Source organism: Drosophila ananassae, chromosome 3R (assembly GCF_017639315.1).
Source record: "Drosophila ananassae strain 14024-0371.13 chromosome 3R, ASM1763931v2, whole genome shotgun sequence".
Taxonomy (NCBI): domain Eukaryota; kingdom Metazoa; phylum Arthropoda; class Insecta; order Diptera; family Drosophilidae; genus Drosophila; species Drosophila ananassae.
In genome coordinates this window covers 10,493,033-10,554,939 of record NC_057930.1, presented here as the reverse complement: position 1 = coordinate 10,554,939, position 61,907 = coordinate 10,493,033, and the positions used below count along the sequence as shown (strand labels likewise).

The 61,907-nt window shown below is 39.1% G+C and overlaps 8 protein-coding genes across 10 annotated transcripts; 4 read left to right on the top strand and 4 right to left on the bottom strand.

The window, feature by feature from the left end:
* The first annotated feature begins 20,522 nt into the window (after nucleotides 1-20,522).
* Nucleotides 20,523-25,057, top strand: LOC6504049. The gene is made up of 3 exons (XM_001965166.4): nucleotides 20,523-20,684; nucleotides 20,751-20,830; nucleotides 22,333-25,057. The coding sequence occupies exons 1-3, from the start codon at nucleotides 20,593-20,595 to the stop codon at nucleotides 24,873-24,875; spliced, it is 2,715 nt and encodes a 904-aa protein (XP_001965202.2). The 5' UTR covers nucleotides 20,523-20,592; the 3' UTR covers nucleotides 24,876-25,057.
* Nucleotides 20,825-22,287, bottom strand: LOC6506574 (early boundary activity protein 1). The gene is made up of 2 exons (XM_032455267.1): nucleotides 22,207-22,287; nucleotides 20,825-22,139 (listed from the first exon to the last, which is right to left on the bottom strand). The coding sequence occupies exons 1-2, from the start codon at nucleotides 22,207-22,209 to the stop codon at nucleotides 21,006-21,008; spliced, it is 1,137 nt and encodes a 378-aa protein (XP_032311158.1). The 5' UTR covers nucleotides 22,210-22,287; the 3' UTR covers nucleotides 20,825-21,005.
* A 105-nt stretch (nucleotides 25,058-25,162) lies between the features above and the next one.
* On the top strand, nucleotides 25,163-26,669 carry LOC6504060 (early boundary activity protein 3). Its single transcript, XM_032455484.2, has one exon. The coding sequence runs from the start codon at nucleotides 25,485-25,487 to the stop codon at nucleotides 26,616-26,618; it is 1,134 nt and encodes a 377-aa protein (XP_032311375.1). The 5' UTR covers nucleotides 25,163-25,484; the 3' UTR covers nucleotides 26,619-26,669.
* Nucleotides 26,670-26,805: 136 nt separating this feature from the next.
* Nucleotides 26,806-28,275, top strand: LOC6504071 (cell division protein ZipA). Its single transcript, XM_001965164.4, has one exon. The coding sequence runs from the start codon at nucleotides 26,966-26,968 to the stop codon at nucleotides 28,100-28,102; it is 1,137 nt and encodes a 378-aa protein (XP_001965200.1). The 5' UTR covers nucleotides 26,806-26,965; the 3' UTR covers nucleotides 28,103-28,275.
* Nucleotides 28,224-30,184, bottom strand: LOC6506564 (protein ovarian tumor locus). The gene is made up of 2 exons (XM_014905065.3): nucleotides 30,079-30,184; nucleotides 28,224-30,010 (listed from the first exon to the last, which is right to left on the bottom strand). Exon 2 carries the CDS (start codon nucleotides 30,008-30,010, stop codon nucleotides 28,364-28,366), a length of 1,647 nt encoding a protein of 548 aa, XP_014760551.1. The 5' UTR covers nucleotides 30,079-30,184; the 3' UTR covers nucleotides 28,224-28,363.
* A 533-nt stretch (nucleotides 30,185-30,717) lies between these two features.
* On the bottom strand, nucleotides 30,718-36,586 carry LOC6506553 (thrombospondin type-1 domain-containing protein 7A). The gene is made up of 2 exons (XM_001965162.2): nucleotides 36,531-36,586; nucleotides 30,718-31,420 (listed from the first exon to the last, which is right to left on the bottom strand). Exons 1-2 carry the CDS (start codon nucleotides 36,584-36,586, stop codon nucleotides 30,718-30,720), a joined length of 759 nt encoding a protein of 252 aa, XP_001965198.2.
* On the top strand, nucleotides 35,081-60,597 carry LOC6504082. 2 transcript variants are annotated; one of them, XM_032455283.2, is made up of 6 exons: nucleotides 35,081-35,338; nucleotides 44,365-44,750; nucleotides 51,291-51,457; nucleotides 56,899-57,035; nucleotides 58,869-59,045; nucleotides 59,456-60,597. In XM_032455283.2, the coding sequence occupies exons 2-6, from the start codon at nucleotides 44,664-44,666 to the stop codon at nucleotides 59,566-59,568; spliced, it is 681 nt and encodes a 226-aa protein (XP_032311174.1). In that variant the 5' UTR covers nucleotides 35,081-35,338; nucleotides 44,365-44,663; the 3' UTR covers nucleotides 59,569-60,597. The 2 variants fall into 2 exon arrangements, with proteins under 2 accessions (XP_032311174.1, XP_044572060.1); XM_044716125.1 differs by lacking the exons at nucleotides 35,081-35,338; nucleotides 44,365-44,750 and adding an exon at nucleotides 44,912-45,128.
* LOC6506542 (transcription initiation factor TFIID subunit 12) lies at nucleotides 39,803-40,423 on the bottom strand. 2 transcript variants are annotated; one of them, XM_001965161.4, is made up of 2 exons: nucleotides 40,144-40,400; nucleotides 39,803-40,085 (listed from the first exon to the last, which is right to left on the bottom strand). In XM_001965161.4, exons 1-2 carry the CDS (start codon nucleotides 40,321-40,323, stop codon nucleotides 39,846-39,848), a joined length of 420 nt encoding a protein of 139 aa, XP_001965197.3. In that variant the 5' UTR covers nucleotides 40,324-40,400; the 3' UTR covers nucleotides 39,803-39,845. The 2 variants fall into 2 exon arrangements, with proteins under 2 accessions (XP_001965197.3, XP_044572061.1); XM_044716126.1 differs by having other exon boundaries at nucleotides 40,014-40,102; nucleotides 40,144-40,423.
* Nucleotides 60,598-61,907: the final 1,310 nt, after the last annotated feature.

The following is a 61,907-nucleotide window of genomic DNA, read 5'->3' as shown; positions in this document are numbered from 1 at the left end:
TCACAAGAACATCGTTTTATAGAGTTTTTGATATCAACCAACCCCATATAACGCATGAGCATGAGGACTTAAACTTTTCTGGAATAGATTTCCCCATTACCAAGAAGGGGATACAAATTTTTGAAAAAAATAATGCTGGATACAGCATTAATATTTATGAAATATTAAATGGTAGAATCATTGGACCAACTATTAGAACCAAAGAGATCAAAAACAATCATATTGATATATTGGGAATATATAACCCAAAGGAGAAATGCATGCATTATGCATACATTACAAGCATAAAATCTTTATGCAAATCTCAAATTAATAAATCAAATTCGGAAAGATATTTTTGTAGAAATTGTCTTCAATTTTATTGCGTCACTAATAAGACCCATAATATAAAGGAGTGTGGGCAAGTGGCAGCATTATACCCTGATCCTAACACAAAATCATCATTTAAAATGTTTAGCAAAAAATTATCACCTCCTGTGGTAATTTATGCAGATATTGAGGCTGTGCTGGAAAATTATCAGACGGTTTCAAATAATCCAGAGGCATCATACACAGTGCCCATTCAGAAACATACTGCATGTGCAGTATCTTTTTATGTTGTGCATAAGTATAATCCGGAGATGAATAAATTATGGACTTATGAAGGTAAATAAATTCAAATATAAAATTAGAAGTTTAAATTAATTAATTATATTAATTTCTTGTTTTTACTTGTAGGAACTGACTGCATGAAGATGTTTGTAGAAACATTAAAAGAGGAGACCATGGACCTTTACCAAAAATATTGGAAGGAACCCAAGAGCCCCATATACGATTTTGATATTGCTGATGAGGATTACCAGGAGCATGGAAATTGTTACGCCTGCGAAGAACACATCGAGATGGACGATCGCGTTCAATATTTCAATCAATTTACTGGTAAATATCAAGGTCCAATACATACAAAATGTAAAGATAGTTTTAAGTTAAGCAATTCATATTTTCCTGTAATATTTCATAACTTGTCTAGGTATGATATTCATTTATTTATAAATGAGTTAGGTGGGGAGCTCAAGCCAATACCATCTACAAAAGAATTATATATATCATTAAACCAAAGAATTTTTGAAAAAGGTGTAGTGAATTATTCAATTAGGTATATAGATTCAAACAGATTTTTGAATTCTAGTTTAGAAAAATTAGCACTTAATATGGAGGACAAAGATTTTAAAATATTAAAATCTAAATTTAGCGGGGTTAAATTCAATCAAATGAGGAGAAAAGGAGTGTTTCCCTATAATTATTTAGATAGTTTCGATAAATTTTATGAAACGGAGCTTCCTCCTAGGGAATATTTTTACAATACGCTGACTGATGAAGAGTGTAGCGTAAATGATTACAATTTCGCTAAAGAAATTTGGCAATCTTTTAATTGTATATATCTAAGAGACTACATGAGGCTATACTTAGAAAGCGACGTGATGATTTTAGCAGATGTTTTTGAAAACTTTAGAAATATATGCAATAACATTTATAAGCTAGACCCTGTAAATTATGTTTCAGCACCATCTATTTCATGGGATGCTATGATGAAATACACCAAAGTAGAATTAGATCTAATAAGTGATCCTAACATGTACAATTTTTTAAAAAGAGGGATACGCGGTGGCCTAACTCAGTGTACTCAAAGAATTGCTAATGCAAATAATGAGTACATGAAAAATTATGATAATTCAAAACCCAAAAGTTTTTTATCATATATTGATGCAAACAATTTATATGGGTGGGCTATGAGCGAAAAGCTTCCATATGCTAATTTTGAATTTTTAAGCGAGAATGAAATTAGTTTGCTTGATATAAGAAATACTAATGCATCAGGAGATACGGGATATGTTCTAGAAGTAGATCTAGAATATCCTGATGATATTCATGACAAACATAATTGTTTGCCATTTTGTCCTGAAAATAAGATACCCCCTGGAGGAAAAATTCCAAAATTGATAGCAGATTTGACTGACAAGGAACTTTATATCATTCATTTGAAACAATTGCAATTATGCTTGCAACATGGAATGAAATTAAAAAAAGTACATCGAATCCTGTCTTTTAGTCAATCATACTGGTTAAAACCATATATTGACTTGAATACTAAGCATAGGAAATTAGCTAAAAATGATTTTGAGAAAAATTTTTATAAGCTGATGAACAATGCGGTGTATGGAAAAACGATGGAAAACGTTGAAAAACGAAGGGATATTTCATTAGTAACTCATTATGAGTCTAGACAAAACTCACCAGGCTTTAGGCAACGAGTTGCAATGCATAATTTCCATAGCTTAGAAATATTTGGAGAAAATTTAGCAGCGATAGAATCAACCAAGACCTCAATTCTTTATGATAAACCAATTTATATTGGTTTTACAGTGCTTGAATTATCCAAGTGGTTAATGTATGATTATTATTATAACTTTCTTTTGGTTAAATGTCCATCAGCAAAAATAATATATATGGACACCGATTCATTTATAGTTTCATGTGAGGAAGATATTTATAAAATAATGAGAGAAAACCCTAGTCGATTTGATACATCTAACTATGATAACATAAATCCATTTAATATAATTCCAGCAAATAATAAAGAATTGGGGTTATTTAAAGATGAAAATGCTGGAAAAGTTATGACTTCTTTCGCTGGCTTAAAAGCTAAAGCATATTCATTTTTAGTAGAAACAACCAATGATGATATTAATATAAAGAAAGTTAAGGGGGTTAAATATTGTGTAATAAAAAAACTTTCTCATTTAGATTATATTGAATGCATTAAACATAAGAAAACATATTACGGAGAACAAAGATGCATAAGAAGTAGAGGGCATCAATTATACACTGAAGTAATAAATAAAATAAGTCTTTATTATAAGGATGATAAAAGATATGTATTAATTGATAATATTTTTACTTTAGCATACGGTCATTATTTATTAAGAGAAATACTAAATTCATTAAATTAAGTTGTAAGATGTAACTTGTAAATAATAAAAACATGTAAATAAAAAAATTAAGTTTAATAAATAAAATATATTTTGTATATGTTCACTTTAATAGATCTGTTTTATTTATCCATGAATTATGTGAGTTATCAAATCCTAACCATTTTACAAAAACCTGGTTTTTTTTCCTTTTTATTATCTTTTCTACTAGGAATGCATTTTTGTCTTTAACTTTTTGTATTTCAGCCTCATAAAATGTTCCTTTTATAGGTTCACCTTTATAGTCAACGAGCTCATAAGTAGCTGGGAAAGTTGATTTTATTTTAGAAATTTTAAATATTTCTGTTGTCCAGTTAGGCTCATATCCCTTAAGAAATACACCTTTGTATTTACTTATTCTTACATGGTCTCCAACTAAATATTTATGTTTTGGAAATACCTTAACAATGTTATAACAGGTTTTCAAAATAAACTCCTCATTCTGTTTGCAAACATCAACTGGTCTCATTTTTATAGTTCTGTGATAAGAATTGTTGTAGTCTTCCACAAGTGTATCTATATGGGAAATCCATCGATAATTTCCATTAAAGCTAAACATTTTCCACATCTTATTTTTTAAAGTTCTGTTGAATCGTTCACAAATAGATGCTTTAAGATGTGTAAATGTGTGATAATGATTTATGTTATTTTTCTTCATTAACTCTTTAAAGAGATGATTAAAAAATTCTTTTCCTTGATCGGATTGTATATTTTTTGGTTTATATTTAAAATTTTTTAATATAGATTTCATAACTGTTGCAACATCTATTGCTGATTTAGATTTTACAGGTTTACCAAAAGCGTATTTTGAAAAAGTATCAATAGCAGTCAGTAAATATTTATAACCACCATTCTGATTGGAATATGGAATCATTTCAACCAAATCAATTTGCCAAGTATCATGAATCCCTTTTTGAACAAATCTTCTACGTAAGAAATTTTTTCTACAAGGTTTATGTATTTCATCAACAACTTGATGTTTACTCATGTTTATATTTTTATGAATCTTATTTTTTATTATTAACGTTTGAGTTCTTAGAGATTAATGATTTCTTATAATGTAGTACATCTTCTTTTATTTCTTTTGTCATTTTTTTAGAAATTTCGAAGCATAAACGAGTTAAATCAATTTGAACATTTTTATCATAATTACCTTCTAAATCGGATAATTGAATATCAAATTTTTGTAAAGAGACACACTTAGGAATAATATGATTATAGTACAGATAGGTTATTTGTTGTTTTAAAACAGTATTCCAACATAAAAATGTTGTAAAAAATATTGCTAGACGTATTAATGATCTCCAAGACTCACTATCAATCTCAATTTTATTACCGAATTGATTTAGTACCAGCACATATTGTTTATCTGACTTTCTAAATCTAAAACTACATTTAATAGAAGATAAAGTGGGATGATCCAAAATTGTATCAGACATAAGAAAATCATACTGATCAAGCTTTAGTTGTATAAATTCCTTGTATGTGAGCAACTGCATCCATTCTTCTTTATCAATGCCAATATAGTTGTTTTTGTGTTGCTGCATCCAGATCATTGGAGTAAATTTTCTCGATGTGGAAAATCCGCATTTTAACTTTAAATTTTGAGCCACAAAATATTCAAAACCAAATATAACTTCATGGTCCTGCTTTTTTCTTGTTGCCTTATCTCTTTTAGCTTGGAGCGTATCCATTGAAACCGATTGATATTAACAAACTAAAATGAAAAACTGAAATAGTCTCCTTATAAAGCATTGGGGATATGCATACCGGTTTCAGTTTATACATATATATATTATACATAATGTTTATATACTAAAATATATATATATATATAAATATTGGTATGTATGCTAGTAAATAATGTAATACCTACATATAGTATATATGTAAGTGGTATATAAATAGCTAAGATGAGATCTTAAAAGACAGTTTACGTTCAAAACTCTGGCTAAAATGAACAAATTTGAGAGGAGCAATTCTGTAATAGTAGATTTTCAATATGTTGTTGGAAATAACAAACAAATATTTGTTAAAGAATTGGCTTTCATGCCAGGAGGAACTGTAATACCGAACTTTTTTCACTTCAAACCCCCATACAGCTTAAAGGAATTGGATAGTGAAACTTTGCAGCAACACAATATACATCGAAAAAACATTCATGGATTGGACTGGATGGATGGGGAAATACCCTATAACTGCTTAGGTGATATACTTTCGCCACTTAACAAGTTCGCCAATGTAATTGTACGCGGTGAAGTAAAAAAGGAATTTTTATCCAAGTTTCTATCGAATAATATTATCGATATATATATTGGAAAGAGTCTTACATGTTATCCAAATTTTTTTACCAACTGTAAAATTCACAAAAAAGTGAAGCTAAGATGTGCTCTAAATAATTTATTTAGACTGTTTATAATTTTAGAAAACTGCAATTATGATATATATTTTAATGGAGAATCATATGTATAAATTACTTAAATAAAGAATCAGTATGATTTTGGATCTTTAATTGAGAAGTTGATTTGGAAAAATGGATGGGCTCTTTGGGAATGATCCTAGTAAAAAAGGATACAGTCAACTTATATACTGCAACTATTGCGGATCTGATACTCATTTTGAAAAGGACTGTGCTAAAAAACGCGATCAGGAAAAAAAACAATAGAATCATTACCTGTAGCTAATAAACATTGAAAAATAAAAAACTTTTATCAATATGTTTACGCAATTTATTCATCCTTTTACGATGCTTATTTGTGGGCCCTCGGGGTCGGGTAAAACAACATTTTTAAAAAACTTAATAAATGATAGAAATGATCTAATAAGCGATCCAATAACTCGAATAATATGGTGTTATGGTGAAGAACAAGCGAAGCCGAATTTTAGTAACATAGAATATTTCCATGGAGTTCCTGAATCTATTGAAAATGAAAATAATGAACCGATACTTTTGGTATTAGATGATTTGATGATGGGTGCATTCAATAAAAATGTATGTGAACTTTTTACGAAAGGATCTCATCATCGAAATTTATCTGTAATAGTTGTAACTCAAAATATATTTCATAAATCTTCCCATACAAGAGATATATCACTAAATACAAAATACATTGTGGTGTTTAAAAATCCTAGGGATAAATTACAATTTCAATGTTTAGCTAGACAGATATATCCTGAAAACCCGCAAGAACTTTTTAGAATATATAAGGAAGTAACAAATGAACCTCATGGTTATTTACTTATTGATCTTACTCAAGGAATAAATGACCTGTTAAGATTTCGAACTGAGATTTTTAATCCATTATATTCAGTTTGTTATTCTGATGAAAATGGTTTGCAAAAGGAGCATAAGGCGATTGAAAGCGAACAAACATTTATTGTATGTGCTCAAAAAAGCAAATAATAAACTTCGAAAAGCAATTATTTGTAATAGTGATTCCGAGCTTGTAAAAGTATTGTCTGAGATTGTGTTAAATACTTTAAAAGGAAACCATAAAATTTCAAAAAATATCCTGAATTCATTAAAAAAGTATAAAAATGTATTACGACATATTTCCAGTCCAAAACAATCTTTAAATTCTAAGAGAAAAGTTCTAATTCAAAAGGGAGGATTTTTACCTATTTTAATAAGCTCATTGCTTTCTGGAATTTTTGGAAAAATATTGAATCATGATTAAAAGCAAGCATCAGCTAACTAAAGTAATTTTAATGCATCCAAATGCATACCATAAACTTTTAATGAATGATCGAGGTAATGATCTTATAAATATAAAATTTTTACCAATTTTAAATAATAAAAAAATAAGTGATTTTGATAAATGGATTAAGATTCAACAAGAGTTATGTGCATACCAAAATAAAAAGAGAAACAAAGCTTTTTCACATCAATCGGTATCTAAGTCACCGGTTTCATTAAATCAAAATGTAGAAACTCAAACGTATATTACGAATGATTGGCAAGATTCCGCTGCCAGTACTTCGAAAGGAAACAAGAACGAGTCATCATTAAAAAGAGGTGGTTTACCCGATTTACCCAGTGATGATGAGGAACATTTAACTGAAAAATCATCAACATTTCCAATTGATTATAAACGAACCGTCACAGATACTTCTTTCATAGATGATAAGGTAGTAAAAAAATCATTAGTTGATGATAAAAAAATAATTAAAGGACCTGCTACTGAAAAGAAACTGAAACTGAGAAATAGGGTTAAGAAGAATAGAGATTCACCCTATCCACTTCGAAATCTTAAGTATATAAATGACTTAGAAAAATTGCATAGAGCAAACCGTAAAGAAAAAAATATTCAAATTGGTAAAAATAAATTGAATTGGATTTCATATTCCTAAGTCAAGATTCTAAAATGTTTTTTCAAAACGAATTTTTTGTTACTGTGCTCAGCAATGACTCTTTAAATGTATTTCCTGATAATGTAAAGTGTGCTTTTACCAATATTGTAAACATTCCAGAAACAATGTCTGATGAATGGGAAGTTGGCATAACTAATTCATCAGAATTTATAAGCTTAGTAAATTCTGAAACATTCCGTTACAAAGCGGCTCCATTGAAAGCGGATGAGATTGAATACGGACCAATCTTTATTTACACGGACATTATTAAGCCTCGATGTGTAGGAAGCAAAAGACCTCGTTGTCTAAGAGTTTTGTTCACAAACGGAAGAGAAAAATTTATGCAGTTCAGAAATGTTGAATATTATCCTATTGAAAATTATTCACCAAATGAAATTTCTATATTAATAACAGATTCAAGTGGATATAAAATTCCCTTCGAAACTTCATCTATACCAATTTTTCTGACACTGCATTTTAGAAAAAGACGAAAAATTCTATAAATATAATCGATATTGGAAACTAGTAATTAGAACTAAGTTATCAATCATGGCGAAATGTTATCATCAATACTATTTAAATCAGTGTGGTGAGGGTCTAAGTCATATTGGTAGTCTATATATTTCACCCAGAGTTGTTCAGCAAGGACGAGGCATTGGAAATTTTTTTAGCGGACTTTTTAATTACATTAAACCACTTTTAATTTCTGGGATAAATGCATTGAAAAATCAAGCTGCAGAAACTGGAAAGGCTGTTATAAATGATTTAGGTCGAAAACCCTTACGTAATATAATTCAAGAACAAAGTAAAATAGCTCTACATAATTTATCTGATAAAGCAATTAATAAAATTACGAAATTACAAAATGGTAAAGGAAAAAGACATAAAAAGAGGAGACCAAGAAAAAAACGCAGTCATTTAACATCTAAGCAAGGACGTAAACATACGCATTCAAAAAAATCAAGAAAAAAATCAACAACAAAATTTAAAATTAGTGATATATTTTCAAAGTCAAAATGAGTAACCACATTGAATGCATGAAAAGCGAATTGGATCTTTTTGCACCGCACCCAACTCAAAGCTGTATTTTGAAAACCGAAGAAGTATCATACAATCCTATTGCTTCATTGGATAGTGCATCATCAATTGAATTCGTTTGTTTGGGAAATGGTGAAACATATAGAGACCTTTCAAGTGTTTACCTAAAACTTGTTGTGCAACTTAAAAAAATTGATAATAGTAATATTGAAGGAAATGCTGTTGGTGTTGCTAATAATATTTTGCATTCAATATTTAGAAGCTCATCGGTATATTTAAATAATACTCTGGTTTCACAAAGTGACAACAATTATCATTATAGATCATATTTACAAACCATTTTAAACTATGGTTGTGATGCAAGTGAAAGTCATTTAGCAACACAAGGATATTTTCCAAATTATGGAACTCAAACACCATTTAAAAGTGATGGTTGTCTAATTCTTAAAAATATCTTTCAAAATAGTAACAAAGTTGAATTATTTGGAAAAGTTCATGGTGATATTTTCAACCAACCAAAGCTGCTTGTAAATAATGTTGATTTGCGTATTACTTTTAATATTGAAAAAACAGCATTTTATTTATTGGAAGACGGGACTGAGTCGAATCTTAAGATATTAGAAGCACAGCTTTTTATGAACCATGTGGTAGTTAACCCCAGTATTTTATTAGCTCATCACCACGTTTTACAAACAAAAAATGCAATATACCCATACAATAAAGTTGAAGTAAAATCTTTTACAATATACCCAGGAAATAATACATTATCAATCGATAATGCTGTCATTGGGCAAATTCCAAATTTTTTGGTTTTCTGTATGGTAAAAAACCGAGCATATTCAGGAAATAGAGGATTAGATCCTTTTAAATTTGAAAACTTTAAAATTCAACGATTTAATCTATTAGTTAATGGAGTACAAGTGCCTTCACAGGCGCTTGAATTCGATTTCTCGAATTCTAACAATGTACAAAGTTCAAGAGCATATAATTTACTATTTAGAGCATGCGGAATTAAACATTATGATCGAGGTCTGCAAATTTCTAAGGAAATGTTTGACAAAAATAGTTTCATATTAGCATTTGATTTAACTGCGGATCACTCAAATTCAAGTGTTTGTTCTAACTTAATATCTCAAGGAACAATAAGAATAGAAGGACGATTCTCTGAACCTCTTGATGAGGCTGTAACATGTCTTGTTTATTGTGAATACGATTCTATGATTGATATTGATAAACATCGAAATATTCGGGTACTTCTTTAAAAATGAATACAATACAAATCATGAACTTGCTTTCAAGCAATCAACAAACTAAAAAAATATTTAAAGGCGTTTTTCCAGCAGATAAACTACCAAAAGAAATTAGTGAATACCCAGCATTATTTGTGGTTAACACTGATTATTCAAACCAACCAGGAATGCATTGGGTTGCATTTTACTTCTATAACAAAAAGTCGGCTGAATTTTTTGATTCTTACGGGCAATATCCCCAGAAAAAAGAATTTGTTACATTTTTAAAGAGAAATGCATCAAAATATACTTATAACAAACAGCAATTGCAAGGATACTTTTCCAATACCTGTGGACATTACTGTATGCTATTTGCTCTTTACAAAAGCAACCGAAAAACTTTAAAGAGTTTTATCAGGATTTTCAAAACAAAAGATTTCGCCTATAATGATAAGCTAATTTCAAAAATGTTTAGTAAATGTTTTAAATGAATTTATAATCTTAATATGAAAATAAACAAATTTTTATATATTATATAAAAAATATATTTTTATTTTTCGGGTTCTTGATACATTCTTTTAGATATTTTATAATATCTTATCATAATATCCATGGCTTCCTTTATGTATATTGGAAGTTTGTGGCAATTACAAGTGTCGGGGCCCTCAGTTGCGTCATCATCACTCCAGGGACATATTTTGTAGTGAAATCCATATTTTGAGTACAGGAGCTCCTTTTCTTCCAAATCTTCCAGGGTTGCTTTTAGATATTCAAGTTTTTTTTGGTGTTCCTCAAAAAGCATATCCTCAAATTGCAGCAGAAATAGCTTGATTTGATGCGAATACATTTTCGAGGTGTTTGGGATTATGTAGAAGACACAAGACTGATGATCCACAATAAGGAATAGACTCTTTTATACCATTACTCTTTTGATATAAATTGTAAAAATGGAGTGCTATATCTAGTCATCTCTTTTCCTTTATATACTAGATGCGTTATTCCATTTTCCTTCAATTTCTTAAATGGTGTTTTAGTTGAAAATTTATTTACATAACTCTTTGGTAAAAATATCCACAGTGGTTCGTCATCCTTGCCAGTTAAGTAAATAGCGATTTTAGTTCCATATGTTGTTTTCTTTATCTTACACCCAATGATCTTGTACTCAAAATTAATACATAAGTCCTCGATCTTTGTGTAGCCAATAACAGGCTTTTGATCATTCAGAGTATCTAAGAAAGACTTTGGTTCATAATACATAAGTGAATCGAGCTCTTTTATTGGATGAAAAATATTTCCACATACCATTAGATTAATATTATATACTCCCGGAGTCGATTAAAAAAGAAAACTGAATCATTTAATCAGTGATCTCGCTCTTTTATACTTTTCAATATTGAAAAACCCCATCCCATCTCATTGTATAAGGATTTTTATATACTTTTTAAATAAAATGATAGAAAGAGATGTCAATATGATTATTTTTAAATTTTAATGCAACTATTAATGCAACATTTGATAATAAGACTGAAAGAGATGCTTGAATGATTCTTTCATTTTGTTATATCTATGTATATTGTATCCATATTGAATATTTTCCTCATAACATCCTATAAAAGGAGTTCTAGTTTATTCTTTAAATCAGTTTATAACATAAATATCGAAATGGAAACATTCGTTTGTGATCTTTGTATAGAAAGCCCCTCATTTAAATATCGTTATGGATTAAAACGTCACATTCTAAAAGTGCATAACTTCAGCATCACAAAAGCTCGATCATCATACTATAACTGCTACTTTTGTCCTGAAGTGCAAAAGTACTGGCTCCGAGATGAATTATATTTGCATTTTTTAATGCATCATCCCAAGATATTAATAGAATTAATTAACTTAAGAATAAAAACATCCAAATAAATCATATAAATATCAATATTCATCAATCCATTTATATAATGATTAATGCTTTATGTGAGATAAAAATAAAAAAACCATAATTAAATTTTTATATAAATTTTTATTTTGCCAGACATTTTTATGTATAGTTTTATTCAATATTTTTCATATATTCATTTAATATTGCATCATCTTCTTCATTCATTAATTTTAAATAATAATCTTTATCTTGAATTAATTCCGAAAAAATGTTATCGTCATCTGGAAATGTTGGAATGCCACAATTTTCATCTTGTGTCTCTGGGATAAAACATGGCGTATTCGGTGCATCGTCTTCTAATATGGAAATGTCCTGGGTGTTTGGAACGATCCAATCATCATCAAGGTCGATATTTGAAGGTTCTGGATAGTCCCATGTGGGTGTGATTATATTATAAAATGATGTGAAAGAAATATTTTTCACATCATCAAATAATTCCTCAAGAGTTTTAGCTCCGAGATTTGACAATGGGAAAAGATCATCACTCGATTGACTGTCTTCAAATATTACACTGATTTGACTCATGGTTTTTTATATTTTTTTTTTTTTTTTTTGCTGTTTTAGGGTTTAGTTCAATAACCTGCTTGGGCTGTTAAATTTAGACTAACCATTGGAGTCCTAAAATAATCATTGACACCCATCGATCCTCGAAAACTGAAAACAGGTTGTGACACTTGAAAACAACCCCTAATTTTCCAGATCAAAGAATTGAGTAAACCAATCAAAAGACCTGGGAGCCATGAAAGACAGGATAGGAAGAAGTGAAGAGAAGGAAACAAGATGCTTTGATTTTTATATATTTGTGATTATTTTATTCAATATTTTCATATATTCATTTATTCAATAACGACATATTCATAATGACGTATTCCTCAACCCAGGAATCAGATGAACATGAAGTACGACGAGGTTTCGTAGTCCTGTAGATTTCTATGTCATCATCTTCATCATACAACTCCTCATCTGAATGTATGTCAAGATCACATAATCTGTAATAATAATGTTTCTTGTTCCGGATGGGTATACCAACACACCCCTCATAATGACCAAAAAATTTTTCCAGAGAGTAATTGATGTTGCATAAATCGCAGGTTACTTGTGGATCCATATTCAAGATAAAATTTTACGTATAGAATGTTCTAACCGGCAAAGCGAGATTTAGACTAAAAATTGTATCTCTAAAATAATCATAGAAACCTATTCATCCATAAAAATGAGAACAGGTTCTTGTGTTTGAATGTATTGAAGCCATGAATGGAAACACCTGAAAACCACCCCCACAATTTCCACAAGTCAATTAATTGGGAAAACCAATCAGAAGACTCGAAACACGAGATAGTGCTTAGAGCCTGACGCCTCCAGTAGGGAGTAAACAGGCGATCGGCTAATTTCGTGCTCGCGTGTGTGTGTGTGTGTGTTTGTGTGTGCGTGGGATCCTATACACATAACCAATCAAATATACATTTATATATATTCCCATGCCAGCAGGCATCTCCTGTCCTTTCTTGAGGCCTTGTCATAAATTTTCCACCTGAGTGTAACTGATAAAAAAGGGCCGCATCAGGTCGATCGTTGTTCCGAGGTTTTTTGTTGACCCTTCAGGTTTAACGGAATTTCACTTTCTTTTGACAATTTTTTCCTTTTGATACTTGTTTCAACCCTTATAAAATTTTATATTAGAAATTAAATTTCTTCGTATAACTCAAAAAATAATTTTTAAATATTTCAATGGTCTTGGATTGAAAAATCATTTAAAATGATATGCAATAACATATTCTTTAGTTTTCATAATTATTTTTTCCTTATGTTGTACAAATGATCATAGTGATTTGGTTGGATATATTTTTCTTAATCAATTTCATTTATTTTTTCACACACCTAATTTGTCTCATAGGTTGCCCAAGGGACCAAATGATCATGGTGAATTGGGTGAATATATTTTTTCCTGATCAATTTCATTTAGTTTTTCACAAACCTAATGTGAAAATTTTTGTGGCGCAAATGATCAATTGAATTGGTAGGAACTTAGGCAAACGGCGTAAAATCGGGGGGGAAAAATTAAAAAAAGTGTATACAGGCAAACTAATGGTATGATCCTTTCAAGTTTTTTCTACATGTATTTATATTTGCGAACGCTAGCACTCTTTGACAGATCATTTTACTCGACACAAGTTTTCTACATGATCCTGTCAAATTTCAGGACTAGCCGATCTTTTTACATGTCAATATTTACATGTAAATGGCGCTAGTAAATTCACCACATTTTAATTTGACATGTAGATGATGCTAGTAAATTCACCACATTTTTACATTTGACATGTAGATGGCGCTAGTAAATTCACCACATTTTACATTTGACACATAGGTGGCGCTAGTAAATCGGCTCCGTACGCCGTTTGCCTGTATACACTTTTTTTAATTTTTCCCCCCCGATTTTACGCCGTTTGCCTAAGTTCCTACCAATTCAATTGATCATTTGCGCCACAAAAATTTTCACATTAGGTTTGTGAAAAACTAAATGAAATTGATCAGGAAAAAATATATTCACCCAATTCACCATGATCATTTGGTCCCTTGGGCAACCTATGAGACAAATTAGGTGTGTGAAAAAATAAATGAAATTGATTAAGAAAAATATATCCAACCAAATCACTATGATCATTTGTACAACATAAGGAAAAAATAATTATGAAAACTAAAGAATATGTTATTGCATATCATTTTAAATGATTTTTCAATCCAAGACCATTGAAATATTTAAAAATTATTTTTTGAGTTATACGAAGAAATTTAATTTCTAATATAAAATTTTATAAGGGTTGAAACAAGTATCAAAAGGAAAAAATTGTCAAAAGAAAGTGAAATTCCGTTAAACCTGAAGGGTCAACAAAAAACCTCGGAACAACGATCGACCTGATGCGGCCCTTTTTTATCAGTTACACTCAGGTGGAAAATTTATGACAAGGCCTCAAGAAAGGACAGGAGATGCCTGCTGGCATGGGAATATATATAAATGTATATTTGATTGGTTATGTGTATAGGATCCCACGCACACACAAACACACACACACACACACGCGAGCACGAAATTAGCCGATCGCCTGTTTACTCCCTACTGTTGTCATTCTGCCCCGCAGGGGATGTACTTCTTTGGGCTTTCCGCCTTCCATCGATATTCAAATATGTCAGGTCGCCCCTTATTGATTACATTGCCAAACAATTTGGAGACACATTTGGACTTATTGTTGCGCCCATTATGCGCTTCATTTAACAGCGCCTGCCTTTGGGTACGGAAAGTGTTTAAATGCCGCTTCCGTCTTTTTTTTTCCTTTTCTCATCCCCAGTCCCGGTTGCCCCTGCTCTATCTGATTTTCAGATGTCCTTATTTTATGTCCCATTTGAAATATTTCCCAACATACACGTATTTTACGAATTTTATTGATTTCCATTTATGTGCGTATTCCTAAAAATTGGTTTCTGATGTTTTTTTATGAACGTACATTTCTCGTAGGACATCTTGTGTCAGATATCTCATAAAAATGTTCATCTAACACGGCACAATGGGATACATATACAAATTTTAAGACAAGATTTAAACAATTTAATATTATATTCAGGTCAAATTACAAGTTCTTTCTACTGACCAAAATTTAAGTCACTCTTGCAATTATTTTCTACTTCATCCCACTGTGCTCGTTAGTCGCCTGTTTTTAAGTGTTTCGCCTTTTCACAGAAATTAAATGCATTAATAATGCATGAAAGCATATAAAAAATATTGATAAAGTCGCGTTCAATTTTGGCAGCCTGTTCCTTGGTACGCATTTCCCACAGCTACCAACCGGGCTGGTCTTAGCACTTCAGACGCGAGCAATCGCACGTGGCATATGCGGCGTATGCGTAATTTTCGCATAATCATGCGGTGTCCCAGGCTATTGAACACACTCACACGCACCCGGCTATATACCTGTCAGGACGGCATTAAAAGTAAGTCTCTAAATGTTATTTACACACACAGAAACACACAGACAATCAGCGTGGAAAGGAAGAAAACAAAGGGAGATGCACTGGAAGGAGCCTCAAGGAATTCTACAGTCAGCGGAAATACTGCTTCTCTGCTACGTCCAAGGACATTACATTCTTCTAACTACTACCCATATTGCTTTGCCATTTTACTGTCATTTTGTTTAGAGTGTATAAGCGAGGTATAGTTTAGTTTTTGTGGCACCTTCAGAAGATCATAAAAATTAAAATGATTGCCCAAACTTTGTTCGTTGCACGTGTAAAAGTTTTGTCATTATGTTGAGTAGCGCTGTCGTTAATGGGTCTCCATGTGTGGGTGAATCCGTTCCTCTAACCACCCGACCAACCAATTCAATCCAAACCCCATCCTTCAGCCGCTATTCAGCTTTAATTTACAGCTGCAAGCAAACAGTCGACTTTCGCTTGCCGGTGGCTCAGCGCAATTGTATTGCCGTAAATCAAAGGTTCACAAAGTATTTCCAACTATTTTTTATTGTTACTATCTGGGGCTAAAAGCGTAGTTAACTTAATGAACACGTTCCATTTGTAGACAAAGTCAAGCAGCAAATGAACTTTGTGCTCAAACAATGCAGTGGCAATAAAGCGATTGTTTGTCATATAAGGCAAAGTCATGAAAGAGAATATCATCGAAGAATACTTCAGAATGTGAGTATAACAGCAGTCGTGTCCTTTCATCCTTTCTCTGCTAGCTACAGAGTGAATTGAGTGATAGGAGGCGCTGGCGAATCAGCTGTTGTTTGTTTTGCTCTGTTATTGGCCACGCGGCGTATGAGTGATTTTATTTAACAGCAAACTGTTAGGCCCTCAAGTTACTTATCTTTTTAAATTATTTATTCGCATAAAATGTAACCAAAAAGAATGAAAACTAATTCCATGACTGGAGCCTGCATATAACTTTAAGTCAAATTATGAGCCACTTCCCGCTCCAACAGCACCAGCATCTTTATGTTGTTAAATAACAATTTGAAACAATTCCCCTTGGCTTTCGAATTAAATGTAGCATACCCGAGCAGCCACCATTTCTCATTTCCTGTTGTCCTAGCGAGCCCAGGAATTTCTATTATAATCGAAACTTTTTATCGGCGCACTGCGCACTTGGCGAAACTTTTGCATTTAGCACGCGCTCGAAATTACTTTTGTCCTGGCGGGAAAATGTCCTGCGGCCACTTGACGCATTAGCGAACTAGGGACGCGATACATTCGTTGCCATAACATCATAAAATTCTATAATTGAAACCAGGACCAGCATCGTCCGGGGAATGGGAGGCGCTCTCACCCGTTCCAAGGCGATTAGTTTGTCCTTTGTTGAACACAGCTGATCAGATTTGGGCGGGCAACAGCTTACCTGCCCACTAATTACCCTAATTATTATTACAATTAGCTGACTAACTTTGTACTTTTGTGCGGGCTATGAAGCATTTCTACTTTATTATTCGGAACTTAACTCGAAACTTTTCTGCAATTTGTATGGTTTATGCGAGATGAATGGGAATCCAAAAATAAACAAACTTCAAAAGTTCAAAAGCTATTTCTTAAGATATCTTATAAAATGATTAAGATTTAAAACTTTTTATTGAAATGAAATACAACTTATACCTGAACTTCTACTGCATAAACCTCAGACCATCCATCACCTTTGTTTTAAGAAGAGAATGCCAAAAGAAAACTTTTAATGAGCCTTGAAACGAAAAAGTATATAATGATTTTATAGTTTGTAGCTTTGCTTTGCTTTTCGGCTCACAATTAGCGCCACATGTCCTGGAGAACTGCAGCCAATAATTCACTTAGCAGCCACAGAAAGGCGGTTTGAAGTGAAAAGTTAACTGCTGGCATGCAAGTATTTTTGAATGACTCTTTGACGCAGCCCGCTGCGGCTGCTCTACAAAAATAGGAACACCAAAATAACACGATGCCTGACTGACGAAGCGGGTATGTCCTGGTCCCGCAGAGTAAACACAATTCAATTACCTCGGCGCTCGTTGTGGGGCGATGTTTGGATGGCCGCTCGGGTTTGGGCATTGTTGTGCAAAGGCTCAGGCTCAGGCACAGACGAAGCTAAAATAACTGAAAACGACAAGCCGATGATGGCATATAGCCAACGGCACAACGAGATGAACAGGGAGGTGTGCCAGTCGCCAAAAAAAAGGGCATGTAACTAATCACATATATAACTTTCAATAACATCTCAACGTTCTAAGTACTTCTTAATAATAAATTACTATTTAAAGGTAATTTATTGCCTCTAATTTTTTAAACATTAAATATTTCTCAGTGTAGATGCTGCAGTGCATGCAACAAGCCACAAAAGCGTCCTGACTACACCAAAGCACTTGCATTATTAAAATTTTCATTTGGCGGCCTCTCTCGAAAATAAAGAACCTACTAATTGACCTTTTGTCGGGGGAAACACAAAAACTTAATCTGCTGCAAGTGCGGATAGTGCCCACAAAATTTAATTTTGGATGCTTGGAGTTTTCAATTTTGGGTCTAAACAAAATTTAATTTTGGAAAAACTTAATACAAAGGGTTCTCGTTCTGCACCGAAGACGATGGCTACAATAATAACTATTGTATGCTTAATGAGCTAAATGTTGAAAAACTTTGACTTAACCGAGCACAACAAGCGTGCGTTCATTCATCATCCGCAAGAAATTTAAGCAAAGCAGCAGCTGAAGTGTAAATGTCATTGTCAGCTTGGCTCGAGGGGCGGATGATGATGGCTGGGGGAGGTTTATCCTGTGGTCCTTGCTCATACCCTTTCGTCTGAGGAGTTGTGTGGAAATAGAAGTGGGATATGTTATTAAAATGTGGTTCTAAAAGAAAGTGTTACAGATTTTTTGGTAAAAGATATAAAGACTCTTCGAAAAAGTTAGCTTAAATAAACTTTTAAGAGAGAGTATACAATATCCTTCATTTTAAATGTCCTGCGCGGTAGTTACTTGTGTTTCTTATGGCTTCTTTTATTGTGCGACACAGCAGTTGGGCAGGAGTCATCGCCGTAGTCAAAGTACGACATCCAAAGGATACGCTGCGTGGTTGTGGCATGAAGCTGGAGACGCACGACTGCCGTTGACACTTTGCCGCCGGAGGTTGAGAAAATCTGCGAAAAGCTCAAAAAAAAAGAGGTCCTTCCGAAAGGGTAATCGGCGGCGCCAAGGCTGCGGGATCGTTGGAGTGTGACTTTGATTTTTGGCCAAGCTGCGGAGATGGGTATGTCGGGTTGAGGAAAGACTTACCTCTGAAATAATGACTCCATTTTCCGCCGCATACATTTCCAGCAATGTCACGCCTGGCCGCGGAGGCTTTGTTTTCCCCCGGTCTTTGTTTTCCCTCGGTCTTTGTTTTTGTTTTTCACAGCTCCGTCGACCAGTCACATCTTTAAAGTTGAGTCCTCAAAAGGCGAAATCCATTGAAACTTTTCCCTCCGTTCCTCTTTACTTTTTGCTTCAATGTCCCCTGCCGCGACTAAAAATAACATTTGAGAGAAAATTCCTTAAAAATTTAATACAATTTTTTTTCAGAGGCTTTTCTAAGAGGGTGTTTTATTTTTAAGGGCAATTTGCCGAGCGGGTAGTTTTGTGGGCTGGCCGGGCCAATATTTTATATAATGTTTCAATTTGCCATCACATAGACACAGATACCGATATGAGGGCGTTTGTGTGCGTATGATTGATATCAATTTTGCTTTGATGAACGCTCCAAGGAATTGCTACCGAGTTTATTTATTATACTTTTGGGTAGCCCATCCCATTCCCCTGCCCCATTCCTTTGCCTCGTTCAAATGTTCGGGAATCACATTTTTATACAATTTCCCCGCCACAAATTCGAAAAGCAGAGTTTCCCTCTGCTTTGGGTCCCTCTGTCTTTGTGGTTTTCGGTTCAAATGGAGAGGCAGCCTAAAACTTTTCTGCTATTTACTGAAACTATATACTATACAGGGAAATGTTTACATCTAAGCACATATATTGGTTCATAGATGGTTACATATATTCAAATCAGTCTGCCTTTCGCCTAACGCATTTGCATATCAAAATGTTGTAGCCCAGAAAGAAAACAGAATAAAATATTTACAAACATACTCAAAGCAAAAAAGATATTCGAACATGGGCAAGATGAAAACATTGACACGATTTGGCCAGAGCGACAACCGAAAATTGATTATTCCATTTATATTCCGACACGAATTTCTTTGGCTGTTGGAATTACTCATCAATTTCAATGTGACTGCATGTGTGAAAAATGATCCTTGAATATTGAGAACTCCTATGTCGTATCGGCTAGTTGATAGAGCAAATAAATAATGCATTGTCCCTGAGAAGCATGACTGGCACCCAGGCTTATAAAATTCCGCCCCAACCCTTCACAATTGAATGCAGATTTAACTCCTTTGCAACCTGGAATCTAGAAAAACCTGAAGGCTTAAAGTACTATACTCAAAATTTGGAGTCAAAAACAACAAAATTTCAAATTGATGTTGAACTACTTATTGGAATTCATCTCTTTAAGTAACACAAATTAAAGTACAATCAAATTTCTTGTCAGACTTCGGGCTGCGGCCGAAGAAGGTTTCAAAGTTTTTGGATACCATGCGATGGGGACCGTCGGTTTTCAGGGGGACATCACAAAGGGTGCACTTGAAGCCCTCCCTCATGTCCTCCATGTGATATTGCAGTCCCTAAACCACCTTGGCGAGTTTGTATCTCTCGATCTTTTCATCTCTGAATATTGGAATGTAAAATATCAAATATATTGTATATATAGTTTAAGAATTTTTAAGTTGTATTTATTTATTCAAGAACTTGTTGGTAAAAATTTTTCCATACAGACAAAAAAAAGAGAAAACTTCTCCGGCTTATGTAGTTGTAGGATAACTTGTCATGTATTTGTATATATTTTCTATAATTAGACAGTAAATAAAATATTTACGTATTTAAAAATTGACTTTGGAAGTAATAAATTTGAATATATCAAAATTCCCAGTTATCTTTACTCCAAAATGAGTGCAACAGAGGAACAAAATTTCAAAGAAAGTCTGGATAAGCTGCAAATGAAAAGAGAACTTTCCAAGAACTTTCAGGAATTTAGAAGGTAAGGATATTAAATATTAATAATAAAATATTGAATGAAATTTAAATTCTAAATTCTCGCAAAAAGACGTGAAATTAGGAACCATCCCATGGAAAGCCGAAGTGAAGCTTTCCTAACCCGTGCGTCAAAATCAGCTTCGGTTGTTGGTAAGTAAATATTTATTTTTGAATTTTTTTTGTTAGTAAGTTTGCGAAATTGTTAATACGCTGCACTGGCAACTGAGTGGCTGAGCCGATACTTATTTAAGTAGAAAAATGGAATTCGCGTAGTTGAGCGATCCTGGGACATCCACATCTGAGCCCGAAGGAACTGCCCGGGAGTCTATTTGGATTTGCTTTTGCTTCGCTGCAGTCTGGAGCGCAGCATCTTGTTCTCGTCGGCGCACTTGGTGGTGATGGCAGTGCGGACCTCTCGCGGGGTCATGTCCATGCGGTTGGTCATCAGATAAACTAGATCTGCCACCTTGAGCGGGTCCAACTGCTGCTTGCTGGGACGGGCGCAGTCCCTGAAGGCGGGCGACGGCTTCCCGGAGAGGGTATGATGGGCCAAAGTGTCTCGGTCGAAGATCTCGCACAGAAGCTTGCGGGTAATCGAGGGTCCAGTCATGTCCCAGTTTATGGCACTGAGGCTGGCACGCGATACTTTTGTTCCATTCGGACCAATCATTACCATGGGAGAGTCTAGATCTTTGTCGAACTCGAAGCCAGGCCGCGGACGCTTGGTGTTTGGAGTGGAGGTCACTGGCTTTTTGGCTCGCTTCCTCTTATTACTCGACTCTTCGGCTTCTGGTACATAATCTTCGTCGTCGTCATCGATGCCAAGATCCTCGTCATTTGTTTTGGGAGTGGATGTATTGTGCTCGTCCGCACCGTCGCGGAACATCTCAAAGTGTGCGGACCTCTGGTCTTGCTCCTGCTCTTGATCTTGTTCCTGCTCCTGGTCCTGTTCCTGGTCTTCTTCTATGTCCTGCTCCATTTCCTGAACCTTTTCGATTTCTATGGTGAGCAGATCTAGCGCCTTGCGCTTGCTGCGCTCCCACTGCTTTAGAAGCTTCAGACGCGCCTCGTTTAATGCCTGAATGGTGTTCCGCATCAGTTCGGACCTTTCCGCTTCCTGAACAAAGTCGTTGTAGTCCAAGTAAAGTTCCTCTTCAGCGAAGCTCATATTTTTCTGAGTTTTAAGCAGTTTTTCAGCAGCCAGAGTCAAAGTTTCCAGAGTGCTCAGCTTCCCATTGTCGCACAATTCGATCTGGCGCATGGCGCGATCGGCAAAGGCATTTGCCTCCTCATTGCGCCTCATTTTGGTGTCTTCGGTCTCCTCCTCCGTAAGGGAATCATCCGTACGAAGGCGAGCGATGATGTCCTCCACTTGCTTTTGAGCCTCTGACATTTGAACCGTTTCCGGATCATAAGGCAAAAGGGCCAGAGCGAATTCCAAACGTTGGCGGCGATTAATCTGAATAGGGAAGGAAGTTCATTCGTTATTATTTCTTCATGCAGTTTATTTTGCTCGTCGAACTTACCATTGCTCAGCTTGAAGTCAAATTGTTAACTGACTCTCAACTAATAACTTTCAGCCTTATATACACGCCGGCAGGTTAATTTGCAAGAAATGTACTAATCCTTTTTATTACTCTCATCCATTGCAGATGACTCAAAAGGATGGGATTTCGCGCGCCTACCTGCGGGGGGATTTCCATGCAGCTGTCGGTCTATTTCAAGGCGATTTTTCGGTTTCGAGGATGGAAAGCTGGTTGCAGTGGCGAACTCGACCCAAACAGCTTGTTGCCAAGAAATGGGCACCCAAACGAAAAGGGATACCTATGAGATCGCGCCACAATGCAACCTGGCGCAGGATCCTTCAACTCAGTCGATGTTAGACCAGAGAGCTCCATACCCTACATCTTCCAACGTGATGGCCACACAAACGCCAAATCAAGAACTTCCGGAGTGTTCGTGCAAGAAACTAAATAGCGAGGTCAAGAAAGACGCATCCACGCAGTCTTTAAAAAATTTGAAGAATGTACAGACCCAATCGAATTTGAATTTGACAAATCCGCAACATCATCGAAAGCCAACGAAAGTCGTCATCGCTGAAACGTCAACATCGACTTCCCAAAAGTCTAAAAATGAAAACAATTGCGTAAAATCTTCAAAGGATAAGGGCAAATCGCGGAAATGCTTCTGGCAGCATCCAATAATTGTGGTGAACAGGGATAGTACTTCAACAGCTCTGCAGTTAAAAAGTACTAAACATGGGAAGGAGAAATCAGCGGTACGAATTGAAACTCATGACAGAATCACTCAATATGATATACCTTCTGATGGGGATAGATATGAAGACAAGGGTTCACTTTACTCCTCTATACCAGAAATAATAGAGAGGGTTGATCAATTAGAATCCAAATTAAGGAGGCAGGAGAGATCTTTAAGGAACATACAGGGGTCAATAAAATCCTGGCAAGTGCAGGAGAGAAAACCCACAGATTGTAGGATTTTATTTCAATCAAACCCCAATGATTGTAAGCCGCCTCCACCAAAATGTATCGATGAAAAATCCACTCAAAGTTCAGAAAGATGTTTGACGGAACTAGAAATAACCGCCGCGCTTAAAAAGCCCCTAACTTCTGATCAATCAACTCAGAAAAGCGATGAACCTAGTTTCGATGATAAGACGTTATCTCAGGAATTTCTGGAAATATTTATGATGCCCAGAACAAAGTCCCCGAAGGACACCTTAAACAAGAGATGTGCTTCTGAAACTGACACGCAAAGGGCCACCACATCGCGGTGCGCACAGGATGTTGAAACTTTCTTAAAACAGTTCGATAAAGTTTTCGAAAAAATTAACAGCCAAGATTCCATTTGTGCTAATATCAAGAAACAAGAGGAAGATAAATGCCATCGTCCTTTATCTTCCTGTTCCTTAAGCCCATCGGCAAATACTTCCCGGGAAGAGCAAATCCTGAATCTAGTAGAAAAACTTGTACAATTGGCCTCGAAGTTCAAAAAGGAATCTGTTGCCACTCGAAAACCAGCACCGTCCTGTGCGGAAATTCGCAGTTCCTCAAGACCGTCTAGTTCCCGGAATGCTCTGCCAAAAGAAAACTGTGAGCCACTGATCCAGCAACTTGTACAACTCTTTACCAAGTCCCGGACGGTAGAATCGAAGTCAGCTCAGAAACCAGTGGAAAAGAAAAGTTACTCTGATCGTTTCATGGCTGAGCTAACTAGCTTTTTCTCAAAACCCTCTGAACAGGATTCAAAACCGTGCTCCATAAAGGAAGAAGAAAAACATAATAAGGTAACCATATCTGGTGACAAGGATGCTACCGAAGGTGGGACTCCTGCAGCCAATTCCAGATTTAAATCCCTTTCAACCCAATCGGAAATTACCATGTCTGACCTGGACAGCAAAGATGGAAACAATAGACCTTGTGCTAACGAAAGTAAATCTACATTCAGCGAGGTAAATGGTTCCACTATATCCATTCGAGCTATGCCTCCAAGGGAGCATCATTCGAGTGGCTGTCAGTGCGGAGATGGAAAACAACGACCCATAGGTGATAGTTTGATTGAAAATTTAATGTCCATAATTGGGGGTCGGCCTCTTAGGGATGTAGTGCTGACCATAGTCAGGCAGGAGGGAAATATATATCATCTGTCAGTCCGAGAAATGGCCACTGGACTCACAATTGGCTGTCTATTGGCCAATGGCATCGCTATAAGAGAAGCTATCGCATTGGGACTGTTCGAGGACATAAACACATTCTGCGAGGTGGACAAGCACAGAGCTACCGATCCGCAGGAATGCCCTCTGGGGGCAAATGTGCACTTGGCCAATCCCCGAGAAAGGGGAGGCGAAGTTCGGGGGGCGAATGGAGAAGGTATGTGCATGGATGGACGGGAGTTTGCCACGCAAGTGCTGGGACTACCAGAAGAAGTGGCTGTCCGATTCTTCTCCCTGACCAATGCCCTCAAACTAGCTAAGAATTCTTCTGAGCTAAGCATCCAGGACTCTGAGGAATCTGACAGATCAGCTCTGCCATTTGGCAAGGGAGCAGTCACTGGTAGCATGTTGGTTATGAATAATGTGGAGAACGCCCTTGTGAGCTCAGAGTCCGAATCGAACTGGAGGGAATTGAGGGCTTCATCAAGTACATTCTTTCCCATGACTTCTGAGAAAGACTAGGAAACTAGACAAGGTTATTATTTAAAGTATCAAGTTTTCAATTTGAAGTCTTTTCTTTTAAAAGCATTAGTTTGTTGTTCAACAACATTTTTACACTTTTTGTAATGATTTTTCTGAATTTTTTTATACAAAACAAATTTATATTTCTGAAAAAAAATAAATTCAAAAGTATCAAAATTTATGAAACTTTGTTCAGCTGTACTTTTATTGCGTAGGACTGTTCCAGAAACGGCTGTTGTACCAGGTAAGATTAATAGTTGCAACAGTTGCATGTTGCTAATTCGCGTTTATTGCCACTCGTCCAGCAGCTGGCATATTGGGATAATCCGCGCAATCAGCCCAGCGTCATTGGCAGGTAATGTTCAATTAGAAATCAGTTTAGTTAAACCCTGTTTAAGCCTTCTGCCCGTGGCAGCTGCCAAGTGTCATAAAATATGTCCTCAACGTAGCAGGTAGCACGACTTAAGCTCACCCTTTAGTCCTTTAAAAGGACGGGGAATCGAAGAGCTGTCATCAGTTTCTCAAAAACAGCGAAGCAAGCAACATTGTGGCTTACAAGTGAAAAAATAAAACTTTGTACATTCTTAAAACAAAATAAAATCATCCATCATGAGCAACATTAGCAACGATAGTGGTCTGGATGACTCCGCCAACTGTGGCGCCGTAGCCAACTCGCATCCATTGGCTGCCACTCGATTGTCCTGGTTCCTAGCCGAGGTGGATGACGGAGCCATGAGTAATGGAAAACCAAATGGCCACCCCCGACTCTGCGTCCTCCATTCCATGGAACTGCTGGAGACGGATGTATCGGAGAAGTACATGACCCGCTTTGTGGAATTTCGGGTTAATGGAATGGTGCTCGAGGCCAAGTTGATTCTGGCCGCCGATGAGAGGCGTCTGGTGGATGCAGCCTTGCTGTCCATGAGCAAGGAGCAGCGGGAAGATTCCAATTCCAAGCAACTCTTGGTGCAATACACCGAAAACGAGGAGGCTGGGGAGCGCCTGGTCCACAAGCTCGCCTCACCGAACAACGTTAGGTGGCTCAGTGCCAAGCCTGAGCTGGCCAACACTCCCCTGGTCAGCTTAAGTCCTGGCTGTGTAGCCCACGTCCTCTATGCCTATGACAATCGGGATTACATGGAAAAACTCTTGCTACACATGAAAACCCGCTGCTTCGACGATGCCTTCGATGAGAATTTGGATGCGGAAGCCACTATGACCGACGATACGTGGATGCTCGTCCAATATAGTCCCGATCCTGAGACTGTGGTCTACCAGGTGGTGCAGTATAGCCAAACGGTATGGCGCCAGGAGAACCTCTTCAAGGACGTCATCGCCTACATCCAACAGCCAGGAAACGATCTGGTCCTACAGGCCGTGGTCATCAGCTATGGCCTGGAAAAGGAAGTCCAGCAAGCCAAATTCGAACATCTTCGAAATCTTGGCATGGAAATGCAGTTTCCACTGCCCGGAGAACTGTCGAAGCAGCTGGAGCAGGGCAGCGGCACCGCGGCTCTGTTCTCCCGGACCAGTTTGTACCAGAAGGCGGAGCAGCGGGATGCCACAGGAGAACACAAAGAACTTCGCCGGAGCCTGGAACAAATGAGCGAGAAGGCCCAGGTTGAGGCTCAGATGATCATTGATGCTTTTGACATGGTGGACAACATAAACAAGAATCTGCAATACCGGTTGTCCGGAGATGGACCCTTGGCAGAGACAACGTCTGCAGATGAATTACAATAATTTAAGATTTTATTTTTAGTCATAAGCGTAAAATTAACCCTTAATTTTAAATTAGTTTGTGTGAAATTAATCAAATTAAAATTTAATAAGTTAGAAAGTCTATAACAATGAATGAAATAAATATTTTTATATCAAATATATAAAAAAAAAAGTTATTGAAGCTTCAAAATTTTAGTGATATCGTTATCGTAAAGCTGTCAAATAGCTACCCAACACTGGCAGTGACTCACTTGGAAAATTTAGCTTTCCAAACGTGGTTCTCATAAATCCCAGGAAATCCAAAGGCATCGGGGAAACCTGAAACTAAAACGCAAAAAAAAATATCCTGGCGCATAACCAGACAAACAATGGATAAGAATTCAGACTTCGTTATTAAGCAGGAGCCGGAATCCGCTGATTATAATATGGCGAACGATGATGTCATTTTCATCAGCGAGAACGTGCAGCAACAGCCAACTGCCTCGTGGGTGAAGGAGGAACCGATAACCGAGATGGACCCAGCCCAGTTTGTGGTTCCTGGCGGACTTGGGTCTGAGATGGCCATCAAGATTGCGTTCTACCAGAGGGAGCTGGAGAAGAAGGACTTTGCACTGAACATGGTGCACTACGAGAAGGGCCAGCTGGTCAGCGAACGGGACGAGCTATTGAAACAACTTCAGCGGGAGATATCAAAATCCGAGGCACTAAACATTGACGTCGAGAACAACCAGAAATCATATGCCGCTGTCATTAAGAGGATGGAGGATGAAAACGACAATAATATCCAGGAGCTAATCAATCAGAGGGACATGTTTCATATGAAGATGCATGATCTGGAAGAAGCGCTGGAAAAAAAGGATCAGGAGCTGGAGAAGATATCTGAGGAGCAAACGTGCTCCATTTGTCTGTCGCCCTGGGAAGCCCAGGGGGCTCATCGTTTAGTGTCGCTGGCCTGTGGCCATCTCTTTGGGGATAGCTGCATCCGCAGCCACCTGGGTCACAACCCCTTCTGTCCATATTGCAAGCAGCCAGTTCAGTTATCGAATTTGCGTTACATCTTTGGATGCCGCATCCAGCCGCGTCAGGATCCTCCGGCACCGGCCTCACAGTCTACTACATATCAACTGGTGATGCAGCCTAGTCCTAGTCTACCGCCTCCTGTGCTTTATCCACTCCCACACTACGGAGTGTCTGTGGGACCTCCGGCTTCGGCTCCGGCTCGTCCGGTCGCAGTTGCTCCGGTCTTAGCTCGACCGACTCCGGCTTCTCCGGCAGCACCTCGTCCGACTTTGGCTCCTCCGGCTGCACCTCGTCCGACTCCGGCTCCTCCGGCAGTATCTCATCCGGCTGCACCTCGTCCGTCTTTAACTCGTATGTTCTTGCCTCTTCCGGCTCAGCAATCTGTACAGGAACAGCACACTCGGCCCACCCCACGTGAGACGGCCGCTCGTACTCAACCGATGCAAGTGGCCCCAGGAGTGTTCAATCAGCCGAGGCAGAATTAGACCGACAGAGTCTAGTTAATATTAGTAACTATTTCATGAGAATTATGAACAAAATCTTTTTCTTTTTAAAAACCATGTAATACCCATGTTTAGCCATAAAAACTACTAAGGCAATTTTTATTTTCAAAGTATATTTTAAACAATATTTTATTCATTAAATAAAAAGAGATACAAGTTTAAAAGTAGTTTGTTTTTTTTAAATTAAAAAAAAAAAAGTTACACGTTGATTTTAAAGGACTCCAAGTATTAAAATCATGTGATTCATTTTGGGTGGCCCAAAATTCCGTGGTTCGCCGGCACGGCGTTATGCAATGGAGGGGCCACATTGTATGGATACGGAAGTAGGGCAGGCTGGGAGCCCACGTTTGAAGACTGATAGAAGACGAGGGGCACTGTCGGCCTTATAACAAAATGCCGAGGGAAAGGCGCATGGGGAAACGCTCCCGGCAGTACCGCCTGGTTGTTGTGAATGATCCTGGAGTGCATCACACCCGGAGTTTGTCCTGGATAGCAGCCAATTTGGGGCATTGGAATGGACAGGATCCGATGAGGTGGCATGTTCGGTTGGGGTACGGATACATTCTCCGGGATTGGCGGCAGCCGTTGTTGATTTGGAAACTGTTTCCAAGCCTCTTTGAATCCTTGATGTGGAGGCGGAACTATCTCGTTGGCTGGCAGAGCTCGCCCACCACTATTTAAGATCGGTGGGCCTTGTGGAACGTCGTCTTGTGGCACACTCTGTCGCATTATTCGACTCATGGAGGCCCGTCGCAACTGCCTGCGTCGCTGGTTCTGCGTACGGTGCCACGGTTGGAACTGACCCGGCGGAAGGGGATGAAGTGTTTCGTACGGCACTGTCATCATTTTGCCCATGTTTTCCACAAAGACCACGCTTAGGGTTTTGTCATAGTTGATGGCCTGAATGTGGCAGATGCTCATCTTTCCGACTTCATCGGTGGGCAAGTCAACCTGGCACTTTGCGCCCACTTTGAAGTTGTAGTCCCCAGTGTAGACGTTTAGGGATCTCGCCTCCTGGCGGGCAATGTTCAGCCAATGGAGCTCCACATTGCGATAAATGTAGGGATCCATTGCCTTGGCCACCGTATATGGAAACGGAACCCGTTTATCCTTTAGAACGAGGCGCACGCAGGACAGATGATCCCCTTGAAGTCTGTTGAATTTGTCCCAGGTGCGATAATGGAACGGGCACATGCGGTAGTCGGTCAAGAGACAGCCGGTGTACTCCGGACGATCGAGTTTAAAGCTGCGTCCGTTGGAGCACAGCACCCGGACCACATTTCCGTTATTGTCCAACTCCTTTTCGCTGCCCTTCTCGAAGGTCTGAGGATAGAGCATGGTTTCCACGGCCAGGTTGACATCGGGTAGGCAGAACAGCATCTTGTAGAGCAGCTTGTAGGCTATGGCCTGACAAATGGCGGCTGTGGTGATCTCCGTCATGTTGAAGACAGTGTCGAAATGATCCTGTCCGTCCAAGAAGATGCAGAACTTCGATCGGTAATTCTTATTGAAGACATAAAGTCTGCCCAACTCGAAGGGTTTATACAAAAAGACATTGTGCCTGTACAAGTGGCACAGGGCACGCAGCTCCAGCATGGACCCTCTTCCTCGAGACCTTTCCAAACGCGTTAAATATTTGTCAAAATCCCCATTGACGAAAGGCTCAAAGAATCGCCTCTTGCGGAACATGAAGCGGACACACTCCTTGCGAATCTCGTAGTGCAGCATCTGGGTGTCGTAGAGCTGTTCCGAAACGACGCGGAAGAGGCTGGTACCGTCCTTCACCGTGTGCTTTCTAAAGAGCAAGTACTGTTCCAGGAATTTATCCATCGGATCCGTTGGTTCTCGACTCCCAAGGCTTACTCGACGTGCCATAACTTCAGACATCATCTAGATGAGATACTTTAAAATGTCACCAAATATTTTTTATATTTATTAAGAAAAATAAATAATTACACCTTTTATTTAAAATGCGCCAGATAATTTTACTGGTAAGCTTGAACTCACAATTCAAAACGTGCCGAATCACGTGTTTTCTTCTTCTTGCTAGCAAAGCCTTGCCAGACAGTTGAAGAAAAAAACAGTGTTGCCTAAATTTTGATGATACAAAAGAAATGAAGCTCCAGAAAATCGTAACGACGCAAAATGAAGCTCCAGAAAATCGTAACGATGTAAAATGAAGCTCCAGAAAATCGTAACGAGAATTTTACATATTCCGTAAATTCCTCTGCCGCGCAGAAACGTAAAAATGGCAATTTAAAATTTTGAATTATTAAGCAAATAATTAACTTATTTTATGGAAAAATAAGGGAGTTTATTGTTTTAGATTTGATCGTTTATTAGTAAAACCAAATAGTTTGAAAATCAAATAGTTTTCTGGATATTTATGTGGAAAACTGCACTTAATTTAAAAAAAGGTTTTTTTGCAATTCTATTCAAACAAATAAGGTCATTAATTAACATTTTTCTATTACTAATTTATTAAAAACATTTAAAATTACATTTTTGCTTGAATATAAGATAATTAAGAAAATTTCTTTAAGGAGAAGCTTCTAAAAATTAGATTTAATTTGAAATTAGAAGCGTTTTAGTCCTGCCTAGCAGGATGGCATTGTGGAGGGACGATGCTTGACCAGCTTCTTGGAACAAAGACGTCCTCGGTTCTGGGCCTCGCTGATGACCTGTCGTCGGCTCTCGGCGAAGCCAGCGCCACAGGAGACACTGCAGGCGGACCAGCCCGACCACTCGGACAGGACACACTCCTTGAGATATCCAGAGACCTTAGCTCCCCTGATGGAGTTGTAGGTGTGCAGGCAGTCGTTCTCGGTGAGGAAGTTGTTCCGGTTGCCCCGACAGCCACCATAGTTGAAAGCGTCACAGCTTTGGCACTGAGGATTGTAGGCGTATCGCATATAGTTTCCACGGCATGGACCCGTGTCCGGAGACTGGACACAGACCTCCTTGGCCTGCTCTGCGTTAATGTGGCAGTCGGTGGGATTGATACACTCCTTCTGCTGGTGCAGTTCCATGCGACGAGTACAGTTCTCCTTCTCGGGGCCATTTTCCAGCAGCAACAAGCGGGTGCGAATGGTCACGCCTTTGCCGCAAGTGGAGGTGCATGGACTCCAATCGCTCCACTGGGTAGTGGGGCACATCGGATCGGGGAGCTCCACCTGCTCGTACGTGCAGTCCGGCCGCATGCACTTGGTCTTCTCCACCACTGTGATGTGGGGGCAGCGCTTCCGACCGAGGTGGACCCCAACAAAGGTACGTGTTCGCATGGTGATTCCGATGCCAAAGCTGGAAAATGTCCAATATTATGCTAAATATTTCAATAAGCTCAAAATTGACGGCGAGGCAGAAATAATCGAGTAAATTATTTTAACATAATTCGATTTCTGCACGTGTCGCCATCAATTTTGGCCAAATTGCTTACCATGTGTGAGGCGGGGAAGAGATGGAATATTAACCAAACGCTTTTCAATTATTTAGCAATCAAAGTATCATTCATGAGATTAATTCCACCTAACCAACCACTTCATCATCATCAGCGGGGCAGGAATAAAAATAAAACACGATAATGAAGTGAAGGAAAATGGACAGGCAGAAGATTTAAGCATTTCTTCCGCTGCCCATCGGGATATTGACTTGCTGATTATTTTTATTTGCCCGGCCGACGCTTCAATAGAGACATAAAACTATGCCAACACACGAATATAAATATTTATCCACGATTAAGTGTGCTGTTTGTTTTTATGTTTGGTTTGGCGCTTCCGCCGCTGCCAGCCTCCTAAGCAGTCAGGAATTTCTCGCCCCTTGGCACACACTGCGTATACGCATTAAATGGCCCAGAATGAGATACCAAAATAAAAACGACACGAAAATTGGCATCGGAGGGAACTGAAACATTTGGCCAGAGCCAGATTAAAGTGCGCCGAAAGTGTGCATTTCATTTTCATTGGGGACACGTCAGGCTCGAATTCAATAAAAACACTGCCCATAAATCAATGAAAAACTAATCGAAAAATCAAAAGAAAAACTCTTGTTCTATAGATTGAAATTAAATTGCCTGGCCAACAAAAAACCCATATGATGTGTGTTTTGAATAGCTATTTAACCAAACATAAAGGGACCAAAAAAATTACCGCTGCTCTATTCGAATATCATTTAAAATGCAAATCAATTAAATTAAAAGCGCAACTTTATTTTCTTGCTTGCCATTTCAAAAATTTCAATTTATGCAAATGCAGCAGCAAATCGTGGCAACCAGCCCAAGCCGCAAGCTTAAATGCTCATTAGTGCTTTCTGCACGAAAAAAGGACCCTCAAATGGGCGAGGATTTGGGGAAGCAACGCAGTGGAGCGTATTTTTGTGTCGCCTGCATTGCTTTTACAATTTCGAATTTACAGCTTTAATACGAAATTTGTATTTCCCCCGAAAGTCATCGGCAGACCCTCAACACCCAACGCAAAGCACTTTGAATCTGGGGGCTTTAACTTCCGAATTGCATACAATTAATTTGGACTTACGACAAAATCCAAAGCCAAGCTTATTTATTTAAATAAAACAGAAAGTCCTCTGCAGCTGCATTGTTATGCACTGTTGCGTAAGTTGATTCCCTTTTAATGATGAGCTCCAAAGGCAAAAATAATTTGTTTGTGACAGCCTTTGAGCCGCCTTAGTTTTACTCCATTGTTATTGCATGAAAGTACATCAGACAGAAATACTTTATCAGTTTGACTTTTTTGCTTCACCCTTTAAATTGATTTCGTATGGATTACTGCACACAATGCGATTTTCAATCTGAAAATATTCCACATACGCAGTGTTGCTTTTGGAACTTGCCGGATAAACTTCAACTAATTAAAAAGTTGCCTTTCGAGGAGAATGAAAAGTTAGTTTGAAAACCGCAGAACCTGCATTTTTTTCAACTTTCAAGTTTAATTTACCTCCCAAGTTTTTGGCTAACTATGTGATGACAATTTGGCATATTGCGGCTGCTTAAAGTCACATGCCACATGTAGCACAGCGGGGGAGTGTGTAACACTTTCAGCTAATTCCGAGCTTGTTGCTCTAATCCTTAAAGCGTTCGGCAGCCAGCTTCGGCAGGATATACGTGCATAGCTCTTGGCGTTATGCTAAAACATTGTCAGCACACAAACTGTGGCCACACGATAAAACGAAGACTAAACAAGCAGCCAGGAACCGCAACGCACACAAGCTATGTTACTAGCGGTTTTAAGTTGCCCTCCTGGCAATTGCGGCAAAAAATGAAATAAAATAAAAAGCCATGTAGAACATTCTGCTGTTGCCCACACAGACTCGACCAAGGACCGTCGGAAGCTGAAGTTTAAAGAAAAAAACCCATCCACGCGACTGGACTTTGTCCAAGAATAGTGTACTCGCAGCTTAAACGGCGTGTGCATTCTATCAATAACTTTTTTATTCACTTTGTAAGTGCAGTTATCCAATTCAGTAAGCTTAAACCTATATCCTGGAGTGGCTTTTGGTAGGAAAACATATCCGAATTTTTCATTTCTGAAATAGTATACTAAGCCATTTAGAGATAATTTGTATTTCTTTCAGTTTTATGGTGAAAATCTTGGCATATCGGGTATCAAAGAGTCCAATGCCGTTGGATTGTAGCATTTATTTTTTATAATTCACTTGAGCCTTGTTAAGGCTGCTGTGTGTGTGTGTGTGTGTGTGTTTGTGTGTTTATGTGCTACCTCATCATCAAGTGGAGCTCCTGCCCCAGGACCCTTCCCTTTATTTCCACACATGCAACCACTTGAATGGGCCATGGTTGTTGCTGGCGTATTTGTATTTGCCATGCCATTTGTTGGAGAAATTTTTCTTGATTGCCTCGCCTTTAGCATTCTGCTTGTTTTTCGCTTATGCGTCGTCATCTTTCTTTCCCAGTTTCCTCTTCCTGTTTTCCCATTTTCCCTGTTTCCCCCAGTTTGTTTTTCATTTTTACCCCGCTGCCCTGTCTGGCAGTGATTTTGACATTTCACGCGCATTTGTTTGTTATGCTTTTCTGGCCAGCATTGACAGCGAGGGAAAGGTCAACAATTCCCTTTTTTGCATATATAAATCCGTATGGCTATGTATTCATAGAAAACGGTAGTGGGGAATAATAAAAATAAAGGCTATGGCACGCAGGCTCATTAACATTTGCGAGGCACGTGGCAGGAATGACGCTACTCAGTTGCTCCCCAGTGCCGCATTCGGCTTAACCAAATTGATTTTCAGCCGGGCCAACAAAACAATCTCAAACACAGCAAAGTTTTTGGCAATCTATGTCTATAATGGTTTGAAATCGTTTAGGAAGTCTTTTTAAAAGCTATTTTTAAGCATTTTCTTTATATTTCTAATTTTATTTAATTTTATTTAAAATATTTTTCTCGGTGATGGCCTCTATAGAAGATGTAAACAAGCCTGAACACAACATTTCACTCAAAACAATTATGAATGAATGGCCAAGAGAAGGCTCAATCCTGCTACAGAGCAGCTGTTGCTGTTGAGCGTATGTTAGAGTTGATGTTGGCTAACAGCCACAGCCTCTTACAAGCACTTGCTCCAGCAGCACAGTGGGATAAATCATAGTTTTTCCTCACAAATGTCTAGGGTGTGAGCTTTCAAGCTATATCGATCTTATTACAAATTAATGACTCTTTTTTCAAATAAAAAAAAGAGTAAAAAATGTTTGATGGTTATATTTTTTAAAAACTTTTTAAAATTGTTTTCACAGTTTATTTATTTCTCTCTATAAAATAAATAAATGTTACAGTCGTTTATGATTTTTCTGCGGAGAGTATGAATAATATTTAAAATGGTGCATGCAATTTGAAAATGTTAATAATTTAACTTATAATCGAAATAATCTACGATTTCACCATTGTCCGTGGCAGCGTTCAACTGCCTGTGGCAGTGGCAAGTATTCTGATTTTTAGTCCCCCAACAGACGTCGAGGCGAGAACACACGGCCTTAAAAAGGCGCGCATGTCAGACGAGTTTCTTTCGGTCTTTCGATTCGAGCCATACACGGCGTATACGCGATGCGACCAGCTTTGAGTCAATAAAAATGGTCAGTGGTCAGTGCTGCGGTTATCGCGTGTGAGCCGAGCAAGAGATAATGTGTCAATAATTAAACTGGTCAATCGGTGCGGTTCGATCAGTATGTGAACAGAATTCCACCTAGGAAGGAACTTCAATGTAAGAGGGATAAAAAAAATATATTTAAAAAAAAAACATTTATATTTTGAAATTGAAAAAAAAATCTATTTTTAGTTTTTTAAAGATTTAAAGAAAGTAAAAGTGAAACTCTAGTTTCAAATGGGTTTGAATTATAATATGAAAGAAAATAGTATTTTCCGATAAGTTAAATAGAAACTAAATTTAAATTCAAGTTTATTGAATAAAAATAATTTAATAAAATACAAATGGCATTAAAATTTCAAAAGAGAGGCCAAGATACCTACATAAATGCAAATTAAATAAATTCAAATCCTATCAGGAGAATAACGAATTTAAATTTTACCAAAAGCCAGAAAGACAGACACGTTGTTCGACATTCGAGTTGTCATAAGCCGGAATTCAGAGCGGATTGCATTAGGAAAGTTATGTCTGTTACTTCTCGAATTTCCCCGGGGTTCTTGGGATGCACGTGAATGCCATGCCGATAGATTTTCCCGTTCCGGGTCGTATTTTGCCGCGTTTGTCAACGCCGTTTCCCCCCTGGAAATTCTGTTTGATTTGCATATTGCTACCTGTCTGAGTACCAGAACTCACCAACGTGCGTGAAAAGTAAACAGTGGATATAAAATATAAAACGGCCTCATACCCAGCACTCTGGAGTGGGAGATGGCGCGCAAAACGTGATAAAATAAGCGGAAAAATAGCTGACAAGCGTCCGCCGTCCGAAAAAAATGAAAACATTTACGTCGAAAACAAAGAAAATTATCTGACCAGATGCCAGGTGCCCTCCTGGCCGTTGTCCGTTGGCCCCTTGGGAAAAGCATGGGTCGCCACTGACAAGTGACAGTTTGTTTGTTTCCCGGCCGCGAATAACGTGGTCAGGTCCGTCTGATATGGCCGCCTAATTTGGCTGACGCTTTTATTGTTTGCCCATGGACATGGCGTCATTATCTTTGGTATTTTTATGCCTTCCTTTAGCCGCTCTTGTCTGCGTTTGTTTACACGCACTTTTAACGTGTTTATTCGGCCGTAACGCAAACTAATTGAAACACACCGGGCGTATACTTATTGTAATGCCCGGGGCGTGTCACGTTCTTGTGGCATTGCATCTCATCGCAATCAGTGGGCGCCTTGAAATCCACTCACGTGCAATTGCAGTGGTTCTGCAAACGCCTACTGCCGTTGCCTGGCTTTCACTTTCTGCTTTTACCACGGCACTTTGAGGCTGGCCGTCTGTCGTTTGGCACTCAATGCCAGCCCAGGCATCGTCAGCTGAAACAACAGCGTACTCCTCCACCTAGCGCCGTAGTCATCACCCATCCGCCGTAGTCGCGGCTCGTGAGTACGGGTTGAGTGAGTGAGTGCCATGGGCGGCAACTTGTTTACCTGCCTGTGTTTTAATGAAATGCAAATGCAAACACAAGCCGTGAACTACCATGGGTGGGAAACCATAAAAAGTGTCTTCAATTTTGGCAAGGTAGGCCGCAAGTTTCCAAAAATATATACTCTTCTTCAAAATGTCCTTTATGTTACAATAATTTTCTTAAATATTAATCACACATTCTTAGCATCCTAACATAAATTCCGTGCCAAGAATACCAATATGCTTTGCTGCCTTCGGGCTGGAAATAAATATACATAGAAGACCTAAAGTTTGTTTATATATATTTCATGGTACATTACCTGTACCGCCAAACCCCAACCTCGTACAGGTAATTTTTCTTGGCCCCGTCTGCAATGGCACTTAACCGTAATGGGGTTACTGCCAAGGAGTCGCATTCGTTTCCTCGCCGTCCCTGATTTTCTACGCAAACACTTCAATTTCCGTGACAGACGACAATTTGCCACAATTGCACATTGCAGTGCAATTAGATTTAATAAATTTCCAAATCACATTTATCTCGCGGCGTATGTCCCATTAATTTTATATTTATCATAATTTTATTCATGTTAGACTTAAGTTTAATGAGCTGGCTCATCAGGGGAATAAATAAATTGGCAAAACATTTTTTTACGACCGAAGGCTTTGCTTCTGGGGCTTACCCTCAGCTCCTTACTGGGCATTAAGATGACTTTCCCATCGAGGCTATAAAAACAGATTTGAAGACAATTTCCACAAAAAAAAGGAAGGAAAATCCACGGATTGGTCACTATTGAGCTGGCTGGAATGCGCTGGATTTTGGTTTAAAGTATCATTTGTGCATACATTAAATTTATGACGATGCATTAAACTAAATACTCGAAGGATGTGGAAGGAATCAAAGGTGTGGCGGAGTCAATGGGACGTGACAAACTTATGAAAAGTGCTAAAACATGTTGGCTTAAGCGCCCCTTTTATGTTGCGAATCAAAAGCTGATGGTTAAGTCGTAAATGGCACCCGGACATTAAAGTCTCTGAAGACGAAGTTTCCGTAACAAGTTCATCAAAGAATGAAGGACGAGAGTTTAATTATGCAATGACTGTCAATAGAGGAAGCATTATTTTAAGCAAGATATTATTGTTTGATCAAAGCTAAGAACTTGTTGAACTTTTATCCGAATTAAATTTTAAGTAAAACCCATTTCGGGCGCAACTTCAGTATTTTCTTTGAGCTGGGAACCCATATCCTCAATTTTGCTTAAGCTCGACTCTAAAAGTTGAAAACTTTTCCAATTCACTTAGTTCATTAACTTGATTCATCGGGAAGTGAGTTTGGCAACTCCACAAATGGTAATCAACTGGCATTGATTGCTCTCTTTTTTGGCAAAAACCGAAAAAAAACACCCGTTCTTGGATTTCTCGACAGCCTCAAGTTTGGCTTCGGATTGCAGTTACTCATTGACCTTGGCACAAGGAATACTTTTGGCCAGCCCCAGCGACAACCAACTCTTTGGCAACATATCACTCAACGCAAGTTTGGCCCCAGCCCCCAGTTGCCATGAATAACTTGTGAATTTCTTTGAAAATGACTCGCTCAAAGGATGAGAAAGGAGAAAGTTTCCTTTGGCCGCGTTTGACATGCAGAAAAGGTCGCACAACACTTGAATTTAATTAAAAAAGATTTTGTGCTCTAAACTTTTAAGCTGCAAAATCTGCTCCGGTTAGCTGCAGTCCTTAAATATCCATTATGCGTCTTAATCAAAGTCAGGACAAAGTCACTTAACTGCTTATCTCCTTGGATCCATCGTCGGAACTAAGCCAAATCAGGCTTCCAAATGGAGTGGGCGTGGCAGTTGCCCTGTGTCTGTGTCTGTGTCTGCTCCTGTAACTGTGACAGTGTGTGAGTGCGTGCCGAGTCACGCATTTGAAATGTATGCACGACAAATTCATTATAATTTCGGCTCCCCCAGAATCCTCGACGACTCGAATCTACCCGCGTGCGTGCCAAGACATACTGCAAACGAATTTCCGGCTCTCTGCGGTTATATTGGTAACACACACACCCAACCGCCTATCCAGGGGCACTTGCTGATCCAATATGAATTCAGTTTAAATGCGCCCCCAAGTGTGGCTCCTGCCTCATGATTACAAACGTTGGCGGCATCGGATGCCTAAGAGCTAAAGATTTTCTATTTTTGGATGCAGGTTATTGTTAAATACAATCATTGCAGAAGATTTAATCTTATACTTTCATTTCTCTTAAAGCAGAAATGAAACTGTTGAACATTATATATTTTTAATTGCACTATTTTTCCATGGAATTAAACGTCTATTGGTCCATCCGATAACTAAAGCCATTTTATTTTCTGTTTTTATTTAAGTTCTGACAATGACAAAGATTTATGTTTTAAATTATTCCATTTGTACATAATAGGAATAAATAGTACATTTAAAATGTGTTTTATTTGTTCAAAAATAGAAAGAAATACTTGAATATATCCAGATTATCTGCTGCTGCTTTAAATACACATTTATTTAAAAGCCAGAAAAAGGTATGAAATTATTCTTTATTTGGGGCCCACAATGGCCTTTAGCCATGGCCAGAAAAAATATTCCTTACTCCTTATGCAGCAGCAGAAAAATATGTACAAAATCTTGCTCGAAATTTAAGCCTGAGTTTCCTCCGTTTTCTGTTTTTTTCTTCGAAGCATCGGACCTGAAAAGAAACCCAGTTGCCTGTTCATGTGTGTAAGCGGGGGAGCATGTATGCGAGTGTGGCATTATGTGCCCTGGCATTTTTATGGCACTTTAACTTTATGTTGAGTAATTCCCGGCTGAAAGGCGAGAGTCAAGAGCGAATGTAAGTGTGGCCTAGACCATGAGGACCGTTTTCTAGGGGCTATTGAATGGGCGCCGAGGCCTTGACAGCGGCTATTGAATTTATTAATTGCTTAATCATGATCCGGTTCGCAATCGTTCACCTTCGCCCTTTATGAACAATAACTGTGGATGCAGGTGACAAGGTTTTTCTCTTATTTGTAAAGTAAATAATCAGTGTTTATTTAAAAACTTTCTCGCTTGAAGGTCTTCTGTGAATGAAAACCGATTAAAAGATTGATGACTTTGTTAAAATTCAAGTTTAATATTTCATCTGCTGTCTATAAATTATTCTGTTAAGATAGTATCGCCGCCAAACTCCATATTATACTCGCGCTTAAAAATAAACTTCAAGTCCAAAAGGCCTAATCGTTCCTTCCGGTACTTGGCTAACTTCACAATCCTTAGTGCGACGTCGTTAACGAAGGCATCCGCTATCTTGCCCATCATATCGTAGGCCTGATCATCCATCGAAGCACTTAAGTCGATTTTCTGCACAAACGCATGTAGGTTGGACTTGGTGATAATCTGCAACAAGGAAAAGTCTGTCCAATTAATTTGACTTAATTATCAACACCTTACTCACTTCGTAGCTGCCAAGTCCCGAGAGACTATCCTCCTTGTCACTGGACAGCTCCTTGTCGAAGGAACTCTCGGTGCTGGACTCGTTGGAGCTATCCGATGATCTGTTGGAGAAGGGGCTTGACTTACAGGACGACTTGTCGCTGTCATCGGCGAGGGACGAGGACCAAGGGTCTTGGTTCATTTCGATGCTCAAATAAATTAACTCCTCTGTATTAGTAGTGCTAGACTTTTATGTATAAACGGCTAGAACTAATTGGAAACTATAAAGCGAACGAATAAAAACCATGGCCTACTTTCCAGGGTTTTACGACAGAAGAATTAAATGCGACTTAAAGAGCAATTTCATAATCTTTATTGAATATAAATGTAACCCATTCTCGTCGTTTTCAATTTGATTTGCAGAAACCCAGCTGCGAGAGCCAGACTGAACTCTTCTTGCCCAGGGCTCCGCCATAAATAACCAGTTTAAGTCGCGCTCTCTGCACCTGAACGCTTGCCATTGTTTGCCGCCGCATTTCCCCTTTCCAGCCCTTTTCCGCTGCGGCTTTTCCCTCGTCCTCAGGGACAGCCTTCCTCCGCCATTACTACTTTTCCTACTGCTACTTGTGCTCGGTCTTGCGCTTTTGATTTATGTCCTGCTCCGTTCGGCGTTCAGCGTTCAGCGCTCAGCGCTTTTCATTTCACATGCGCTGCCTCTAAATAAATATCAAAAAGCAACAAATTGCGGCCATGCCATAAACGACCTTAGCCTAAGCCCAAGACGCGGCCAGGCGACAACGGCGTCGCCGACGCTTAATTTTATGCCAGGTTGGTCGGGGCAAGGCCACAACACGTGCCCAGGTGTCCTGCCGGCCTATTATGCCGTTTGTTCTTTTCACTTACTGCCAAGGCACAGTGGGAATAAGCCCTAAACGGACCGCCGTAATATTTACTGCTTTTGTGAGAGTTGGGGAACAGGCTCAACTTTAGATAATATTAAGAGTTATTAGAGTCCCAGGAGTGTGGAATTGTAGTTCTCTTGAAACTAATTATTTGAAATATATTATTTAAAAGTTAAGGAGCTGCTTAAGATTTAGTAGCTATTCGTTGCTAAAACTTTAATTAATTCAAAGTCCATTTTCTACCATTTCATCTCATTACAGACAATTTTTTCATTCCAAAATTCTATGACATTTATTTTTACTGTGTTTTGCACACTTTCGAGGTGCTCCTGGGTGTCCTCGGCTTAATAAAGTCGGCTACTTAAAGCGAGCGACAATGACATTGTGCGTATGCTGCTAGTCAGCGGGGGGAGGTCGCCTTTTGGCCATGTGTCACACATCCGCATCCGGTGTTGGCATTGGCATTAGGATCCCTGTCCCACACTCAGCCCCCATTCCCTTTCACATCCCACTCATTCCCATCCACTCTGTCGTTTGCCGTTTCCGGCATGCGACTCTTTTATTTCGTCGCCGTTATTTGCTATGTGCACTTTTCTGGCTCGCTCATTGTTGGCCTCCTCTGCCTGATTTTTGTTTCATATTTTGCTCTGCGTTGGCAAAAAGCGCTCGCCGTTTTTCTTTAAGTGGCTCAAGTACCATAAATTTCACTTTGTCAGTGTCTTTAATCGCCCAAGCCCCAATCAGGCAAAGTTATTCCCAGAGCTTGAAAAGAATTTTCTTCGCTCAGAAATGATGACGGCGTTTAGACTGTTTGGATTGGTTGAGAGCTTAGGTGTATTAGAATTAATATTAAACGTAAAATATATTCTAAAGTCCTCAAATCAAGTGTATAATTCATCGTAAAAATTGTCATAGCAATTTTTGCAAACTTATGCCATTAAATTCCCTTTTGGGGAAAGTTCTCTTTAATGTATCTCTCTGCGTGTTTGTATTTCACATATCATGACATTAACAATGTTTATGAACTGCTAATTTGCTGTCGCATTCACATAAAAATGACAGCCTAAGTTGCCAAAATGTTTGAATTAATCACACATTTGTCAAAATTATTCAAATGTCTTTTGCGCCGCCGAGTGAAAGTGTGGGCGAATGGGAAAGTGAATGAGGACGAAAGTATGTGAATGTGCCCCGACATGAATAGTTAATACAAATGCCTGGGCCTGCGGTTACCTCTGTCTGTTCCGCCTACTTATGTATTTTTTGTGTTGTGGTTGGAGGGGCAGAGGGAGCATGTGTCTGTGTAATAAAGCTAATGAGTTTCTGGCATGTCTGGCAGAGTGTCGAGACTGAGAGCCTTAGTCCTAGGCATGGGGAACATGCACTCGCATTCGGTAGCACTCTCCCATTAGGAATTGTTTTATTCCACATGATTATGGCATTTCCTTGTTACGCACTTTCCAGAGACACACAAGCAGAGCCTATTCTTAGGCTTTGAACTTTGGCCTCGCACCCGGTATTGCGTATACGACGCAGTGGTAGTGTCTGAATTAAGTATACGCCTCGTATGCCAAAGTTAAATTGATTTAAATCGTGGCAGACACTCGGCGCTACACACAGACAATTAAACAGAACTTCATCTGCATCAGAATCGCCTTAATGTTTCATAAATGAAAAAAGCAACGCATTTAATTTCTTTTCCCATTTAAGTTTTTAATTACACTTAACTGGCGGGAGGTAAGGCGGCAGCAACAGCGAGAGCAACAGGACTGGAAATGGCAATGGTGGATGGAGATGGTGATGGTGATGGTGGCGGGAATGGCAAGAGTCGAGGAAGTGAAATCCTTTAATAGTCGTCGCGCCATTTTGTCGCCAGCATCTCGTCGCTTAATCCTTTCGCGGCATATTTTCCAACGCGCCGTGACTTAATGAGGCGCATTTCCATGCCGAGCACGCACCTCGTCTTTTCACGGTCGAAGCCAAACAATGAGGATCCTTCCGGGAAAAATGTGGCTCTAAGCCAACAGACACACACGAACACCTCTTATCAGTTGCATTTACGGTAGCTCAGGCCAAAATGTTGAAACACATTCGGGTTGGCTCACTTTCAGCTAATGCCCCAAAAGTTGTGTGCCAGAAAGCACCATCGCTCGCTAAAAATAATTCTGGAAATTTATTATACCAACAGGAAATTAATTTCATTTCCGGCTTGAAATAATCGCATCAAGTTTGAGTTAACTCTATACAGTTTGTTTAAATAATCCAGAGATTTTGCATTTAATCAAAATTCTTATTATTTTATTTTCTCTTTTGTGAAAATTATTGAATTTTATAGAATTTTAAGAAATATGCCTTATTCAATGAACCGTAAGAAATATATTAACGAAAATTAATTCGATCCAAATGGAATTCTAGGAAAATTTATTCAAAACCCTGGCTTAAGGCGAAATGCTAGCTATTCATTTGTTGTGTATTTTGGTGAATTGAGCGACTTGACTGACAGAAATCAAGCAAGACTGCAGGATGCATATTCATTTCTCCGCATTTCTTTCGTTTATGGCAAACAATTTACCTAGGGCCTTAGCCAGTATTTATTTACTTTGCTTTTCTCGCTGGCTTTCTGACTTTTCAGCTGCCGTTGTAGTCAGTTGTTTTCCTTTTAATATAATTTCATGGCTTAATGGACAAGATGAGGAAAGGAAAGGTCAGAAATACGGCGAGAGTATCTGAATTAATTTTTAGTTTATAGGCAACCCCTTAAGACAACACCAGATAGCATCTTATCTTGCATACTGCAATTGCTACAAATTTAATTTCATTTTGCTCGATCCCTGCCCCTATTTCGTGTTTATTTGTTTTGGCCAAAGGGCAGTGGGTTAAGAGGCAGAGGGATTTGTGGTAACAAGTTTGTGGCCACGTGAAAGCCAATCCAAGCACTCAAAGCCGAATGAAGTGTTAACACCAAAATCGCCAAGAGCGGTTCCCAACTGTCGCATCCGGTGCGATTGTTGGCCATCAGAGTGCGCTGCGTGGCAACAAAAATACAAAAAAGAAAAAACAACTGGGGAGAGCCGAAACAAATTCGATGGCACTTGAAAAATATGCAAGCTAAAATCCCCGCGACGTTGGTGGAGTGACGTTCCGGAAATCGGTGGTGCCACACCGACGAATTCGACGACTCGGCGACGCTCCACAATCATCATCCGCATGCCGCATTTCGATTTCCCTGAGGTGCCGGAAAGGCGTGTCAACGCGTTCCGGTGTCGACCCATTTTGCATATGCAATTTGATTTCAATCCCACTCAATCTCACTCTATGCCATTTGTCTCGCCTCACTTCCGCAGGTGGTCAGTCATTCGGCAGTTCACGTGATGTGATTGGAAATAAGCTACGCTAAGTGCAACTAGCTGCCATTGCCAATTTGTGTGTTGGGCTTCAGCTTTGATGGCTCGCCTCAATTGCGATTTCGAATTGGAATCCGATATTGATATTGACGACAAATAGTACATGCCCCGTGACCCATGAGCCATGTTCGATTGAATGCAGCGAATACAGCAACGACAACAGCAACAGCAACTGGCATCGCAGCGACAACACCAAGAGCAACACCAACAGCAGCAGCAGCAACCGCAACAAGTGCAACATGTTGACCACACACCATCTGCACCACCTCCACCACCATCGCGGCAGCACGGCAGTGGAGCTGGACAAGATCACAAATCTAAACACGGTAAGTATTTCAAAATATGTTCTTGTTTTTCATATTTTTAAAAGCAATATTAGCTTATAATTTCCGAAAGACCACGACTTAAATGAAATTGAAAGATTGCAAACAGAAATGTTTGGCATTTTCAGAGAGAAACTCTGGGAAAATTGGAAACCAACTTAGAATGCTTGTCTAAGCTTTCAAACCCCAAACGATTCCAAATTGAGTTTTGCTTTGCAAAGGATTCTGTGTCTCATCGGGTTTCCGCAAGCTGCTTCCTGGCTGTGACCTTTTCAAATAGTGTGGACTAATTTGACAGCATTTAAATGCCAACTCTAATGAATTTCAATTTCGATTGCCGTGTTAAATCCGTCGGAAAATTGCGAAGAGAAGCTTAAGTCGGTGAGTGGAACTGGGTCTTCTAGAGGAGATGCACTCAGCAATTGATTGCAATGACCTTCAATTAGGAGAAGGCGGGGATATTTTTTGCAGTGCAACTGCCCAGCATCCGGTTGAGAATTATTGTAACAAGATTAAATGGACGGCGTGCATTCGAAGGAAGTTAGTTAAGAGCAGACCGCCTGCTGCATTAACAGCAGATGGAAATTATTGAAAGGATTGCATTAAGTGCAGGGCGGGCAACAAAGGCCGTGGCGACCGCCCACTTACATTTAAAACATGGCTCTCTCTCCTCTTGACCATACACAAAAGTTGTCTAGCTGAAAAATGAAAAATGTTTCTCTAAAAAAAAAAAGAAAATAGAGCTGGCAGCGAAAAGGAAAATGTGAAACACGTTTATTGCCATTCATTATATTCTCGCGAGCTGTTGCGCAAAGTAATGAAGCACTTTTATACGAGGCAGTCGTTCTCCTTTTACAGTGCACGCACACAGCCACGCCCACTGCACCGAGAGAAAAAATATACAAATGCTTCAGTGCTTAGATACTTCCTCGAAAATAAAACAAGTAAACTATTTTTCGGGAAGTGCGCCAAAGAACCGAAAAACGAAAGGGGCAGTGACGGGCGGTGATGAGTCGGAGAAGCGACTTGCCGCCCACCACTTTCCGGTTCGGTTCAAGAAAAATGGCTCGCTGTCTTGGCCAAGAGTGAAAATAATAATTTGGGGTATGGCCACTGCAGCTTCTGCCATGAGACAGCTGGAAAAAGTGCGTACGAGTGAGGGAACTACAACCAATTTTCATTAAATGAGCACTCGCACTCTCAAGAGCCACCAATACGTCTTCATTAATTTTGGAATAATGTATGGCATGTTTGTGTAGACATTTAGTCGACCCTGTCACTGAGCTTGCCTCCTGTGATGGCCTGGCATTTTGGGGTTTGGCCACGGGACCTCAATAAAAACTGAAAACTTGTACTTAACTTTAGCGGCGAACATTTGTCTATCCGGTGGCCGGTGGAATGTGGGTGAGTGTGTCGGGTTTGAAGGGCAAACGAAAACGAGAAACGGCCAGAAATTTTTGGGGCCAGAAAGTTGCGCAATAAAAAGCGCTGGCCAAACAAAAGGATCGTGTTCAAGGTCCAAGGATTCTCTGTCTTGTGTCACTGCCAATATATAGTCGCAAGGTATCCGTCGATTGTCAGTCAGTTTGATTGATAATGTAAACCGAGCAGCTAAACACCCACTTTCTACCCCTATATGCCATCCAATCCCATCATCGTAATCGCCGGCCATTGAGACCACTATGAGCCACGAGCCCACTCCTCGTCAAGGAGCAAATAAAAGTCCGCCGTCTCGTTCTAGGCAAGCATCTTATCGATTTTGCGGATAACAAGTTTTCGTTATCACTTACGCAAATGGCCCGAACAGTCGATGCCGAAACAGTCTCGATGGGAGTGCTCCCACAAAATGGTAATAGCCCTAGGACTGTCATCACAGTTTTCCTTAAATATCGATTTAATATTAATCTTAAATTCCAAGTCCTAAACTCGTACATACTTTTTTTTATTTAACAATTTAATAAAATATTATACTAGTAGATAACCTATAACCTTCTTTCATTGTGTAAACTGCGTATGATTTCGACTATGTAGTCAGTCCGTTTCAAATTGCTTTCCTGCCACATCTGGAGTTGAGGTCAAAGGTTGCGGGTCGGAGGGCTTTCATCACCGTTGCTTAACCGCAGCTGCGATTCGATGGTTGTTCTAGGCACTTCTCCTCTTTTATTGTTGCTCCTGGCCAAGTAGGTTTTTGTGGCTCACACCACCCCCCACATGAACCGCTTCATTGCACCATTCGATATTGGACGTGTGTGTTGCACTGCCCCCGCCATTGTATTGCTGCCTCCAGTTGCAAGTTGCTGTCTACTGAATCGGACAGAGAGAGAAATTTTAAGAAGAAGGGCATTTAATCTGAAGGGTTTTGAAGGCGCTATTATAAAGGCTAAAATATTGTATTATTACTAGAATATTGTATAACCTCTTTTTAAAAGTATATAAAAGTCGAAATAATTCTTTTTCAGTGTCCGAAGTGCTGTCCAGCAGTGCTACACTGTAACGAACCTTTGTTTAGCTTGCGGGGTGTCTTGGTGCAACTGCAGGAGGAGGCGTTGCCAGGGTGCTGGGGTTGCAGGATTGCCTGTCGACTGTTGAATGGACAGTTGGCTAGTTGGCTGCATCCTGCCACGGCCTTCGGGACCCTCTGCCACCTGCCCCATGCCCCCTGCCAGTTCGATTGTAATTATTCTACAGTTCAACTTGTTGGTTCGCCGGCTAATGCGCTTTGCCATTGCACTTTGTTAGTTTTACCCCTTGCCCTGGTAATTGTCCTGTTTTTCTGTGGGTGTAGGTTATGTGTGTGGATCTGTGGGTGTGATGGGTGTTCTGGGGTGCTTCTGGACATCAACAGATGTGAAATGGGCATTAGCTGCAGCGCGTTATCAAAGTTTTTGCAGCTCGTGTTGCAAATGGTGCGTGCTATTTATTAGCTAAATGGACTTGGCCCATATGCGGGGCGTGGCCCATCTGGTGCTTGTGGAAAAAAACCGGAGAAGGACTCTAGTAATCTTGGTTTCAGCTTTGAGTTCGCTTGTGCGCTTTCCCACAAAAAAGCTGAGAGTGTCGGACTATAAAAGAAATGCAAAACTTAATGTAACAGAACAATAGCACAAACAGGAATTGGAATTAATTTTTAAGGAGGATCATTACACATTTTAATCAAATTAAGACCCATTAGAAATCCGCATTCATTTTCAAATGGTTCCTCGCAGGGCCTGGGCTGTGGCCATTGTCTTTCCATGGCCCTGGGCAAGTGCATATATGCAAATGTATCTGAGGCACTGTCGCCCACACAGACACCACTCACTTTGAAACACACTCCCCCACACTCATGCAGGATCTTTACATTACCAACGTCTGTCCTTTCGTCCTTCCGTCTGTCTGTCTGTCTGTCTTTGTCTTTGTCGGTTCCCCTCCTTTGTATTGCAATTTTAATTTCCGCTTTCACTTTGTCTAGATTCAGTTTTACTTGTCGTCTTCTGCTTTTGTGTTTTAGTTTCCTTCATTTCTTGGCGCACCCCTTTATCCTGCCACCAGTGCCACCACTTTTTATCTCCGTCCTTCCCCGCGGGCTGTCTTTGTCTTGGCGTTGTGGCATTTGCGTTTTTGCTGATTTACACATTTGGGCAACGAGCAGAGTTTTCCCCCACGGTCGCCACAGCACGTATGCTGATGCACTGAGAAATATACTCTATTACTTGTCAGGACATCTGGAAAACTTAATTTCTCGATAACCTCGCCCTTGTGGAACGAAACCTCTTTTAAAGTAATTTTTTCTTCAATAAAGTATTACTTTTCTAATGCCATTATTTGCGTTTTCCCTCTCTGCATGCAGCGTGTGGCACGTAGAAAGCATTCAGTTGTTAGTATTGTTGCATTGCACTCGTAGTGGGCCATCGCCGGCAGCTGTTTTTCAATTTTCCGCCTCAACTGTTAACGCAAAAGTAGTTCAAAGTGGTTGCCAGCATAAGAATAATAAAACAACATTCTCAGTCCAGTGCCGCATGAATATGGATGCCCCATAGAAAAGGGGGTATCCCTGGCTCCTTCCACTGGCTTGTTATTATTCTACACGCTACACCATATGCTGGAAGATCTTTTGTACTCCGTATGTGGAGCACTTTTTAGCTGGCCATGTTGTTGCCATTAAGCCCTGCTCTCATTACTGGCCAGAAACGCGTCAAAAACGCCCAGGGAATTGAATTTACCTCGGCTTTATATAAATGAATTTCTTTCATACATTCCCATATCTTTTTGGTCTGTGGTGTTCTCTTTTTTTTTGGTGTGGTGTGGTGTGGTCAGGTAATTTTCGAAATGTTCTCGGCTTTGTGTTTTTGTTTTTGCAGAGGGACTTGACTCTGGTTTAGCAGTGGCTCTTATGGCTCTCTTGGCTGTCCCTTTTTATGACAGCCCAAGGACCTTTGCCCAGGACGAAGACGACAGGCGTTTACGTTTGGGATTTGCATGTGCTGCATGAACTTTTTGCAGTTCCCGTCCGAGTGGTGCGAAACACCCACGTACGTCCCCGTATCACCCCCAATCCGCAAAAAGTCTGTTTTGTGTCTTTATCTCTGCCGAGATTTAAGCGTCATATAAAATTTATGCGTGTGGCTTTTATGAGCTTATACCTGTACCTTTGCGGCCAAAAGTATGTGCATGTGTGAGCTAGTTGTGTGTGTTTTATGGGAGTCACTGTCCTTGGTGTTGAGGTAAAATGAAAAAACTCAAATAATTAGTCAGTAAAGGCGACAAGATTTTTTGACGTCCCTGGTGAGTGAGGACTTGTTAAAGAATTTCAGGAGGAAACATTGTAGCAACCCCAGGAGTATTTAATATCCCTGCTAAAAGTAATCAGAGTTACAATGTGACGATGCAGAAAACCTTAATTAGAAATACAATTTAGAAATTTAAATGCAATTAAAATCCTTGCTTATTGTTTTGAATCCTTGTGCTTAGCCTTCTCCAACAGCCTTTTGTATGAGAAAGCGTTATTTGATTTCTGCTGAAAATTAATCCGCATTCCATATCGACTTCCCCTATTTCCTGTCAATATCCAGCTTCCAACCAAGCTAGCAAACAAAGCCCGGCTGAAAAAACAATGAATCCAATAAATTTGGCACAGACTCGGGCAGCAACAGCTGATGGTGGAAAAGTTTTGCCTAGGCCCATGCCACACTCTCATGCCCCATGCCTCAAGCCCGGGCGAATGATTACAAAACCATGACCCCGCCCACTGGCTCCGCCCAGCTCAGGAAAAGTTTTTGGGAAATATCGTACTCGCTGTGCTCTCAATAAGCAATTTGGCTAAGTGCCTCTCCCCTTCCGGCTGTGTCTTTAGCCCCCGTGTCTGTGGCATTGTCAAGCCAATGCCATCAATATGACTAATCATGCATATATTTCATAAAGCTGTAAATCTTCAGTCCTTTGGATCGTCTTCTTCATCCGCAGTCGCACAGCTGTCGGCCCCAAAATTGAGTCAAGCCACAAAATTCACTTTGCAATCGCTGGGGGCGTTCCAGGCGTTCCGTTTCTGCCAGTTCGGGCGTTCGAGGATTATTAAAATTACGCATACGCCGCGTTTTAAATGAAGTGCTCCGTGGCAGGGTGGTCGGAGGACGGAATGAGGTTGGCAGAGTCAACCATTAATATTTAAACGTGCCTCTGAAAGTGTACGTGTGTGAGGGATTTGTGGCATTTAGCTATATTTGTGTGAACGCAGAATTAAGCGTATGACTGACTGCGAAATTAACTTGCCGGAGGTTGTAAAATAAAATCAAAATTAATTAAAAATAGAGGTGGTTGTGGCTGATTCTATATTTAACATGGCCTATTATAATGTGGGATTATAAGTATCTGCACTCTTTTAATTATAAGATACTAATTCAGTATGCAATCCAAGCCCCCAGAACTTTAGCCAAAATATTCATGGAAAAGTTTTCTTCTTTAAACTGAGGCCATAAAATTAACTTACAGCCAAAAGCATGGAATATCGTCAATAATAATTGACTTAATATACTTTTCAGCAACAGCTTGACTAAGCTTCCACCCCCTGCTCCGGCCAAAAAAAGGGCTAACCAACCCAAAAGCCATACAAAATGAGCCTGAATAATCCTTTGCATTGCAGGCATTTTAATTTTTATGAGCTCGATTCGGCCGCAGGCTACGGCAAGGCAAGGAGAAAGGAATTAGGGCTCGATTGCTCGATTCATTTGCCGCCTCCGTTGCCATTTTGGCAATGGGCCGTAAAACGAGAAGCTGCTGCTGCTTGTGCTTTTGCTTTTGCCACCTCGGTCTTATCTGGCTAGAGAATTTCCGAGAAATTTGTTGGCTGAACGGGCCGAACGAGCCGGTTGGGCAAACAAATATACTTAGGACGCTGCCTGCGGTTGTTGGAGAGGGTTGTGCATAAATTAAAATACGAAATGTGCTATGTGCCGGGCCTAATAGAGCTCTTGCATAAATTAAGCATCCGTTGCTGTCGATGACCCTGATAAATATATATAAACCCATACTAAAGATGTGTTTGTTTACCCGTCTTTCGTCTTCCAGCTCATCGTGGAGATCAACAGTCATGTGGCGCTTTTCCGCGATATGCTGATACACGTGGGCCAGGCCAAGGATTGCCCGGAACTGCGTGAGAAGATCCGCAAGTTGCGGCGCACCTGCGTGGAGGCATTCAAGCACACGGCACAGATACTCATGCCACAGGTCAAGAGGTAAGCAAAGCACTCACAACAGGGAGAAAATATAGACAAATTTTTACAGTCCTAACTTTTCCCTTTAACATACAAACAATTCATTTAATCCGTCCATTAAAACTATATTTACAAATTATAAAAAACTAAACAACTTTCTTGGTCTTCCAGCTTTAATATTATTTCTTCAGGTGTACCCCAAACGAAAGGCCCAAAGGGATAGATAGCATTAACATAAACATAAACAGCAACGTGTGTGTGACATTTAGGGTATTTCCTTTATGTGCCCTTCGTCCTTTCTGGATAAATGAGCTGGGGGATGGGGATGGATGTTCCTTATGGAAATGTATGCAAATCTAATTGCAGTCAAATTTGGTAGAGAAGAGCGTGAGAAAGGTAGAACATAAATAACAATTTGTTGGATTCGGATTGAAGGTCCCTGGAATGCTCTCAAACTGAGTTAGTGGCAGAGTTCGGAATTCAATTTCAGAGTGCTGTATAATTTATCAGAACTCGCAGGGAGCAACCTGCCAAACAAAAGTTAATATCCTTTTTTTTATGCTTTCGAGTCACTTCAGGGCTTTCCAGCATATTTGGTAATTTTTTCATTAAATCTCACAAAACGTACGAGAGTGTGTTCTGAAATTTGATGGACAGAGTTGCAAAAATGTTGGGTTGAAAGGCGTTTTTGTGTGGCATGCTTAAGCTCCACCTGCCCATCAATATGATATAGATTTCCTCAGGAGAGCTCAGCTGGATGGCTGTCTGGCTGAAAGGCCAGAAAAAAACTTTAACATCCCGTTTGACTTTTGGGGCTTGTCTGTTTACCGACTTCAAATTATTGATTTATGCCCGGGTTGAAGGCACAGACTGCGGCCAAGATGAAATCCCATGTGGATGCCACACATGTGCCATTATCGCACCCCAAAAAGCGACAACATCAACTTTTTTTGTTTTCTTTTTTGTGAACAGTCAACTTAAGAAATTCCTTTACAATACATAAAATATTTGTAATTTCAGACACACAACCAATAGAACGTGCTGCTTCAAGTCTGGGTTATCTGTCAGAATATTTCTTGTATTTATTATTTTTTGATGCGCCGGGAAGAACTTTTTAAGCACACCACGCTGGCATATGACAATGTGATTTATTATCGAGCAGACGCTTTAAATGTCATTCCGGAGTGGAGAAATGTCAATATAACGAGACGAGCATTCGCATCAGCATCAGCATTTTCCATATGTGTGTATTCGAATTTGCAAAAATGCAGGACGAGGGCCACCAGGCAGGCAACAAAGAACAGAGAAAAAATGGGAAAGAAAGTAAGCAACTCTGGTACCCGGAGACAGTTAAATTGATGATTGCCTGGCAGCAGGCCAAAGACAACGACAGCACTGAGAAGATTTCAATTAATTTTTGCTTTATTGACACAAATGAACGAGTCGACGAGCAGCATCACTCCCTCCATCTTCGGAGTAGATTTTCAAATGGGCTCACATGGCGTATGAGTGACGACAATGAATTAGCGAAGCGACAGCAAACGCAAAAAGAGGCTGCAGGCTCGACGACTCAAAGTTAAATTGAAAGTAAAAGTTCAATAAAGCAAAAAGTATGCTCGGAAAATGAACAAAACAGGGAGGGGAGGAGGAAACAGCCTGGTGGGCTGAGAAAGTAAAGAAAAAGCCAAGGGCGGGACAGGAAAAACGAAAACTTCAGGCGCAACTTGACAATGACAGAGCCAAACTTTCTGACGGTGGCTGGTTGTTTGTTGCTGTTTTATGTTTTGTAAACACATGCATGACCCATGTGAGACAGCCAAAGTCACAACAACTCGATAGTCCCAGGGAATGAAGTGAAAGTGAAGAAAAAACCAGGGAAAGCTGCAAAGACAGAGAATGCTTTTCGCGAGCATGTTGTTTTTCCATAAAGAATATTGCATACTCTGAGGGTGGGGATGCTGGAAGATTGTCGGAGAAGACCGAGCGAAAAAATTTTAGCCAGAGCGCTTAAGAAAAATTTTAATTCGGTAAGATAATAAAAAAAGGCACAACTTTGTTTGATAAAGTTTTAATGAAGCTTTAAAAAACATTTTTTTGCACTCAGGGTGGAATTTTTCTTACCTATAAATTATATAACTTTGTCTAAAATGTGAAGAAGACTTAGAGATTGTTCTATAAAGTCCCTTGCCCTTGATATTGATTTGTTAAAAACGTATTTAACAAGTATTTCCTATTTTTGTATTATTTTTAAGAACCACAATGGAAACAAATTCCTGTTTCTATGTTGTCTGCCCCAGTTCAGTGGCTTTCTGTTGGTTCTTGACAAAGCAAACATTTATAATGGCAACTCAAACAGTGGCCGCTAAGTTGGCTTTCCGAATAAATAGTGCCAACATTTAGCCTCAACTTTTGTGGTTTCCTTTTCCAAACATGATGACAAAGTTGTGATACCTAGTGGGCCAACCGAGTGCAAGCTTTTACCAGGAGATGGGGCATTAGGCAGCGAGAAAGAAAATCATACTTCTACACAGGAATACCTTGGAATAGACAGTTTTCCTGGAGCTTTCTTGAGTCATACCCATTTCCATTTTCTTGAGGCGGCAGTGGCAGCACTTTGCCAACTGCCTTGAGTGACTGATAGTTGTTTGCCTGTTTGTTTGCCCAGCTCGCACTTACCGAAATATATATGTACGAGGTACGGGGTACATACATAAATATATAGTAAATATAGTGTTTCCTTGGAGGCGATGTTCGGTCCATTTCGCCGTGTTTGCTCTTGTGTTCCATGTTATCTATCTATCTGTCTATTTGCCAGCGCTTACTTCGCATTTGTTCTGCTGTTTGCCTTGTAGTTATGTGCATTTGTTTGTAGTTCCTAAATTACAGCCGCCGTCCACTGTCTTTGTTTTAGCTGCCTGGCTCCTACTGTTTTGACAGCAAGTTAGTCAACAGCGTCCTCAGGGGATGGACTCGACTGGGCCCCGTTCTCATTTCCAGTCGTCCACTTGCAGTTGTCGTCATGTTGGCTTAAACGCATTTCCGCTGCAAATAATCCTCCGACCTCGGTTTCGGGATCTTCTGCTCTTCGTTGCACCCAAAAACACAATCCGACAATTGGGTGAACATACCGCAAGGATCCTGACCTCCGGGGACGTTGGCATCAAAGCCAAAGCCAATCTCATAGACGTCGTCGATGGCGATGTTGTTTGCGGCTATGTGTCGGAAATTTTATGTTTCCTGCAACTGCTGCTCCCAGAAGTACAATGGGAAAATGATGTTAATAATATTTTAATATTAATTATATTTATTTGTCTTATATTTAAACGTCTTAATAATCTATTTACTTTTAATGCACTTATTTTATCAAATTAGATTGCATCGGTTTTGGTCGTTCCATCCCATTGTCCTGACATGACTGCCCCTGCTGGTGCATTGTTTTATTACCCCTGTTGGCCATTTCGTTTATTATTTCGACACTTGATGCCTGTTCCCGGAAGCCAGGCTACAGGGGGATGCTCTGTGGTCATGTTAGTGAAAATGACAGCAAATTATTGAAGACAACGTCGACAGGGAAATAGGTCAAGTTACGCAATTAAGGAGAGCTCGTCACGTAGCTGGAAACGATTTTTTACTTTTTTTCTTCAGAGTAAGGTATAAGGAGAGGTCGTAAACTGTGGCCGTTTTAACAACTTTATACAGCTGCAGTTAATAACTTCGATTGGGCAGACAAAAGGGCATTGAGATCCCGATAAAAGCTCCTTAGGAACGTGGTCCTTTTTTCCCCAATCCTCCGAATCCCGAATATCCCCGAATATTTTGTTCAATTTTCTCTGCAACGTTTCGCAGGGTCCTAGCGAGGGAATAAAAAATATTTCACTGTTATTTGCAATAAATGAATATAACGTCCGAACTGTAATCAAGACCAGCTGCTGACAATGGTCTGCCCATTTTTTTGCGTCCTTCTCTCGCCTTTAGTCCTGTTTGCCCTTCGCTCTTTTTATTTTTCGGGGTTTCGGATGCTCTGCAGATTTGGTTTCGCAGCTCAAACTTATTATTGTGATTTCCTTGCTGTTGTGCTGGCGAAAATGACCCACGTTAATGTCCGCGCACCGCAATCAGCCATCAGAATGAGATTCTGCCGCAACAAGGAAAACAACCGGGCAACCGGGCAGGGGCATCATTAAAACATTGCTCTCTGCCATTTACAACTTGCAGTTTTTCAGAGAAATCGCTTAGCATTAATTTGATTACGATTTAAGTGTTGGATTTGTTCCCTTTATATTTTTATACAGAAATATTAATGGATGAGAGTGCAGATGTTATTAAAAATAAATACGATACACTTTGAATATTATTCAACAAACCAAGCATCCTTAGAGCTACTACAAGTATCCATATTCCATCCCCTTGTGAAAGGAACCCAAATCTAAATCGCTTTAAGCTGAATATCTTGGGGAAACTCTCAAACGCATACATAGCGCTTCAGATACACCTTGGGGAAGATTAATTTGCAATTTATTTGCTTTAATGCTCGTTGAGGACGGAGGGTAAAATCATAAGACACACTTTCGGGTAACACTTTCAGGACCTCCCCCAAAAAATACATATTTTTCATTTCCAGCTCCGTTGAGTTTGGGCAATGCAAAAGCAATTTACAAATTGAATTTATTCCCGTGTAGCTGCAAATATGTTTATGGCAATTTATATTTGTGTCCCCTGGACGCCCCTCTGGAGGGAGACACCCTCGTAATTGCCCCTGTCTCCACAGCTTTTGCTGCTAAACTGAAATTAATGTCAACTAAGCAGCAATTTGCAGACCAACTCTAAACTCTGAGTGTCTCCAAAATGAATTATGCGCAGCGACTGTTACTTGCCCAGAGTTACATGAGAAATGGTTCGTGCAATTACATAAATTATTTTGTAATCGTAATTTCAGTTGAATTAAAATGCTAGCCTGGCGATAATTGTGGAATTAAAAATTAATTTGCAAATACCGAAGGGACAGCTGGGTAGTTTGCTTAAAAGATTACAGAGGATATCGTTTTATTTAGACTGAGGCAGACAGTCTAAATAAAATAATTCACCCAGCAAATACATTTAGGATGACCTGTCATTGCGTTCCTATACCAGCAGCTGAACCCAAATACAACAATCGATGGAGGTTTTAAAAGTGTTGTCGGAAACGAATTAGTTTGCCGGCAGTTGATGTCCCATCTCCCCCCAGTCTCGATCCAAAAAATGTCATAAATTCATATAAATTTCATTTCACAATTTCCGCATGCAATTTGGCGTGCCACAAATGTGTCCCACACAATGCCGCATTCCATTCCATCTGAGTTCTATAATATCACTGACACACACTCACCCCGCTCTTAGAATGGAGAGCCCGATGTTCATGTTACCTTGCACTGAAAATACTTTTATTGTTTTGTGTCTGTGTGTGTGTTTTTTTTGTTTTGCAGTGCCATGGCCGATGGCATCCTCACCGACAACCCGCACTTGGTGCTCCTGTTCTACATGGCCCAGTTGTTCCTACGTGAACTTGTGAAGAGTTATCGTCTCATACAAGTCGTGCCAATGGATATGTCCGGCTATTATGGTAAGTTTAATTCAACGCCAACGCACGATTCGCCCGCCCCAGTTGGCAGGGAACATGTTTCAGCTGTCGCCTTGCATTTGCGGGTCATTGAAAATTTGCAGTTGCCAGCAAATGTCAAACTCAGACAAGGACTTTGCCAAATGGAGTTGGGTTTTGGTATTAGCTGCATAATTGGCTTAAACTATAATAGGTAGACTAGGTAGATATATCCCCATAAGGCATAAAAAGTTAATTTTCGGGTAATACATACATAGTTATATTGAGTATTTATTTTGAATCAGGAAAATAGAGCCTTGGTGGAAAAGAATTCATTCAATTCTTTTTGTACATTTTAACAAGGACTCAAGCCAGTCAGCATTTACTGCACGTTCAACAATTGTTTGGGATTCTCTTGTTGCAGCAGTTGCATGCCACCCGATTGTGTGTGTGGGCTGGCTTTGATTGCCCCTCGTTTGGCATGTTTACTAGTAATGCGCACGTGCGAGTGCAAAAATATTCAGAGCCAAACTTTGTACTGATTTGTCGCCAAACTGACCATGGGAACTGCGGGCGAATACCAAATAACGCAAATGCCAAATGCCAATTGCTGATCATAAATTTTTAAATTACAACCGCTGCTGCGTTGGCACTGGTTTCTCACTGTCAACGCGTACGGACATACATTAAAGTGGCAGAGTGGGTGGCAGGATGGCGGAGTAAATATTTACATAGCTCCTGCCAGAGTCAGGCTCTGGGCTTTCGATGTGGCTCTGTTGGTGCAGCGAATTTATGGGCCCTCTCCGCATCTGCAACAGCCGCACAAGCCATGGAAACAAACAAATTTCTGCAGTGCCATGAAAATGCCATCAACGCAGAATAAGCAATAAAAAATTCAAAAATTGAAAATGCCTTTTTTTGTTCTTTGCGTGTGACTGTTGTAATTTCAAACCAAAATATACGCAAAATTGAAAGGGCAGTGCCATAGTGACTGGAACGTCGAGTTTTATACGAGACATGCTTTATGTGGACGTTTAATTATTGCCATGAAAGCGAAAATGCATTTCATTCCATGGCTAAAAGCGAAAAAAGCACAGTTTGAAGGGTTCGACTACGAAGTGCATACACTTTCTATGTAAAATAGACAAAAAAGGTTACCTTAAAATACTTAAGATAAAATCCAAATTAAAAATATTTATTATTTTACAAACTATTGCAATCAACATTTCAGCAATCAACTATTCATTTCAAAACTTTTGACCAGCCATGAATGCCGTCCAACACCTCGTATACGCGATGTGATTGTTGATTTAAAAATATTACGTATACGCCGAGTGGGATAGATTGCAATATTTCGTTGCAACTTTTAGAAATGACAGCAGCTATAAGTAATTAATTCCTCCATGGCAGATGAAGATTGATGGCTGAATCAATCAATCAAAGGGAAAACATCAAAACAGCAATGACGCAGCGGAAGTGAATAGAATGCTAAAATTTGGAAATAGTTTGTCTAGGGTTTCGGCCAATAGAATATAGAATATCTAATTAAGGGTTGGATGAATTATAAAACCGGCATTTGATGGAACTTTTAATTAGCTCGTGTAAAAAGCAAAGAAGTACAGAAACCTTTTCATTCAATGAAACCAACTTCAAGGAACGTAGACTTAAATTCAAAATGTATAACATTAAAGTCAGAACGGTTTTGTTGGAAAACAAATGAATAAAAATAAAGAATCAAAGAGAATGTTTTGTATTATCTTGATATAAAACGATTGCCGTGATGAGCCTGGACTGTACTTTGACTTTGTGGCAGTTTATTTCTTAATTTAAATATATATCCTTCTGTTTATCCTTCAGAGAACCGCGCCGGACCCTCGAACCTGGGCAATGTTATAAGCCAGATTTTGTTGTGCAAACAAATCACGCCGGACTTCAACGAGGAGGAATTGTGCAGCATTACCAAAGACTCGCAGGACATAGCCGTCCTGCTATCCGAGATGCAGGAGTACATGCCGCAGCACGAGGCGTACTTGGGTGAGTTGTTTCCAGTGCGCAGGCTCCCAGCCTGTTGGCTTCTTTGCTTCAGTGGCTCCAGAGGCTGCAGCTTCATTGCCGTGCACTTTGATATTTGGCCAAGGCCCGTCGGGCAAACAAAATTGTATAGCATACAAAAAAGGGCAAAACCAGGCACAAAAACTGGCTGTGCTAATAGTGCTCTGTGATGTACACAGAAAAATTTTGTCGTGTTTTAAATACTTTAAATATACTTAAAAATATTTTAAGTCTTTAAAATCTTTTAAACGAAATGATATTCCTAACCAAATAAAAAATATATATTTATCAAGTATTATTATTGTGATAAAATGCATATTTTTTTGTGGTATTTCCTCTTAACCCATTCCTTAATCGAGTCAAATGTTTACTCTTTCATCTGGTGCTTTTAGAACGAAACGCGGCACTGGACACAACCGGACCCTGGCAGGCCAAAAGGCGTCAGAACTACATCTGCAAGAATATGAGCCTTCTTTGCTGCGTCTCCAGGCCAAACTATCTCTGAGACCAGGCGGATAGTGTTTAATCCGGCCCGATTTGGGCCCTGACGGTCAGAAACACACAACCCACTACTTATATCAATTACTAGAGCCTAAGTTGAGCCTACATATACCACATAGAAGAAGTCCTAGCGTTAGGCCGAGGAGGTGAACACTCGATTGGCATTGTAACATAATCAAAGATCGATGGCAGTGCGTTTTTCTTCTTCCAGAGGCATGTGTATAATCAAAGTTAATTATGCTGCATATACAATATTAATGTAAAATCAATTACGCAACTCTGATACGAATATGAATATATACTAAATGTACACCAACATAGAGGCGTTTAGCTAAGGGAGTTTGGCGATCGTTTAAGACTTTTTAGGCCAGTAAACCGTAGTCACTGTATAGAGTCAAGCGAATAACACCACACTCTGGTGTTATCTGAACCAGATATAATCCTTGAGTTAACACTAAGATTAGGCAGAGGCTGGAGGCTGGGGGCTGAAGGATGTTAATGGGTGTTGGGAGCAAGGAAGTCTAGTTGTAGTTTAATATGAAGGTAGCCTTCTTAATTAAGTTAAATGCCTGGCCAGGCACAGTGCTAATGAAAAGCAATAATGCAAAAGTTGTTAACTCAGACACACACCCACACACAGAGACACACACTCACCAAATGAAAATAGATATATATGTACATGTTACTAAATAGGTTTCCGTTTATTCATTTCACGGTTTTCAACAGTGAACTCTGCACAGTACCTAAAAAATAACAATTAATCGAACAACAAACGAGCAACGTGTGACCAATAAAATACAAATAAACTAAAAGTAAATCAATCTGTTTAAAAAACAATTCAATATTCCATAGCCAAATGATAATAAATAATTCAAAGAATATAAAAGCAACAAAGGAATTTCTATCAGCCAACAAAATATAATATTTAAGTAATATTTATTAGTTAAAGCTCATGTTTAACCCATTAAGAGCCAGACTCGATAGATTTCATAAAAGAACATATATTTCTCTGTCCTCCCTTCAGGCACAACGAGTTTAAAGCATTTATTTTCATTTGGCTGACACGGCGAAATATTGCCTGTAAAACGTGGCAATTGGTTACAAATTAATTTATTGCAAGGCCGTGGTAAATAATTATGTGTTCATTGTTTTCGATTCCATTGAAATCGCATTAAAACTGTACAAGCAGCGGTATTTTTCCCAAATGGAATATACTTTTAAATATCCGCCGAGCCTATTAAAAATTCATAAGTTTATGTTATATAAAAAGGGAAAAAAATTCTGAATATTTCATGTCCAGCGCCATTTGGTTTCGGGTATGTGGCGCATGTTTAATGACGAGTAATTGAACAATGTACACTTTTTTCTTTGTTATCCTGTCGGAGGGAGAGGGAGCTCATTCATTTAACATTGTAAATCAATTTGTAGTGCAAACAAGGGTGAGCTCAACTCTCGACAATTGTGGGGAGCGCTGAAATGACAATGAAATTGTAAAAAATCTGTAAGGATATTCCCAACACAATGGGACAAGTGCTTGGCAAATATATATATAGACACTCTTCAAGCCCAACAATGGATAATACATATAGAAGCAAATAAAATAAAGTGCAGATATGTCTCTCATTAAAGTTATAGTACAGATAATTTATTTGTTAATTCGATTCTAGGCATAAATCAAACACCAAACAAATTTACACGTCTTTAGAGAAGGTAGTTCGATAGAATGTTTATAATATTAATAATTATTTACTGTATATGAATGTATATTGCTTAGATTGTTTGAATAAGTACTCCATCAAGTCGTGATTGTTATATGATATTCATATAAGAATTATCTGAATGTATTTACTAAATGTTTGTTCATGTTGTTTGCAACTAAATGCCACTGAGAAGCAACTCAAAAACTCACATACTAGCAACAAAAAACTAAAACACAGAAACGAAGTCAACACTTAAAACAAATTACCAAACTGGGTACCAATCAAATATGAATAAAGCTATTTTTAGAGAAACTAAACAAAGAACGTGTTTTCATTTCCTTTAAAAAGGCTTTAAATATTGGAAAAGGGGCCAACAGCGTTAAATTGCGAGCAAACGTGTAACGCAAAATTTATTGCACTTCATAAAAGGCGATTAATGTTTATAGATGTGATTTTATCACGAACACCCGAGCCACGATGTATATATTTTATATATATACTTGAACAAGATGGAGTGAGCTTTTGTTTCCATCTACGAAGAGTTGCTACCTCGGCAATGCACGATTTATTGTTCAACAGTACTTACCTCGATGAAGATACTCCTTAAAAAAATGTATTTATTTTGTTTTCAGGTTGAATAAAT

Bases quoted from the DNA above. Each gene is read 5' to 3' on its own strand.
- LOC6504049 (XM_001965166.4), top strand. From the start codon at position 20,593: ATGAGTGCAACAGAGGAACAAAATTTCAAAGAAAGTCTGGATAAGCTG. The intron at 20,685-20,750 runs GTAAGGATATTA...TCTCGCAAAAAG, and splicing joins AACTTTCAGGAATTTAGAAG to ACGTGAAATTAGGAACCATC. The intron at 20,831-22,332 runs GTAAGTAAATAT...CATCCATTGCAG, and splicing joins AAAATCAGCTTCGGTTGTTG to ATGACTCAAAAGGATGGGAT.
- LOC6504060 (XM_032455484.2), top strand. From the start codon at position 25,485: ATGAGCAACATTAGCAACGATAGTGGTCTGGATGACTCCGCCAACTGT.
- LOC6504071 (XM_001965164.4), top strand. From the start codon at position 26,966: ATGGATAAGAATTCAGACTTCGTTATTAAGCAGGAGCCGGAATCCGCT.
- LOC6506564 (XM_014905065.3), bottom strand. From the start codon at position 30,010: ATGATGTCTGAAGTTATGGCACGTCGAGTAAGCCTTGGGAGTCGAGAA.
- LOC6506553 (XM_001965162.2), bottom strand. From the start codon at position 36,586: ATGCCTGGGCTGGCATTGAGTGCCAAACGACAGACGGCCAGCCTCAAA. The intron at 31,421-36,530 runs GTAAAAGCAGAA...GACATTTTCCAG, and splicing joins GCCAGCCTCAAAGTGCCGTG to CTTTGGCATCGGAATCACCA.
- LOC6506542 (XM_001965161.4), bottom strand. From the start codon at position 40,323: ATGAACCAAGACCCTTGGTCCTCGTCCCTCGCCGATGACAGCGACAAG. The intron at 40,086-40,143 runs GTGAGTAAGGTG...TCCTTGTTGCAG, and splicing joins CGGGACTTGGCAGCTACGAA to ATTATCACCAAGTCCAACCT.
- LOC6504082 (XM_032455283.2), top strand. From the start codon at position 44,664: ATGTTGACCACACACCATCTGCACCACCTCCACCACCATCGCGGCAGC. The intron at 51,458-56,898 runs GTAAGCAAAGCA...TTTGTTTTGCAG, and splicing joins CTCATGCCACAGGTCAAGAG to TGCCATGGCCGATGGCATCC. The intron at 57,036-58,868 runs GTAAGTTTAATT...TTTATCCTTCAG, and splicing joins GGATATGTCCGGCTATTATG to AGAACCGCGCCGGACCCTCG.